Below are 72,089 nucleotides of genomic sequence, written 5' to 3'. Positions count from 1 at the left end.
TCTCCTCTGTCCTGGTTGCCTACTGTAGTGTCCAGTGGATATTCTCAGATTTCCTTAACTATTTCCTCAGTGACAATCTCACTCATGAGCGCTCTGATCTCGTTTAGACAATCTTGTGACGTGTATGTGGCATTGTGGGGTATGGTGCTAAACACCTTAACACATTCTTTGCCTTTTTGGAGAGTACAGTGCCTTTCGAAAGTATTCAGACCCCTTGACGTTTTCCGCATTTTGCTACATTACAGACTTATACTAAAATGAATGAAATAAATACAAATCAGCATCTACACACAATACCCCATGATGACAACGTGAAAACACTTTTTAAATTTTTTTTCTGCTAATATATATAAAAAAACAAAAACAGAAATACTTTATTTACATATGTATTCAGATCCTTTGCTATGAGACTCTCAATTGAGCTCAGGTGCATCCTGTTTCCATCAATTATCCTTGAGAGTTTTCTACAACTTGATTGGAGTCCACCTGTGGTAAATTCAATGGATTGGACATGATATGGAAAGGCACACAACTGTCTATATAAGGTCCCACAGTTGACAGTGCATGTCAGAGCAAAAACCAAGCCATGAGGTCGAAATAATTGTCTGTAGAGCTCCGAGACAGGATAATGTCGAGTTACAGATCTCGGGAAGGTCCCCAAGAACCCAGTGGCCTCCATTATTCTTAAATAGAAGTTTGGAACCACCACAACTCTTCCTAGAGCTGGCTGCCCGGCCAAACTGAGCGGGGAGGAGGGCCTCGGTCAGGGAGGTGACCAACAACCCGATGTTCACACTGACAAAGCTGCAGAGTTCCTCTGTGGAGATGGGAGAAACTTCCAGAAGGACAACCATATCTTTGCAGCACTCTGCCAGTCAGGCCTTTATGATAGATTGACCAGATGGAAGCCACTCTTCAGTGAAAAGCATATGACAGCCCACTTGGTATTTGCCAAAAGGCATCTTAAGTCTCTCAGACCATAACAAACAAGATTCTATGGTCTGATGAAACCAAGATTGAATGCTTTGGTCTGAATGCCAAGCCTTGCGTCTGGAGGAAACCGGGCACCATCCCTACGGTGAAGCATGGTGGTGGCAGCATCATGCTATGGTGATGTTTTTCAGCGGCAGGGACTGGGAGACTAGTCAGGATTGAGGCAAAGATGAATGGAGCAAAGTACAGAGAGATCTTTAATGAAAACCTGCTCCAGAGCGCACAGGACCTCAGACTGGGGAGAAGATTCACCTTCCAACAGGACAACGACTCTAAGCCTAAAGCCAAGACAACGCAGAAATGGCTTCGGGACAAGTCTCTGAATGTCCTTGAGTGGCCCAGCAAGATCCCGGACAAACATCTCTGAATAGACCTGAAAATAGCTGTGCAGCAACGCTGCCCATCCAACCTGACAAAGCTTCAGAGGATCTGCAGAGAAGACTGGCAAAAAGTCCCCAAATACAGGTGTGCCAAGCTTGTAGCATTATACCCTAGAATACTCAATGCTGCCAAGGGTGCTTCAACAAAGTACTGAGTGAAGTGTATGAATATTTATGTAAATGTAATATTTCAGTTTTTTATTTGTAGCACATTTGCAAAAATGTATAAAAATCTGTTTTTGCTTTGTCATTATGGGGTATAGTGTGTTGTTTGATGGGGGAGGGACATTTAATCAATTTTATAATAAGGCTGTAACGAAAACAAAATGTGGAAAAAGTCAAGGATTCAGAATACTTTCTGAAGGCACAGTATATTCCATCATAGACTGAAAAAGTCCACTGCCTCACTCCCCTTTTGAGTCTAACGTCCCTGTCACAACTTCCGCCGAAGTCGTCTCCTCTCCTTGTTCAGGCGACGTTCGGCGGTCGATGTTACCGGCTTTCTAGCCATCGTCGCTCCATTTTTCATGTATCCATTTGTTTTGTCTTTTTCCCTGCACACCTGGTTTTGTCACGTTCTGACCTTTATTTCCTGTGTTTTGTATTTAGTTAGTATGGTCAGGGCGTGAGTTGGGTGGGCAGTCTATGTTTGTTTTTCTATGATTTGGGTATTTCTATGTTTCGGCCTAGTATGGTTCTCAATCAGAGGCAGGTGTCATTAGTTGTCTCTGATTGAGAATCATACTTAGGTAGCCTGGGTTTCACTGTGTTTGTGGGTGATTGTTCCTGTCTCTGTCTTTGCACCAGATAGGACTGTTTTGAGTTTTCACATTTCTTGTTTTTTTGTAGTCAGTTGTTCATGTGTACCTTAACGCATTAAAAACAACCATGGACAATTACCACGCCGCGTATTGGTCCTCTGATCCGTTTCGCCTCTCCTCTTCGGAAGAAGAGGAGGAAATTCATTACAGAATCACCCACCCAAATCGGACCAAGCGGCGTGATTGTGATTCTTCAAAGTAGCCACCCTCTGAACACAAGTGTGACATGGATGTGTAGGGATGAACTTTTATGTATTGATCTTCAAAATATCAAAACTTCTTTCAGCATATTGATTATGACTTTGGACATGTACAACTGGTGTTGTGAAAAAAATGTAATAAATCAAAAAGCCGGCATGACAACAGGAAGCAGCAACAGTAGCATTTTCAAAAGTGGTGTAATGTTCTTTACTAAAAATACTTTAAAATACTACTTAAGTTGTTACTTTGGGGTATTTGTAATTTACTTTACTATTTATATTTTGACAAATTTTACTTTCACAACATTCCTAAAGAAAATAATGTACTTTTTACTCCATACATTTTTCCTGACACCCAAAAGTACTCATTACATTTTGAATTCTTGACAGTACAGAAAAATGGCACAATTCACTCACTTATCAAGAGAGCAAGTGGTCATCCCTACTGCCTCTGATCTGGCAGGCTCACTAAACAGAAAGGCATAGTTTGTAAATTATGTCTGAGTGTTGGAGTGTGCCGCTGGCTAACCATACATTTTAAAACAAGAAAATGTGCTGTCTGCTTTGCTTATTATAAGGAATTTTAAAGGATTTATACTTTTACTTTTGATACTTACGTATATTTTAGCAATTACATTTACTTTGATACTTAAGTATATTCAGAATCAAATACATTAAGACTTTTACTCAAGTAGTATTTTACTGGGTGACTTTCACTTTTACTTGAGTAACTTTCTATTAAAGTATCTAGACTTTTCCTCAAGTATGACATTTGGATAATGGTGCCGGCGGGGATGGCTGCCATTTTACGGGCAACTAACCAACTGTGCTATTTCGCATTGTTTGTAACTTATTTTGTACATAATGTTCCTGCTACCATCTCTTATGACTGAAAAGAGCTTCTTGATATCAGAAGAGCGATTACTCACCTCGAACTGGATGAAGATATTTTCTTTACTGAGTCCGAAGCGAAGGAAATACTACTTTTCCGAGACCAGGCCCAAATCCCCGTCATTCGTGTGAAGAAAAGATGGAAATACAAGGGGCGGAGATAGGGGTGCCTTCTGAGAATTACGTAGTTGGTGAGTGGATAACCCGCCTCTACCATCCGTTCTATTGGCCAACGTGCAATCACTGGAAAATAAACTGGATGTTATCCACTCGAGACTATCAGGACCAACAGTACATTAAAAACTGTAATATCTTATGTTTCACATAGTCAAGGCTGAACGACGACATGGATAATATTCAGTTGACTGGGTTTTCATGCATCAGCAGGACAGAACAGCTACGTCTGGTAAGGTGAGAGATGGGGGTGTGTGTCAGCTGGTGCGCAATGTCTAAAATTAAGGAGGTCTTGAGGTATTGCTCGCCTGATGTAGATTACCTCTTGATAAAATGTAGACCACACTATATACCAAGAGAGTTTTCATCTATATTTTTCGTAACCATCTATTTACCACCACAAACCGATGCTGGCACTATGACCGCACACAACGAGCTGTATAAGGCCATAAGCAAACAAGAAAATGCTCATCCAAAAGCAGAACTCCTAGTGGCCGGGGACTTTAATGCAGGCAACCTTCAATCCGTTTTACCTCATTTCTAGGAATTGTACTTTTAACATCATATTTCAACAGGATTCTACTTTATCAGGTACATTTTGATGATATTAATGAAATAGTAAAAATATGTTTGTCCTGGCTAGGATATCTTGGGGATCCGTGTTATCACTGCGTTTTTAAATCTTGCGAAACAGACCAAACAGACCAAGCTGGGATTTGGGATGAAGTCAATGAGAGAAGTGAAAAATTATTCATTAGTTGTTAATTTTATCGAAATCTAAAGGCACAACCTATTTTTTGTTGAACATATTATTACTCCAATATCGTGAAAATGACAAACTGAAGTTTTAATTTTTGTCAAAAACAACTTGATATAGAAGGAGTGCCTTTGATTTGTCGTCCTGCACATGCACAGTTTGGTGCGAGACGACCGTAAGACTTAATGATATATTTCTGCGCATGAGCTTAGCTAGCCAATGCCACCATGACACTGCCTACAAGTGTGATCAGGGATTTATATTGGAGAAGCAGTCAAATTTGGTGCGGTCTTGATTTCAACGTTCACGGACATAGATTTTTGGTCTGGTCCGAACCAAATCTGGACCAAACATAGACATCTATAATTGGTTCAGATTTGGTTCGGACCAGACCAAAAATCTATGTCCGTGAATGTTGAAATCAAGACCGCACCAAATTTGAACCAAACATAGAAGTCTATGTTTGGGTCAAATCAAGGCTGGTCTAGACTGGACCAAAAACCAACATCAGTGGATGTGGAAATCAAGACCGGTCTGGACTGCACCAAAAAACGACTGCTGGTCTGGACAGGACTGTTGGTCTGGACAGGCTACCGTATAGCCTACCGTGTTGGCCTGCAATGGAATTTGATGACTGTCCATCCATGTGTTAGGCCCACCATTTGTAAACCAGGCCGATCATTGGCTTTACTTGTCCTTATTCCTTTGACTAATCAATTTGGCAATTGGAGCTCTGAATATCAGGCCGCCTAGATGGTAACAGACAGGGGCACTGGTGTGTATCGTGGTGGTGTGGTGCTGAATGAAATTGCTGACTTGGAGGCGCTAGCTAGCTAACGTTAGTTAGCAAATGTCAGCTACAATGTTGCTCAGTAACGTTAGCAAGCATAAGTGCCCTGATGAAGATTAATCATAGAATACTTATAGATTCTCACAACACAGCTTAGAGAAAAATCGACAATAAAAGGCATAACTACAGCAGCCAACAAACAGAAAATTAACTATACACTTTCTTTGTTTAGCTACCTTCATGAAAAAACAGTAACTGGTGGCTTCTGCATTCGAGAAGGGTGCAACTGCAGCCTGCAATTCAGGGCGTTCCTGAATGTGGGCATTCCTGCATCTCCAGGAACCCCTCTTTATACTTATATTAGTACATTTTTGAGCTATGACTCTGGTACATAGGCGAGAGGCAGGGGTAATGACCCTGATAGAGGATGGGGCATTACCACCAACTGTAGTTGGTGGTAATGAACCATAACGTTGGATGCCAACCGCCGATAAACCCCACAGAAGATGAGGTGGGGTTGACAACAGTAGCCGGCTATAGCTACAACACACCGGTAGACAGTGTCCTTCGGGCGACCGAGAAAAACAAATGTATACAATTAATTAAGGCCAAGTGGCAAACAATAATGCACTTACTAGGGATGGGGGTGTGAGCATGTGGGTCTGGACAGATGAGATGTAGTCATTGTTTAAGTGCGTCTGTAAGTCGTTGTTCATATGTATACGTTTGTATATGTAGATTTAAAAAAAAAAATGTATTCATACCCCTTGACTTATTCCACATTTTGTTGAGCTACAGACTGAATTCAAAATGGATTAAAAACATTCAAATAATCTTACCCAGCTACCCAGCAAACATTTTTAGAAATGTTTGCACATTTATTGAAAATGAAATACATAAATATGCATTTACATCAGGATTCACACAATAAATGTTCGAATCACCTTTGGCAGCAATTACAGCTCTGAGTCTTTCTGGCTAAGTATCTAAGAGCTTTGCACACCTGGATTGTACTATAGTTGCCCATTATTCTTTAAAAAGTTATTCAAGATCAAATTGGTTATTGATCATAGATACAACCATTTTTAAGTATTGTCATAGATTATCAAGCAGTTTTAAGTCAAAACTGTAACCACTCAGGAAAATTAATTGTCTTCTTGGTAAGCAACTCCAGTGTAGATTTGGCCTTGTGTTTTAGGTTAATGTCCTGTAGAAAGGTGAATTAATATCCTAGTGTCTGGTGGACAGCACACTGAAACAGGTTTTCCTCTAGGATTTTGCCTGTACATAGCTCCATTCCGTTTCCTTTTTATCCCGAAAAACTCCCCAGTCCTTAATGATTACAAGCATACTCATAACATGATGAAGTCACCATATGCTTGAAAATATGGAGAGTGGTACTCAGTAATGTGTTGTATTGGATTTGCCCCACATATAACAATTTATTTTCACATATGCCACATTTTTTTGCAGTATTACTTTAGTGCCTTGTTGCAAACATGTTTGAATATTTGTATTCTGTATAGGGGTCCTTTTTTCAGTCTGTTATTTATGTTAGTATTGTGGAGTAACTACAATATTGTTGATCCATCCACATTTCTCTACTATCACAGGAATTACATTCTGTAACTATTTTAAAGTCTCAATTGGTGAAACTCCTGAGCGGTTTCCTTCCTTTCTGGTAGGAAGGATGCCTGTACCTTTGTATCTTTGTAGTGACTGGGTGCATTGATACACCACCCAAAGTGTATTCAGTAACTTCAACTTCAACTCATGCTCAAAGGGATATTTTTTTCATTTTTTTTTTACCAATAGATGCCCTTCTTTGAGAGGCATTGGAAAACCTCCCTGGTCTTTGGGGTTCAATCTGTGTTTATACTGAGGGACCTTGCAGATAATTGTATGTGTGGGGTAGAGAGGTGAAGTAGTCATTCAAAAATCATGTTAAACACTATTATTCCATGCAACTTATTATGTGACATGTTAAGCAAATGTTCACTCCTGAACTTATTTAGGCTTGCCATGACAAAGGGGTTGAATAATTATTGACTCAAGACATTTTAGCTTTTCATATTTAAATCATTTGTACAAATTTTTAAAACATATTTCCACTTCGACATTATGGGTTATTGTGTGTAGGCCACTGACAAAAACTCTATTTTTAATCCATTTTACTCCATGTAACAAAATGTGAAAAAAGTCAAGGGTAGGGTGACCACATTTAAAATACATTCGCGGGATAGTGTAGCCTACATGAATACAACATGTTGGCAGCATCGTATGCCAATCATTTGTTCTCAATCATTTTCATGGGAATATGCATTTAGTCTAATAATCCCATTTCCTTAGGCTACCTTTGTAGCTCTTCATCAGAAGCACACATTTTGTAAGTAGTTACACCTAACTGTCCTCTCCAAGTTTAGCTGGAATTTAGCTCGAAAGGATTTTGATAAAAATGTGTTGCCTATGATATTGGCCTATGTCACCTCTTGCGAAGTGCAGAATATAAGATCTAAAAAACAATTTGAGAAGGGTTTAACGTCACCAGTAGATATATTTTCATAAGTGCAACATGACTATAATAGACCATTTAGAATGTCTGACTGAAATACGGGACAAATCAACCTTGTTTTCCTAAATGAGTGGTGCTTGAATTTGTTGATAAAATGCAGGACATTATAGTTTAGTTACGGGACCCGGAACTAAGGGCCAAAATGCAGGACTGTCCCGGACATGTGGTCACTCTAGCACTTAAGGCCTATAAATACTTTCTGAAGGCACTGTATGTATGGTGGTCAGAATCTGCATAGATAGATCAACATAGACGTTCAAAGTACAGTATGCTGATTGACATTTACAATGTTCATTACATTGCAAATTGTTATCTCTAGTTATCTAGGCGCTATCTTTGGTAATTAGATTTTGGCCCTAATAAACTAATTAAACCAACTGGTGAATGTTTTTTCACTCCTGCTCGGTCAAACAGACCGACAATCATAATATCAAAAATATACATTTCCCAGTTTATGCTTCGAAACTAACTTTGTACAAGGTTTTAAAAATAGGTTATATTTGACTCAAAATTCCATGACGTACAGTAAGGAATTTTTGGTAGAATAGACGGATGCAGTTCAATCAATGCATGGTTAATATAATTCACCAATACATTTTGCGCAGTGGAGGGAACGTGTACAGACAGATGCCACAGTCCTAGCTAGGCTACTAAAATGTTTCAGTCAGTGGTGCCAATTTAGCAATTTTGTTGCTAGATTTAGCAACTTTTCAGACTACCCTGGCAACTTTTTTTCAAACAGCACCTAGCAACAAATTTAGCTACTTTAAAAAATGTATTTGGAACTTTTAGCAACTTTTCAAAAGTGACTCAAACGTTAAAATGCACGCATTTCGCCTCTAAATGACACAAAAACGATTTTCTCTGTCACACACTGTCACAACACACGTGCCTGGCTGCAAAAGTGTGTTGTGAGTGACGTCACCAGCAGGCGCTCAGCTGGTGCACAGGCAGCAGCAGGCCAGCAGCAATTTCAGCAAATTGCAAATCATTTTTGGCTGCCTGCATCAGCAGTAGCACGGGTTCGAAGGAGCAAACCCAATGAATACAGTTGGTCACGAATGTTCGAGCTTGAACAGAATTTACAACATCAATCAAAATTGTACAGCCAGAAGTAAGGAAAATAGTACCGGAACAAATGTCAAATCATATTTTTTGCTGAGCTGGCCAGTCAATTTAAGTAACATTATTATGTATTCTACGTAATGACGCAGTTTTACGTTATCACGCAATGCCATCACAACGTCATTTAGCAACTTTTAGCAACAAATCAACCTGCCTCTAGCAACTTACCCTGAAAATTAGTTGGCAACACTGGTTTCAGTATGGCTTTGGTTTCTAAACCTTGACAATGGATAACCAAAAAAGTAGACCTGCAACAAAACACCATGCAAAGGAAAACATGTAGGCCTTTTACAGCAAATTTCAACAGTACCCTAGGTTGGCTACTCAACTACAATACATTTTGAGTGCACCATACAGCAGTGCTACATTCAACCATACCGGTGATCCATGCATTGCAAAAAAATGTAAAACATGTTTTAAGTTTAAATGTTACAACAACCTATATCTACGTTCTTGTTTGGAGTAAATTTCGTTTTTCATTAGGGTCGCAGCATATTATTCACATCTGCAAAGGCCGGAGAATGTTTTTTATCTTGTTTTTTAAATATGTTAAAATTCTATATACAGCATTTGTTTTTAATAAAACAATGGCCAGTTTGGGGTCGCAGATGCACGTTTTATTTTTGTAAACATTGTTTTTTTCAATATGGCCATTTCGGTGATTGAGTTTGACACCCCTAGGCTAGCGTATTTATGTAGATATTTATTTATTTAGCAAGCTGAAAACAAGGAGCCTAACATTAGCTAGCTAACTGCTGGGAGGATGTCTTGTCATTGGAGGAGTGGGTGAGTGACCGACTTTTTCCCCATGTATCTTTTTTTGGTGGCTACAGCTAAAGATGCAGGTGTCATTTGGTTGGCTGGCAAGAAACGTGAATTGCTTTGCTAGATAGCTAGCTATGTTGAACTTGAACCATTGAAGTCACCAGACCTGGGCAAGCCCCGAATGATTTTGGCTCAGCCCCGCATCTTTTGTCCACAATTGCAAATGCACTGATATTATTCTGCATCTACATAAAAGAGACAGAGGAGCGTACAGTAGAACAGAGAGAGAGAGAGAAAACACAGATATCGTGGTTAGTGATAAGCTAAAACAGTTAAATGTTCATCAGATTTAAGATTGCGTGAACTGCTATTATCATTAAGGAACATAAATTATCCCATATTTTACCTTTAAATATTGTGTTCAGAATACTCCATTGTGCAACTGTACTGATACTATTCAGTGTAATAATATAGTGGATTCAGGAAAAGCACAATTTCAGACAGCATGGAAAAGGGAGGAGCGAGAGAGGAGAACACAGGAAAGGGAAGGCCCACACAAGACAAACATGTATCATAGTCCTTTCAAGCCATAGGAAGTACCCCCCAAAAAAGATGCCACTTCTGGCATGTCCTGTGAGTATAAACTGTATAAACTGTTAGACCCTGGTATGTTCCAATCACTGAAATCAATCATACAGGTTGCGCTGACCAACCCAGTTAGCAGCTATGAGAGATCTTTCAGTGTGTTAAGATGTCTACATACCTGGTTTAGGAGTACAATGACCCAAGATAGAATGCATCACCATTCTGGCTGACAGACCAGTCTTGACATTTGACAAAGATATAGTTAACACGCTTGGAAAAGAGTGAAATCATAAACAGGTTTGCACAGCTGACAAATAGGTGATGTAGATTGATGCTACCGTCACCAGGAAAGTAGCTTTCTTTCACTGTTGTAACGTAACACACACAAAGACTTGGGATTTTTTTACCTACAGTATAATTTAGTTTAATTTCTAATCTGCATGGATGGACTAACATCCTATTACTGTGTAATATAACTCACAAACATTGTGAATATTTAGTTGGCAAAAGGTTGTATGTTGGTATGTACATTTGTGTAAAATTGTGAAGGGACAAACTCTCTCAGGTTCCTCAGGGGAAGGGAGGGGTTGAAGGGGTATATTTGTTTTTGTGTAATTAAATAGGTAGAAATAATTGACCTTGGAATCTGGTTTATTACCCCAATACTATAAAATTATTATTTTCAAGCGTGTTTGGTGCATGAGTTTGTACGTATTATTTACAAAAGTTGTCTGTGTCCCCCCACTCTACATTTATAATATAAGCCTTCTGCTAATGTGAGTTTACTCCGTTCCAACATAATCCTAAAAATGGCAGCCTAAAATCCCAATCCTGCTATATTGCACATAAACAGAACATTGTTTCATGCAAAACATTCATTTGTGGTCTAGGCTGCCACCCTTTGGATTATTTTGAAACTGCAGAGTGCGCACATCATGACAAACACATTATTTAGCAGTAATGTGACGAACGTCAACATTTGTTTTTTTTGCCAATCAACATGGTACATGGTTTATGAAAACAATGCACCAAAATAATGACAAAAAATTATTTTTCCAACCATATTTCGTAATGGAAAATGACCATCTAGTTATGGACTTGTAATACATTTTCATAAATACTGTTATTAATAGTAGGTATGCAATTTCCTAACACCATATTCCACTGACCACAATCCGTTGAATTAATATTAAGAAATGCTGATTATTTGGCGTCAGGAGAGCACAGTGCATGGAAGCAGGAAGAAAGCAGTGAGATATGCAATCGAGTCAAAGCCAATTTATGCTTAATCCGAAAATATGGTTGGAGGCTCCCTTACGAAAAAAGGTTGCAGTCAGAATTCAGTATAACTGCAAATACTGCATCCAAAATAAAACTTTTTTTCACTGCAGTACTTTTGCAGTGCAACTGCAGTTACAGTGAAGTATAGCTGCAGTTCAACTGTAGTACTTTGCAGTTATTCTGCAATTACTGCGTCCAAAATAACACAGTCAACAACTACTTTTATTGCAAATTCAAAACTGCCATCTTTTTTTGTAAGGGCTCTTGGTGGAGGTTGTGACGTATTTGCGTTGTCTCGCAGAGGCCAAATTGCACTCCATACTGCATCGCTGTGCGCATCCAAAATGTTTTAACAATATTGAGGGCTCCGCATTGACATTATTGATAGACTGTAGTTGGGGGCGGGAGGTCCTGTATAAACACAAACTCACTTCCTTGACAACGGGACAAGCGGGTTATTATTCCCCATCGGTTATCAGTGCAATTTTCACGGCCAACTAGCTGAACAAGTTTGAGAGGGTTTATCCCTGATTCGATTTTTAGCTAATCTCGCTCTGCTAGCGTTAGTTGTTGATCTTGTTGTTGTTGATGTGCATGGGCAACTGAGGGAAAGAGCCTTCCTTTTAATGGTTGTTTGGACTGTGATGTTCCCAATTGTAAGAGACCTCCCGTGGTATTTACACTGAACAAAAATATAAATGCAACATGCAATAATTTCTAAGATTTTAATGAATTATAGTTCATATCAGGAAATTAGTCAACTGAAATAAATACATTAGGCCATCATCTATTGATTTCACATGACTGGGAATACGAATAGGCATCTGTTGGTCATGGCTACCTTAAAAAAAAGGTAAAGGCGTGGATCAGAAAACCAGTCAGTATCTGGTGACCTCCAGGTGGCCACGGTGGCCAAATGAGGAATTGAAGCGAGGGCCAGCCAACGAGAGCGTACAGGTCGCAATGGTGGTAGCATATGGGGCTTTGGTGACAAAACGGATGGCACTGTGATAGACTACATCCAATTTGCTGAGTAGAGTGTTGGAGGCTATTTTGTAAATTACATCGCCGAAGTTAAGTATCAGTAGAATAGTCCATTTTATGAGGATATGTTTGGCAGCATGACATTTTACATTTACATTTAAGTCATTTAGCAGACGCTCTTATCCAGAGCGACTTACAAATTGGTGCATTCACCTTATGACATCCAGTGGAACAGCCACTTTACAATAGTGCATCTAAATCTTTTAGGGGGGTGAGAAGGATTACTTATCCTATCCTAGGTATTCCTTAAAGAGGTGGGGTTTCAGGTGTCTCCGGAAGGTGGTGATTGACTCCGCTGTCCTGGCGTCGTGAGGGAGTGTGTTCCACCATTGGGGAGCCAGAGCAGCGAACAGTTTTGACTGGGCTGAGCGGGAACTGTACTTCCTCAGTGGTAGGGAGGTGAGCAGGCCAGAGGTGGATGAACGCAGTGCCCTTGTTTGGGTGTAGGGCCTGATCAGAGCCTGGAGGTACTGAGGTGCCGTTCCCCTCACAGCTCCGTAGGCAAGCACCATGGTCTTGTAGCGGATGCGAGCTTCAACTGGAAGCCAGTGGAGAGAGCGGAGGAGCGGGGTGACGTGAGAGAACTTGGGAAGGTTGAACACCAGACGGGCTGCGGCGTTCTGGATGAGTTGTAGGGGTTTAATGGCACAGGCAGGGAGCCCAGCCAACAGCGAGTTGCAGTAATCCAGACGGGAGATGACAAGTGCCTGGATTAGGACCTGCGCCGCTTCCTGTGTGAGGCAGGGTCGTACTCTGCGGATGTTGTAGAGCATGAACCTACAGGAACGGGCCACCGCCTTGATGTTAGTTGAGAACGACAGGGTGTTGTCCAGGATCACGCCAAGGTTCTTAGCGCTCTGGGAGGAGGACACAATGGAGTTGTCAACCGTGATGGCGAGATCATGGAACGGGCAGTCCTTCCCCGGGAGGAAGAGCAGCTCCGTCTTGCCGAGGTTCAGCTTGAGGTGGTGATCCGTCATCCACACTGATATGTCTGCCAGACATGCAGAGATGTGATTCGCCACCTGGTCATCAGAAGGGGGAAAGGAGAAGATTAATTGTGTGTCGTCTGCATAGCAATGATAGGAGAGACCATGTGAGGTTATGACAGAGCCAAGTGACTTGGTGTATAGCGAGAATAGGAGAGGGCCTAGAACAGAGCCCTGGGGGACACCAGTGGTGAGAGCGCGTGGTGAGGAGACAGATTCTCGCCACGCCACCTGGTAGGAGCGACCTGTCAGGTAGGACGCAATCCAAGCGTGGGCCGCGCCGGAGATGCCCAACTCGGAGAGGGTGGAGAGGAGGATCTGATGGTTCACAGTATCGAAGGCAGCCGATAGGTCTAGAAGGATGAGAGCAGAGGAGAGAGAGTTAGCTTTAGCAGTGCGGAGCGCCTCCGTGATGCAGAGAAGAGCAGTCTCAGTTGAATGACTAGTCTTGAAACCTGACTGATTTGGATCAAGAAGGTCATTCTGAGAGAGATAGCGGTAGAGCTGGCCAAGGACGGCACGTTCAAGAGTTTTGGAGAGAAAAGAAAGAAGGGATACTGGTCTGTAGTTGTTGACATCGGAGGGATCGAGTGTAGGTTTTTTCAGAAGGGGTGCAACTCTCGCTCTCTTGAAGACGGAAGGGACGTAGCCAGCGGTCAGGGATGAGTTGATGAGCGAGGTGAGGTAAGGGAGAAGGTCTCCGGAAATGGTCTGGAGAAGAGAGGAGGGGATAGGGTCAAGCGGGCAGGTTGTTGGGCGGCCAGCCGTCACAAGACGCGAGATTTCATCTGGAGAGAGAGGGGAGAAAGAGGTCAGAGCACAGGGTAGGGCAGTGTGAGCAGAACCAGCGGTGTCGTTTGACTTAGCAAACGAGGATCGGATGTCGTCGACCTTCTTTTCAAAATGGTTGACGAAGTCATCTGCAGAGAGGGAGGAGGGGGGGAGGGGGAGGAGGATTCAGGAGGGAGGAGAAGGTGGCAAAGAGCTTCCTAGGGTTAGAGGCAGATGCTTGGAATTTAGAGTGGTAGAAAGTGGCTTTAGCAGCAGAGACAGAGGAGGAAAATGTAGAGAGGAGGGAGTGAAAGGATGCCAGGTCCGCAGGGAGGCGAGTTTTCCTCCATTTCCGCTCGGCTGCCCGGAGCCCTGCATGAGTGAAGGATGCTTTGTTGCGAAATAGGAAGCCGATTCTAGATTTAATTTTGGACTGCAGATGTTTAATGTGAGTCTGGAAGGAGAGTTTACAGCCTAGCCAGACACCTAGGTATTTGTAGTTGTCCACATATTCTAAGTCAGAACCGTCCAGAGTAGTGATTCTAGATGGGCGGGCGGCGATCGGTTGAAGAGCATGCATTAGTTTTACTGCATTTAAGAGCAGTTGGAGGCCACGGAAGGAGGCATTGAAGCTCGTCTGGAGGTTTGTTAACACAGTGTCCAAAGAAGGGCCAGAAGTATACAGAATGGTGTAATCTGTGTAGAGGTGGATCAGAGAATCACCAGCAGCAAGAGCGACATCATTGATGTATACAGAGAAGAGAGTCGGCCTGAGAATTGAACCCTGTGGCACCCCCATAGAGACTGCCAGAGGTCCGGTTATGATATTGTTTAGGACCTTGAGCGTGGCTTCAGTTGGCCTATATGCAAAAAAGCAATTTGCCACAAGGGCCTGCCATCATTCACTTTGAACTGGACTGTGTGTTTACAGGCAGTAGCAACAGCGTGACTTTAGAGCATTAGAACACGTTCGCCAAAAGTCACAAAATACACCTGAACAATTTTTTTAAATATGTAGAATGAACAAAAATATAAATGCAACACGTAAAGTGTTGATCCCATGTTTCATGACCTGAAATAAAAGATCCCAGAAATGTTCGAAGCTTATTTCTCTCAACAACAAAAAAGCTTATTTCTCTCAAATGTTGTGCACATATTTGTTTACATCCCTGTTAGTGAGCATATGTCCTTTGCCAAGATAATCAATCAACCTGACAGGAGTGACATATCAAGAAGCTGATTAAACTTAAATTTATATCATTACACAGGTGCACCTTGTGCTGGGACCAATAAAAGGCGTGACAACTCTTACATTTGCAGTTTTGTCACACAACACAATGCCACAGATGTCTCAAGTTTTGAGGAACGAGCAATTGGTATGCTGCCTGCAGGAATGTCAGGCTGTTGCCAGAAAATGTCATGTTCATTTGTCTACCATATGCCGCCTCCAACATCGTTTTAGAGAATTTGTCAGCATGTCAAACCCGCTTCACAACTACAGACACGCCAGCCCAGGACCTCCATATCCGGGTTCTTCCCCTGTGGAATTGTCTGAGCCCAGCCACCCGGACAGCTGATGAAACTGTGGGTTTGCACAACCTGTCAAAAACGGTCAGAAACTGTCTCAGCGAAGCTCGTCTGCGTGCTCGTTGTCTTCACCAGATGGTCAGGTCGCAGTTGTAAATGAGAACTTGTTCTCAACTGGCCTACCTGGTTAAATAAAGGTGAAATAAAAAATTAAATTAAAAAAACTGATTGGCTATGCCACACCGGTCTGCGTGGACTCTGGTGCTGGACAGGACAGATGTTTTTTAATTTTTTTTATTAGGTTTTATTTACTGCAGTGTCTATTAATTGTCCAAACACACGGCTGCTTTCCCACTCTATATTGCCATAGAATTTTCACAAATGCCTTACTATAGTAATTACCAAACATTCTATGATTTTATGAGAATGTGAAAATTACCACATCTAAATGCTCGCTTGTCAGAAAATGTTAAAAAAAAAATAATACAAGTAATATTCCTCCAGGGAGTGTAGAATTACTTCCACTTGAATGTGTTTTATGTAACACTGCCTACCTTGCCATCTCATGTTTGGCTCAGACAACAGTTATCTTAGTTTCTGAGTATCAGTACCTAATCTGTCATTTAGCTAATCTAGCTAGCTAGGTAGACTAAATCTGAAAGAAAATGCCTTGTCAGTATGGCACTAGATCTCTACCTCCAGCTTAATGATTGGATAGAATGTCCTTTTTAAACCTGTTTTTAGTTGCCATTGTACATTGCACATGAAGTTCTTATTTTATTTTCATCAAATAACAACAGGTATGTGTTAATATGTCGGAAAGCAAAGCCCCCAGTGACCCTGCTGGGGGTTCTGAGTTCGCAGAGACAGAGGCCCCACTGCAGCAACCCATGCCTGTGACACTAACAGACAGTGCTCAACAGACACCAGACAGCTCTCCACAGATACCAACTGGAGACAGCACCACAGATAACTCCACAGATGTCACCCCGACCAGAAAGGAAAGGAAGACCAGGAAAAGACCAGAGCCAAAACCTCCAGTTGAAGTCCAGGAGACTCAGGAGGAGAAACCCAAAGTAGATGAAGAGCCAGCCAAGGTAAGACATGATGTGGGTGAAAGATTCAATAAGCTTAACTTCTAAACTTAAAAGACCAATCAGCAGTTGAAACAATAACAAAGCGTGCTCCCGCCACTGTTTTGGTAAAAAGCTGAGGGATGGGTCTGGATATTTTTTTTCTCTCAAATTCATAGATAGAGCTATGGATGCAGGGACCGACCATCCATGATATCAAAATTATAGTTTTAACCATGTTTTGAGGCTATATAGTGTTTGTTAATATTTACTTTGCTTATAAACATTTGAGTAAAACAAGTTAATATTTTTGGTTCTGATGGGATGACAGTGCAACTAAGCTCATGATGCATTTATAAGTTGTATTCTTCAAGAATTAGTGGGTACATATAACTCATTTACACTACCGTTCAAAAGTTTGGGGTCACTTAAAAATGTCCTTGTTTTTGAAAGAAATTCAATTTTTTTGTCCATTAAAATAATATAAAATTGATCAGAAATACAGTGTAGACATTGTTAATGTTGTAAATGACTATTGTAGCTGGAAACGGCTGATTTTTTTATGGAATATCTACATAGGTGCACAGAGGCCCATTATCAGCAACCATCACTCCTGTGTTCCAATGGCATGTTGTGTTAGCTAATCCAAAAAATGGATGTACATATTTTAATGTCAGAGTTTTTGGTTTGTTTCTGTCTGAGTAATAGTCAGTTTGTATTATCATTATGGTGTCATGTTAAACAATATGTCTGCTCTTTCAGTCAGCATAGGTACACTTTCAAAGATCTAAAAATTAATGTATTCCTTTCTTTTCATTCTGAGGCCAAGGGATCACACAGGCTATTGAGAAGGCAGAGACTTCACTGGGAATCCCCAGCTCCACAGAGATGTCTGCACCAATTAGAGAGGAGGACAAACAAGAAGGTAATGATAGCACACGCTGGTCATCAACATTATCAACACGAGTCATCACTCTGGATATAGCATCAGCCGTGATAAGCCTTAGTATATTTATGATGCGTTTGTTGTGGAGATGTAGAGTACTTCACTGTTGCAACTATGCACATTAGGTTGATGTCTGACATGTATATTACTTCTAGGTGAACCCAGTAAGGAAACTGATAAAGGGGAAGGAGATGGAGCATCAGCCATGGGAATGTTCTCATCCCTCAGCAGTGTTGTTCAAAGCACTGTAAGAAACAATGCTTCTCTGCTTTTTTGACGATTACCCTCATAATATGTTGTTTATGGGCAAAAGTGACTTGGTTACTGACTTAAATATCTATATTCCAGGGGAAAACAGTCCTAACAGGGGGGTTGGATGCCTTGGAGTTCATAGGCAAGAAGACCATGGATGTCATAGCAGTGGGAGATCCAACTTTCAAGAAAACAAAGGGTCTGATGATCAAGACTAACACTCTTTCTCAGGTGAATGAATGTTAGAGAAGCCACCTCCAGTGTTGTGCTTACACTTTATTTGCATTTGAAAGCTTTCTGACCAAGATCGAATAAGGTTTTTGCTTTGGCTGAAGGTCTTACGGGAGGCCAAGGAGCGTGAGGAGCACCAAACAGCCAGAGAGGTTTCCACGGAATAGAAGGCCCATTACGGAATGCTTTTTGATGAATTCCAGGGCATAGCCCACTTGGAAGCTCTGGAGATTCTCTCCAGGGAGAGTGAATCAAAGGTAATACTGAGCAAGTTCCACATTTTGTACCGCGTACAAAGAAACAAGTAAACAGCCTCTCAAAACATTATTGATTGCACACAGCACACAGCCTTCCGTTGAAATTAATACAACATCATGTTAGCTGTATTTTTGCTCACTTGTAAATGGAGAACCTACAGCCATTGCAACCTCTTGAAATATAAAAACAGGTCCATGGCACTTTAAAATCCTCCTGGCTTCTTTTAGTACAGGGGCTAGCAACAGGCTAGCAAGTGATTTTCTTTGGGGGGGGTGATAAAAAAAATACTAAAATCACCAATTATTCAGCTAAAAATGAGTTTAATTTAGGAAATCTGTTCCCAAGTATTCCCACAAATAAAGTAAAAATATACATATGTGAGCATGTCTCATTGTGTCTCAAGGTATAAAATTGTTATTTTTAAATACAATCTCTTTTTGGGCCTAGTTGTAGTCAATTTTCAGTGTACCAATTGTACACTGAATCTAGTTGCCTACCCGTTTTAGTAGATCTTATCTATGACTGAATCAGTTGTATGTTGTGTGGTGTAGGTGAAGTCTGTTCTAACCACTCTGTCTGGAGAGGAGCTGGCCCAGCTTAAAGAGGACCTGAAGCTCATCCAGGAACCCTTCTCTCTGGTAGAGTTTGACGATGAGGAGGTGGAAGAAAAGAAAGGTAGCCTACCGTCACAGAACAGTCACATAAAGTCTACTATCACAATGTTACATTTACAGTTTTTTAGTACTCAAACAGTGACAATTTTAGCATGTAAATCTTGCTGGGGCAGCCAATTCTTTTTTAGATGCGTGCCAACAAAGCCACTACACCACATTAAACAATATATTAAACAGCACTATAACAGTGACAAACAGTGCCCACAAACTGTTAGAGCCTACATAAAGCTGTCACAACAGCAGAGCTTTCCTTTCAGCACCATAGAGTGAATCCGTACCATCGCTACACCTGGCTTTCAGTGGAGCCTAGTCTGGCAGGAAAACAGTTCCATCAACCTCATTTACTGCCTTTTTAAAAACCATAGCTGATATGGCTGACTTGCTTAAATAAATATGGTTTCCACTGACTCTTTGTGGATTTGTGTAACTCAATAAGAACCGCATTCTCCTTCAATAATAACAAATTTGTTTTTTACTTTTGAACCATACAAACATTATAAAATGTATGTTCAGTAAATTCATAATGTTTGTTCTTCTATCATTAACACTTAGCTCTAAGTATCAGCAAGTGCAAGCAAACGAGGTAGCCTTCATTCTGCACTTTCAAAATGGACACAGACAGAAATTCAGATGTTCGTTTAGATAAATTCAGCAAGATGTTCAGGCCTTAACTCTACTCTTCTTTAAGTCACCACACAGAGAGAGAGAGAGAGCAACACGGTTAGCCTAACATTTGATGTATTTTATTAGGCCTATGTGGTCTAAAAAGGAAGGAAAATACAATCACGAGGATCCACTTACCACAATACCGACGCACAGACTGCGCATTGCGCAAACAAAACGACCCTCGCAATATCAACTGGAATTACATGGGTCTATTACTGAACTTTTTGTTGAAAATAAATATATATTTGAATGGGAAGAAACTGTCACTGGCAAACATGATTACAGACCACAACATAATTGCATAATTTCGACATTGCCGAAAATTCTGAATAAGATACTAATGAGATATACCTATATAAGCAATATAACAGTTGAGATGTACAAACTATGGCATAAGGGAACGATGAGCTGATAAGAGGCAAGCGTAATTTCGATAAAGACATTCATCAGCAAGCGAGCTGTCCTTCTGGGAAAACTGTCATCAAAGTCTGGCATTCTCTGGATTTATGGTACTTTTAAGACAACTGGGAACTCTGAGGAAAAAACTAGAACGAATCATGACGCCAGTGATCTTTAGGTCGGAGCTTTAGAAAGAGGACCGATTGCCCGACTTGGAATTCCAAGTAGGATGACCATTCTACATGTAGTTTTATCAGTCAGAGCTTGTTTTTTTCAAAGTTCCCAGTTGTCTTGAACACTCGGGAGTCTGAAATTTCCACGTTCCCAGTTGTTTTGAACGCGGCAGAAATTATGCTGGATTGAGAGTATAGCCAATGTATTCAACCTTTTCTGGGACATGGTGTTGCATATTTATAATTTTAAGCTCGGAAAAGAGACCCTTTCAGACAGATGTTTTAAATCCTTAAACCCAGACTTGGACCACACACTCTCTCCACCAAATAGCAGGCAGGGGAAACAAAAGAGTGATTGCTTTGCAAAGCTTGCAGTTAGCCACTGATTTCTTCAAAACTACTCATTGTTGCGTTGCATTGTTGAAATTTGCGATTTCCGACTTGTTGTGTAATGTTTATGGCCGATGAGCACCAATACGTTTTACCTATAATTTCTCTTCACATGACATGAATTGAAAAGGATTTGTCAGTAGATTGTCTACATGATTCATGATGACTGCTGACTGCTTGTCAAGCTAGCTAGCTTGCTTGTCTAGCTAGTTAGCTTGCTTGCTAGCTAAGATTTTGAAGGTATGATGTTGACATGATCAGTCCAATCAAAGCTATGGTAGATATAATGTGATTTGAAGTCATTTTATCTGTGGCCAATGACCTTGAGCCTTCTTAGACGGGAACCTCTATTGTATATCAATGGCAGCACCCAAGGGGGCTTGAACTGCCAAGCTCTCCCTGTAGATTCTGCAGTGTCCCCATGAGTGACCGAACACTAAGCCAATCACAGTGCAACTAGAGGACATTACCAATGCCTACGCTCTGTGCTTTCGCTGGCTGCCCCTCCACCACTGAAAGCACTGAGTTAGTCTGAAACACCTGCTTTTGGAGCTGCCTTACTCAAGAAAGAGAGTATGTGGCTTTATTAACTCAATTATTATAGTTGTTTACATTGTTTGCAAACTGATAAGTAACATGAATTAATGCCAAAATAGCATGCAAAACAGGCAATATACAGTACCAGTCAAAAGTTTTGACACACCTACACATTTCAGGGTTTTTCTTTATATTGACTATTTTCTACATTGTAGAATAATAGTGAAGACATCAAAACTATGAAATAACACATATGGAATAATGTAGTAACCAAAAAAGTGTTAAACAAATCAAAATATATGTTTTATTTGAGATTCTTCAAAGTAGCCACCCTTTGCCTTGATGACAGCTTTGCACACTCTTGGCATTCTCTCAACCAACTTCATGAAGTAGTCACCTGGAATGCATTTCAATTAAACAGTAGTTAATTGTTAAAAGTTAATTTGTGAAATGTATTTCCTTCTTAATGCATTTGAGCCAATCAGTTGTGTTGTGACAAGGTAGGGGTTGTATACAGGAGATAGCCCTATTTAGTAAAATACTAAGTCCATATTATGGAAAGAACAGCTCAAATGAGCAAAGAGAAATGACAGTCCATCATTACTTTAAGACAGGAAGGTCAGTCAATCCGGAACATTTCAAGAACTTGCAGTCGCAAAAACCATCAAGTACTATGATGAAACTGGCCTTCATGAGGACCGCCACAGTTAAGGAAGATCCAGAGTTACAGTGGGGCAAAAAAGTATTTAGTCAGCCACCAATTGTGCAAGTTCTCCCACTTAAAAATATGAGAGAGGCCTGTAATTTTCATCATAGGTACACTTCAACTATGACAGACAAAATGAGAAAAAAAATCTTGGGTCTTTCAGCATGACAATGATCCCAAACACACCGCCCGGGCAACGAAGGAGTGGCTTCGTAAGAAGCATTTCAAGGTCCTAGAGAGGCCTAGCCAGTCTCCAGATCTCAACCCCATAGAAAATCTTTGGAGGGAGTTGAAAGTATGTGTTGCCCAGCAACAGCCCCAAAACATCACTGCTCTAAAGGAGATCTGCATGGAGGAATGGGCCAAAATACCAGCAACAGTGTGTGAAAACCTTGTGAAGACTTATAGAAAACGTTTGACCTCTGTCATTGCCAACAAAGGGTATATAACAAAGTATTGAGATAAACTTTTGTTATTGACCAAATACTTATTTTCCACCAGAATTTGCCAATAAATTCATTAAAAATCCTACAATGTGATTTTCTGGATTTTTTTATCTAATTTTGTCTGTCATAGTTGAAGTGTACCTATGATGAAAATTACAGGCCTGTCTCATCTTTTTAAGTGGGAGAACTTGCACAATTGGTGGCTGACTAAATATTTTTTGCCCCACTGTACCTCTGCTGCAGAGGACAAGTTCATTAGATTGCAGCCCAAATAAATGCTTCACAGTTTAGAAAATAGTAAAAATAAAGAAAAACCCTTGAATGAGTAGATGTGCCCAAACTTTTGACTGGTACTGTATATATTTTTGCTAAACAGGTAGGACTCAAAACAGGTGGGTCTCTGCCCTACCTGCCCAGAATGATGGGTCATCACTGTACTCACAACAGAAACAAAATACTTTTGTTCTATTATTCTTTTTTTCTGTGGGTGATAATTCAACTGAAAACCTCAGCATTGTTATCTTGTTTTAGGGAAAGATGGCAGTATGTTTTTGCGATAAATACAATGAGCAAAAGCAATACATTTTGTTTATTCATATTTATTTTCAGATGAATATGGCGCTGAGTTTCTGAGGGAATTAACAGAGGCCCTTGATGGACTACACATACCCACAACAGCTGACAAACTTGGCAAGGTTGGCACAATACATTTCTGTTTTGGTTGAATTTCAAGCCAGTTATCTTACGGCCTCATGCTAGCGGTACAATAATATAGCAGTGTTTGTTGCCATCTTCTGGAGAGTTTTGGCAGGACTGCATTTTGAAAGGACTGAGAACTACTCGACTTTGCTTTTTCGGCATGGTAGATCACTAATCTCTAACCTATTTTCTCTCTGTAAACACTCATCAGGTGTGTAAGAATGCATGTGACCAGATTGCCCAAATGACCAAACCCATAAAGGAAGAAGAAAGGAATGAATAGGAAGTGGCAAAAACCTATACTGTTGAGGTATGCAAAATTATTATCTGACATTGTGACTATTGGAATGGAGCTTCTTTCTGTTGTAACTACTGATGTGAGTGTTATTGATTCCTCTCAGAATGTCCACTCGTCAGCCATCAAAAGCCTGGCTGAGCTAACAGCCAGATCCATAGAGCAGAGTGGCTGAGATGATCCTGCTCTGTAACAACCAGAAGGTCACCACTTTGGAGCAGGCCAAAATCCTCTCGCAGTAAGTTCCTACACACCATCAGCCATCTACAGAGTGTTATATTACTAGTCATAGATATAGCTCTGGTTCACACATCCCTAACCTTCAGACATAACGTGTGTGTATTGATACTCTCATTGTTGTCATATTCCAGTGTGCGATTGTGCTCTAACTCAACATTTTGTTCTCCTCTTACAGAATAAGAATTGTGTTGTGTAAAGAGATATCGCTACTTTCCAAGAAGTTCACCTCCTGTTTAACTACAATAGGGGTAAGGTAGTGATTCTATACAAACTATATCACAAAGTATATTTCACCTGTCACTAAACTTACACTCTTGGAAGCCACATTCACAGAACTCAGCTTCAGATGTTAGTATTCATGGTCATGCACAACAACTTTTCATCATGAAACTTAATTGTACTGCCTCACTATGAAAATGTATAAACTCTTTTGAGTTTCACAAAAACTGCTTTCGCATAGGATTTAAGGTATTTTGCCTGTAAACAAAACATATAGGGCGATGTTTATATAACCCTCTTATGCATATGCCTTTCATGCCGGCATGCCGGGGACGAGTGGTAGTTGTGGTGTGGGTAGGCGTATTTTGAGTTTAATTAGGCCTATAGTACGGGTCTGTGCAGAAATGGCTGCGCCATCCAAATGAAATCAATAATTTGTTATTTTGTTGATTAAACAGACAAGACAAACCTACCCGATTACTGTCAACACACATATACACTGAGTATAAAAACATTAAGAACACCTGCTCTTTCCATTACATAGACTGATCAGGTGAAGGCTATGAGTCCTTATTGATGTCACTTGTTAAATCCACTTCAGTTCGTGTAGATGGGGGGGCCTTGAGACAATTGAGACGTGGATTGTGTATGTGTGCCATTCAGAGGGTGAATGGGAAAGACAAAATATTTAAGTGCCTTTGAACAGTAGTAGGTGCCAGGCGCAATGGTTTGTGTCAAGAACTGCAACGCTGCTGGGTTTTTCACCCTCAACAGTTTCCTGTGTGTATCAAGAATGGTCCACCAACCAAAGGACATCCAGCCAACTTGTGGGAAGCATTGGAGTCAACATGGGCCAGCCTCCCTGTGGAACGCTTTTGACACATTGTAGAGCCCATGCCCCAACGAATGAGGCTGTTCTTAGGGCAAAAGGGGGAGGAGGGGATGACAACTCAATATTAGGAAGGTGTTCCTAATGTTTGGTATACTCAGTGTATACTATAGTAAGAATATAACAGAATGAAATACAAATAATATCTTTCCCACACAACTTGTCACAGAAAATGTTTCTGATCAGTGATAGATTCATTTTTTATTTTACCTTTATTTAACTAGGCAAATCCTTTAAGAACAAATTCTTATTTTCAATGACGGCGTAGGAACAGTGGGTTAACTGCCTTGTTCAGGGGCAGAACGACAGATTTTTACCTTGTCAGCTCGGGGATTCAATCTTGCAACCTTTCGGTTACTAGTCCAACGCGCTAACCATTAGGCTACCTGCCACCCCAAGATGAGCAAACTAATAGATAGATGAGCTATACCGCCTCAAAATAGCCTGTACAGATGGAAATTCAGTGAAATAAAATCACATTGATTAATTATCAGACAACATTTTTACATTTACATTTGAGTAATTTAGTATACTCTTATTCAGAGCAATTTTCAGGAGCAATTAGGGATGAGAAGTCAGTGAAGTCACAGGTTTTTGGTCGGGTGTAGGCCTAGGCTACTAAGCGACTGCTAGCAAAATAATCCACTTGTTAAACTACATAACATGGCAACATTTTCTAATAATTGAGCCAACTATACAAGATGACCATGAGCAGCACTCACAGCAATTTAGCTAACATTTTCCCAGACTAATTGTAGCTTAACCAATATCCAAACGGTGATTCAGTGAAAACAAAAATCTTACACTGATAAATGTATCACTGCTTTGTCTCAAAATCATGCTGAAATGATCATCTAGTTGACCACACACAACGGGGTCTCAGATAATTCCACACTCCATTTAGTATGATATGGTATGTATTCATTTGTGGATGTCATCACCCATTTTGTATGATATATTACGAATTACAATGAGTATTGTATGTTACAAATTTGCTAAATGTACAATATGTTACAAATTCTAGCTAGGTGGCTTGGTGGCTAACATTAGCTAGCTGACTAACGTTAGCTAAACTGAGGGTTACGGTTAAGGTTAGGATTAAGTTTAGGAGTTAGGGTTAAAGGGTTAAGGGAAGGGTTAGGTAACCTGCTAATTAGTTGCAAAGTAGCTTAAAGTAGTATGTAGTTGAAAAGTTGCTAATTAGCTAAAATGCTAAAGTTGTCCATGATGAGATTTGAACTCGCAACCTTTGTGTTAAAAGACATTCACATTATTCTCACACCCATCCACCCTGACCACCACCGTACTTGTCACGCCCTGGTCGAAGTATTTTGTGTTTATCTTCATGGATTGGGTCAGGCCAGAGTGTGGCATGGGGTTTTTGTATTGTGGTGTGTTTTGTCTTGGGGTTTTGGTGTTGGTATTGGGATTGTAGCTTAGTGGGGTATCTAGCAAAGTCTATGGCTGTCTGGAGTGGTTCTCAATCAGAGGCAGGTGTTTATCGTTGTCTCTGATTGGGAACCATATTTAGGCAGCCATATTCTTTGAGTTTGTCATGGGTGATTGTCCTTAGTGTCTTTGTTCCTGTCGCTGTGTTAGTTGACACAAGTATAGGCTGTTTCGGTTTTCGTTTCTTTGTTTTGTAGTGTTTGTGTTTATTCGTGTTTACGTTGTTCATTAAACATGGATCGCAATCTACACGCTGCATTTTGGTCCGACTCTCCTTCACACCTAGAAAACCGTTACAGTACTTTTGTTTTTGCCTTAAGTAACCTTCTTTCTAATGTAACCATACCAAATGTAACATCAATCAAATGTATTTATAAAGCCCTGTTTACATCCATGGATGTCACAAAGTGCAATACAGAAACCCAGCCTAAAACCCAAAACAGCAAGCAATGCAGATGTAGAAGCATGGTGGCTAGGGACAACTCCCTAGAAAGGCAGGAACCTGGGAAGAAACCTAGAAGGGAATCAGGCTCCGAGGGGAGGCCAGTCCTCTTCTGGCTGTGCATATCATACTAATCTGGATATCACAGATTTACATTTACTATGTTACGTCTAGTCTATGAGACCAGTGTGCCACACACAGGAAGCTATTGTTTCATATGTATCACAATGATAAGATGACTTTGGGAGTTTCAGTAAGCAACAGTTCGATACATGCCTTCAATTGCATTAGCCTTCTTTGTTCCAATATTTTCGTCATTCAGTGATATTTATTCCCACGGTATTTCTTACTGGTGGGCTATGCGAAGAGATGGGCCAAGTGACATGCCTTGCAAAGTTTAGAACTGTCAGGATGACGGTAACAGGGCACTGACTAGCAACCATCAAGAGTTTAAGAGCGTAGTTACAGCCTCAGCTGTTTCAGGCCTACCAGAGTATTCATATAATCTAACAATATAATGCTTATATAAAATATTTGGATCGAAAATGTATGAATAACCCTACCTCTGTATGTCTATACCTGTATAGTAGATGCAGTAGCCATCTCACATAAAGAAATGCATGTTGGTGTTGTAGCATGTCACCAGCATATCTCTATCTCTCTGGGTTTAGGCCATAACTTCACTTCCTTTATATATATATTATTGACAGTATATATATTATATATATTATTATATATTGACAGTATATTATATATATATATATATATATATATATATATATATATATATATATATATATATATATATATATATTGACAGTACCAGTCAAATGTTTGTACCAGTCAAATGTTTGGAGACACCTACTTATTCAAGGGTTTTTCTTTATTTAAAAAAAAACTATTTTCTACATTGTAGAAGTATAGAGAAGACATCAAAAATATGAAATAACACATATGGAATCATGTAGTCAACAAAAAAGTTTGAAGAATCTCAAAGTACCCACCCTTTGCCTTGATGACAGCTTTGCACACTATTGGCATTCTCTCAACCAGCTTCACCTGGAATACCTTTCCAACAGTCTTGAAGGAGTTCTCACATATGCTGAGCACTTAGTCTTATTTTCATTCATTCTGCGGTCCAACTCATCCCAAACCATCTCAATTGGGTTGAGGTTGGGTGATTGTGGAGGCCAGGTCATCTGATGCAGCACTCCATCACTCTCCTTCTTGGTCAAATAGCCCTTACACAGCCTGGAGCTGGTTGGAACCAAAAATGTCAAATTTGAACTCATCAGACCAAAGACTTATTTCCACCGATCTAATGTCCATGCTCGTGTTTCTTGGCCCTAGCAAGTCTCTTCTTATTATTGGTGTCCTTTAGTAGTGGTTTCTTTGCAGAAATTCGACCATGAAGGCCTGATTCACACCGTCTACCCTGAACAGTTGATGTTGAGATGTGTCTGTTACTTTAACTCTTTGAAGCATTTATTTGGACTGAAATCTGAGGCTGTGTAACGTTTGTCGTCGGGAGAAGAGGACAAAGTGCAGCGTGGTACGTATTCATAATAATTTTAATAAAGATGAATACTGAACAAAAACAACAAACTGACAAACGAAACAGTCCTGTAAGGTGCAGCAACACAAAACAGAAAACAGACTGCCTACGTTTGGTTCTCAATCAGAGACAACAATAGAAACCTGTCCCTGATTGAGAACCATACCCGGCCAAAAACAAAGAAATACAAAACATAGAAAAAGTAACATAGAACACCCACCCTAGTCACACCCTGGCCTAACCAAAATAGAGAATAAAAAGCCTCTCTATGGCCAGGGCGTGACAGGCTGGTAACTCTAATGTACTTATCCTCTGCAGCAGAGGTAACTCTGGGTCTTCCTTTCCTGTGGCGGTCCCCATGAAAGCCAGATTCACCATAACACTTGATGGTTTTTGTGACTGCACTTGAAGAAACTTTCAAAGTTCTTGAGATTTTCCAAATTGACTGACCTTCATGTCTTGAAGTAATGATGGACTGTCATTTATCTTTGCTTATTTTACTTAATAGGGATATCACCTGTATACCACCCTACCTTGTCACAACATAACTGATTGGCTCAAACGCATTAAGAAGGAAAGAAATTCCACACTTTTAACAATGCACACCTATTAAATGAAATGCATTCCAGGTGACTACCTCATGAAGCTGGTTGAGAGAATGCCAAGAATGTGCAATGCTGTCATCAAGGCAAAATATGTCTACTTTGAAGAATCTCAAATATAAAATATATTTTGATTTGTTTAACACCTTTTTTGGTTATTACATGATTCCATATGTGTTATTTCATAGTTTTGATGTCTTCACTATTATTCTATAATGTAGAAAATAGTCAAAATAAAGAAAAACCCTGGAATGAGTAGGTGTGTCCAAACTTTTGACTGGTATTGTATGTATTTATGTAAAAAGAAATAAGGACCACAATGGAAATAAGTCCCAGACTTTATTGTCCAAACAATATTTTTGTATATATGTACTATTTTAACTGACAAATAAGTCAATCAATGAATCAATCCAAACTGTGCAGCAGCCAGTTGATGAACGGAAAGAGACATATGTTACAAAACACCAAAAGGTTTAATGACATTCTGAGATGTCTTCAATACTGGGTAAGCCTGCTGGGTAGTGAGGGATGTATTTTCTCTTTGTTGACATTGACAGTCTTTTTATTTTGGTGTTGAAAACGCAAACCATGATTTTGAAGTGCCCAAAGTCTGTATGCTTTGTTTATTGGTTGTGTAGTGCATTGGTACAGAAACCTGTTTGTGGAAAATATGTTTCAAATATTGTATACAGTGCATTTGGAAAGTTTTCAGACCCGTTGACTTTTTTTCACATTTTGTTACCTAGTTTTTTCCCCTCATCAATCTACAGACAATACTCCATAATGATAAAGCAAAAACAGGTTTTTCAAAATGTTTGCTAATTTATTGTTAATTAAAAAAACTCATCACATTTACAGAAGTATTCAGACTCTTTACTCAGTACTTTATTGAAGCACCTTTGGCAGCAATTATTGGGTATGACGCTACAAGCTTGTCACACCTGTATTTGGAGAGTTTCTCCCATTCTTCTCTGCAGGTCCTCTCAAGCTCTGTCAGGTTGGATGGGGAGCGTCGCGGCACAACTATTTTCAGGTCTCTCCAGAGATATTTGATTAGGTTCAAGTCCGGTCTCTGGCTGGGCCACTCAAGGACATTCAGAGACTTGTCCCGAAGCCACTCCTACGTTGTCTTGGCTGGGTTCTTAGGGTCATTGTTCTGTTCGAAGGTGAACCTTTGCCCCAGTCTGAGGTCTTGAGCTCTCTAGAGCAGGTTTTCATCAAGGATCTCTCTGTACTTTACTCCATTCATCTTTGCCTCAATCCTGACTAATCTCCCTGTCCCTGCTGCAGAAAAACATCCCCACAGCATGATGCTGTCACCACCATGCTTCACCGTAGGGATGGTGCCAGGTTTCCTCCAGACATGACGCTTGGCATTCAGGCCAAAGAGTCTTTAGGTGCCTTTTGGCAAACTCCAAGCAGGTGTCATGTCCCTCTTACTGAGGAGTGGCTTCTGTCTGGCCACTCTACCATAAAGGCCTGGCGGTGGAGTGCTGCAGATATAGTTGTCCTTCTGAAAGGTTCTCCCATCTCCACAGAGTAACTTTAGAGCTCTGTCAGAGTGACCATTGGGTTCTTGGTCACCTCCCTGACCAAGGCCCTTCTCCCTTGATTTCTCAGTTTGGCCGGTTGGCCAGCTCTACGAAGACACTTGGTTGTTCCAAGCTTCTTCTATTTAAGATTGATGGAGGATCCTGTGTTCTTGGGGACTTTCAATGCTGCAGACATTTTTTTGTACCCTTCCCCAGATCTGTGCCTCGACACAATCCTGTCTCGGAGTTCTACGGCCAATTCCTTTGACCTCATTTCTTGGTTTTTGCTCTGACATGCACCCTCAACTGTGGGACCTAATATTGACAGGTCTGTGCCTTTCCAAATCATGTCCAATCAATTTAATTTACCACAGGTGGACTCCAATCAAGTTGTAGAAACATCTCAAGGATGATCAATGGAAACAGGATGAAGCTGAGATCAATTTTGAGTCACATAGCAAAGGGTCTGAATACTTATGTAAATAAGGAGGTTCTGTGTTTAATGTTTAATACATTTACAAACATTTCTTGGGCATTGTGTGTAGATTGCTGAGGAAAAAAATGATATTTAATACATTTTAGAATAAGGCTGTAACGTAACAAAATGTGTAAAAAGTCAAGGGGTCTGAATACTTTCTGAAGGCACTGTATAATTATAAATGGCATAAAAAAATCTGATTTCCCCCTAGCTGATCATTGTCTGCACCAGGCTCTGATTGTAGTGTAATGAAACAGGCAGGGAGAGTGAGCTCGTCTGTGTTGTTTGACGAACCCTCATCCTTCTGGCCCATAGCCCTGCGTGGCATTGACTGCATGCTGAAGTGTCTAATTCGATATCCATGTTTATAAACACAGGTTCTCTACAGTTCTTTGTGGCCATAAACATTATTTTGAGATAATTCTATGAGGGGGGAGGGTCATGTAAAAATATTTGTACATTTGGGAAGGGGAGTGCAATTTTTTTTTTTTATGACACCTTGAGTTGGACTCGCCACTACCCCCCAGCACTTTTTGATCTATCTCTAACTAGCGTTAATGCAATGAATATAAGTCTATGGTAACTGCTAGCAAGCTAGTCATTTTTTTCACATGTTCTATTTATATCTGTAAATCAACCAATAAAATCAAGCAACACTTGGCCATGATTACAGACACCTGTGTGTGTTCTTTCCAAGTATATAAATTAGTGAACCGCAGTGTTTGTCATTATACACTGATGAAGACAGCTTGTCTGTCGAAAAGTTAATCATACAATTATTGCATCCGAGCTCTCCTTTTATTTTTCAAGCATGCTAGTAGATACCATAGATGTTCAGTCATTGTGCAAACACTAGTTAGCATTGGCTCGCAAAACTACCTCTAACTTCCTTCATACTGGATGCAGAGACATAAAAATGGTATCCGTGAGTGAGTTCAGCTGACTCTGGGGAAGTAAATAAAGGGCTATATTGCCAAAATCCCTAAGTATCCCTTTAATAGGTGTATAAGGTTCCTAGTTCACTGACTAATAAGACCAAAACATTTTGTTTTTTTGCAGTCAAATGAAAATGGAGATGTCCTCAATCCACTCATAACGGGAGTATTTTTGGAGGTTTGTATCGAATTAATTATAGTACGTTGCTGCATATCACATCCTCTTCATTCCTACTGAAAGCTGAATCATAACATTGTGTGTTTGTGTGTGTGACAGATTTACAAATGTGTTGCATCGTTTATGTACAGTTGAAGTCGGAGGTTTTACGCACACCTTAACCAAATACATTTAAACTCTGTTTTTCACAATTCCTGACATTTAATCCGAGTAAGAATTCCATGTTTTCGGTCACTTAGAATCAGCACTTAATTTTAAGAATGTGAAATGTCAGAATAATAGGAGAGAATGATTTATTTCAGCTTTTATTTCTTTCATCACATTCGCAGTGGGTCAGACGTTTACATACACTCAATTAGCATTTGGCAGAATTGCCTTTAAAATTGTTTAACTTGGGTCAAACGTTTTGGGTAGCCTTCCACAGGCTTCCCACAATAAGTTGGGTGAACTTTGGCCCATTCCTCCTGACAGAGCTGGTGTAACTGAGTCAGGTTTGTAGGTCTCCTTGCTCGCACACAATGTTTCAGTTCTGCACACAAATTTTCTATAGGACTGAGGTCAGGGCTTTGTGATGCCCACTCCAATATATTGACTTTGTTGTCCTTAAGCCATTTTGCCACAACTTTGTAAGTATGCTTGGGGTCATTGTCCATTTGGAAGACCCATTTGCGACCAAGCTTTAACTTCCTGACTGTTGTCTTGAGGTGTTGCTTCAATATATCCACATAACTTTCTTGCCTCACGATACCATGCAAATCACCCCCATAACATGATGCTGCCACCCCCGTTCTTCACTGTTGGGATGGTGTTCTTCGGCTTGCAAGCCTCCCCCTGTTTCCTCCAAACATAACGATGGTCATTATGGCCAAACAGTTCTATTTTTGTTTCATCAGACCAGAGGACATTTCTCCAAAAATTACGATCTTTGTCCCCATGTGCAGTTGCAAACTGTTGTCTGGCTTTTTTATGGCGGTTTTGGAGCAGTGGCTTCTTCCTTGCTGAGCGGCTTTTCAGGTTATGTTGATATAGGACTCGTTTTACTGTGGATATAGATACTGTCAGGGTTTACCAGAATTGGACCCAGAAGCAGACCAGGACAAGGTGAGTATAAAGATGATGAGTATTTATTAATCAATGAGGACGTGGAGGTAGATAGTTCCGGGTGGAGGAGCGGGCAGCGGAGGTGGGTTGATGGGAGTGGATAGGCAGATCCAATGGATAACAACACACTGGTGACGAGCAGACAGGGATGGGGTATGGGTTCTGGGTGGAGGAGAGGGCAGCGGAGGTGGGTTGATGGGAGTGGATAGGCAGATCCAATGGATAACAACACACTGGTGACGAGCAGACAGGGATGGGGTATGGGTTCTGGGTGGAGGAGCGGGCAGCGGAGGTGGGTTGATGGGAGTGGATAGGCAGATCCAATGGATAACAACACACTGGTGACGAGCAGACAGGGATGGGGTATGGGTTCTGGGTGGAGGAGCAGGCAGCGGAGGTGGGTTGATGGGAGTGGATAGGCAGATCCAATGGATAACAACACACTGGTGACGAGCAGACAGGGATGGGGTATGGGTTCTGGGTCAATGGTGTTCATGGCTAACGATCCGGCAGGGAATGGATGTCAGGTCAGAACTTTTGAAGGGGAGAGGTGATGATCAGGGCAGGTGTGCAGATTACTGATGTGATACAGGTGCGGGTGAACATCGATCTCCCAACAAGCTAATTCGCCCGGCAACCAGACAGGGTGCGTTCCAGGACACCGGAAACACACTCCAGGACAGAAACACAGGCAAACACAGACTCAGGAAGCGGGTTTCGTGACAGATACTTTTGTACCTGTTTCCTCCAGCATCTTCACAAGGTCCTTTGCTGTTGTTCTGGGATTGATTTGCACTTTTCGCACCAAAGTACATTCATCTCTAGGAGATAGAATGCGTCTCCTTCCTGAGCGGTATGACAGCTGCGTGGTCCCATGGTGTTTATACTTGCGTACTATTGTTTGTACAGATGAAAGTTGTACCTTCAGGCATTTGGAAATTGCTCCCAAGGATGAAACAGACTTGTGGAGGTCTACAATTTGTTTTCTGAGGTCTTGGCTGATTTCATTTGATTTTCCAATGATGTCAAGCAAAGAGGCACTGAGTTTGAAGGTAGGCCTTGAAATATATCTACAGGTACACCTCCAATTGACTCAAATTATGTCAATTGGCCTATCAGACGCTTCTAAAGCCATGACATCATTTTCAGGAATTTTATTGTTTGTAAACTTCTGACCCACTGGAATTGTGATACAGTGAATTATAAGTGAAATAATCTGTCTGTAAACAATTGTTGGAAAAATGACTTGTGTCATGCACAGAGTAGATGTCCTAACCAAAACTATAGTTTGTTAACAAGAAATGTGGTTGAAAAACGAGTTTTAATGACTCCAACCTAAGTGTATGTAAACTTCCGACTTCAACTGTATCTATGTACTGTATGTATCTTGTCTTCATTAGACTTCAAACAGTGCATCGTACATCCAGGATTCCTTCTAGCTCCTCATGCCTGTGTTAGAGGTGTCCCACATTCAAAGTAGTGCTGACTCTAACCAACAGTGACCACATCTCTCTGCCAGCTGTGCGAACAAGGGACCCTGACAAAAAGCATTGACATGTCATTGCGGTTTTAAAAATACTTCCTCAGCTTTATTTTATATTTATTTCGAAGCCTATCTAAAGTTCCACGCCTCAGAAGAAATTTACCTTTGACAAACGGTGTTAACTCGTCGTGGAGTATTGTAGTGCTGTTGTTGTACAGCACAGTAGATATACCAATGTACAGTATTTGAGGAGTCTTGAGCTGACATGTTTGAATGACATTGATTTCTGCGTTTCTCATACAAATACTGTGCGTATGTACTGACATTAATTGAGAAATTCTGAATATAGACTTTTCCATGTCTCACAATTACCATGATTCAATGCATTATTCATAACACCAGAACTTCAGGATAACCCCCTTTAGGATAAGTACTTCAGGTGAAGTGTATTGCAAATGCATGTGATATTGCTTTGGCACACATGCCTCCCTGTTTATCTTCAGGTGTAATTGTATAACCAGAATATTAGTACTTGAATGATGACAACTATTGTAATTGTGTCTTAGTAGGAAAAGTGATTGTGGTCATCTGTGTCTTGGAACTGTATCAGGTTTCACTTGGACTTTTTGAGCTATTTTACGTCAGGTATTTTACGCTTTTCAAATAAAGATAATGTCTTAAACAACATCCTATTAAAGCTTCGCATTGGTTATTGTGACATACCAACGTCCATCCAGTTGAAGATTTGAGGAAATGTGACACAATTTATAAAGCATTTCATTTGTAAAAACTTTTACAAACCAATTAACTCCTGGATAATTAGGAAATTATTGTGCTGAAACCTTGATATATAGGGTCATGACATGAAACCAACTACATTGGCAACTATAAAGTTTTTATTTAATTTATTTATTTCGCCTTTATTTAACCAGGTAGGCAAGTTGAGAACAAGTTCTCATTTACAATTGCGATCTGGCCAAGATAAAGCAAAGCAGTTCGACACATACAACGACACAGAGTTACACATGGAGTAAAACAAACATACAATCAATAATACAGTAGAAACAAGTCTATATACGATGTGAGCAAATGAGGTGAGATAAGGGAGATAAAGGCAAAAAAGGCCATGGTGGCAAAGTAAATACAATATAGCAAGTAAAACACTGGAATGGTAGATTTGCAGTGGAAGAATGTGCAAAGTAGAAATAAAAATAATGGGGTGCAAAGGAGCAAAATAAATAAATACATAAAATAAATACAGTAGGGAAAGAGGTAGTTGTTTGGGCTAAATTATAGGTGGGCTATGTACAGGTGCAGTAATCTGTGAGCTGCTCTGACAGTTGGTGCTTAAAGCTAGTGAGGGAGATAAGTGTTTCCAGTTTCAGAGATTTTTGTAGTTCGTTCCAGTCATTGGCAGCAGAGAACTGGAAGGAGAGGCGGTCAAAGAAAGAATTGGTTTTGGGGGTGACCAGAGAGATATATCTGCTGGAGCGCGTGCTACAGGTGGGAGATACTATGGTGACCAGCGAGCTGAGATAAGGGGGGACTTTACCTAGCAGGGTCTTGTAGATGACATTGAGCCATTGGGTTTGGCGACGAGTATAAAGCGAGGGCCAGCCAGCGAGAGCGTACAGGTCGCAATGGTGGGTAATACCCGCAATGGTGGGTAATAGCTTTGGTGACAAAACGGATGGCACTGTAATAGACTGCATCCAATTGGTTGAGTAGGGAATTGGAGGCTATTTTGTAAATGACATCGCCGAAGTCGAGGATTGGTAGGATGGTCAGCTTTACAAGGGTATGTTTGGCAGCATGAGTGAAGGATGCTTTGTTGCGAAATAGGAAGCCAATTCTAGATTTAACTTTGGATTGGAGATGTTTGATGTGGGTCTGGAAGGAGAGTTTACAGTCTAACCAGACACCTAGGTATTTGTAGTTGTCCACGTATTCTAAGTCAGAGCCGTCCATAGTAGTGATGTTGGACAGGCGGGCAGGTGCAGGCAGCGATCGGTTGAAGAGCATGCATTTAGTTTTACCTGTATTTAAGAGCAATTGGAGGGCACGGAAGGAGAGTTGTATGGCATTGAAGCTTGCCTGGAGGGTTGTTAACACAGTGTCCAAAGAAGGGCCAGAAGTATACAGAATGGTGTCCTTCTGCGTAGAGGTGGATCAGAGACTCACCAGCAGCAAGAGCGACATCATTGATGTACATCATTGAAGTTACACGCTATAGATATGTAGCAATTTAAGTTTGTATTTCTCTGGGGGGGAAACGGGTGGATAACAATGAGGTAGTGTATGCTCCACAGTCCATACTCTAGCTACTGATCAGAGCATCAAGTGAGACGTGAAGGTGAGTTTTTTTTATTTTTTTTTACTGCGCCTGCCTAGATGTATTTCTATGACTTCCGATAGAGTAAGGAAGCCAACGTTATGCAGCAACGTTAGCAAGGGCTAGCAGTAGCCCCAACGGAACAAGATCATACGACAGATCAGGTAGATATTGTTATTTGTGCTTTACACGTTTAATATTAGCTAGCTAATACAATAATATGTTTAAGTCAAAACAATTCCCAACGTGAGTTGGCTAGCCTGGTGGTTTCCAGCTAGCAAGCCATCTTGACGTCACCAATGCTGGCAAACTGAGCTACCTAGCTATCCCAATGTAGCTTGGCTACGTGCTGTTGTAGCTAACTATGTGTAATAGAAGAGTGATTCGAGGTAGCGAACATCTTATTTTAGTTAACTTCCAGTGTGGCTAGCTAGCATTGGCATACAATATTGTTTCCACAGTATCTGGGCTAGTTTACGGCAGCTAATGCTACATGCCATTTGGATGCTAGTTCGCTACTGCATAGCTTGTTGTCCGTCATTTAATTGTTGCTAGGTAACCTTAGCTAGTTCAGTGTTTATACAATAAACTAATTCATTTGCAGAAAACCAACACCGGGATTGTTTTATCCAGCCAAGTTCGTTTGCTTTTTATCTCGCTGGCATCATACAGGCCAGTCAGGTTTTGATTTAGGCGCCCAGACATGTACACCACATGACCAAAAGTATGTGGACACCTGCTCGTCGAACATCTCCTTCCAAAATCATGGGCATTCATATGAAGTTGGTCCCCCCCCGTTGCAGCTATAACACATTTCCACTAGATGTTGGAACATTGCAGCGTAGACTTGCTTCTATTCAGCCGCAAGACCATTAGTGACCATTAGTGAGGTAGGGCATTGATGTGGGGCTAGGCTCGTAGTCGAAGTTCCAATTCATCCCAAAGATGAATGATGTGATTGTGGTTAGGGCTCTGCAGGCCAGTCAAATTCTGTACGTGTTTCATGCTGAAACAGAAAAGAGCCTTTCCCAAACTGTTGCCACAGTTGGAAGCACAGAATCGTCTAGTATGTCATTGTATGCTGTTGCGTTAAGATTTCCCTTCACTGGAACTAAGGGGCCTAATCCGAACCATGAAACAGCACCAGACCATTATTCCTCCTCCACCACCAAACTTTACAGTTGGCACTATGCATAATGTTCTCCTGGCATCTGCCAAACCCAGATTTGTGAAGTGTAATTCATCACTCAAGAGAAGGCATTTCCACTGCTCTAGAGTCCAATGGCAGTGAGCTTTACAAAACTCCAGTCGATGCTTGGCGCAAGGTGATCTTAGGCTTGTGTGTGGTTGCTTGGCCATGGAAACCCATTTCATTAAGTTCCCTAGGAACAGTTCTTGTGCTGAAGTTGCAACCAAGGACAGATTTTTACATGCTTCAGCACTCTGCGGTCCTGTTCTGTGAGCTTGTGTTGCCTACCACTTTGCGGCTGAGCCGTTGTTGCTCCTAGACATTTCATCTTCACAATAACAGCATTTACAGTTGTCTGGGCAGCTCTAGCAGGGCAGACATTTGACAAACTGACTTGTTGGAAAGGTAGCATCCTATGACAGTGACATGTTGAAAGTCACTGAGTTCTTCAGTACGGACATTCTGCCAATGATTGTCTATGGAGATTGCATGGCGGTGTGCTTGATTTTTATACACTTGTCAGCAATGGGTGTGGTTGAAATAGCTGAATCCACACATTTTGAAGGGGTGTCTACATACTTTTGTGTGTGTGTGTGTATATATATATATATATATATATTAGTTTGTGTTAACTCTAGCTACTGCACACAACTTTAACTATCATTTTGCAGTTAATTGATGATTAGCTGAATGGCATAGATAACATCCAACCTCTTCTTGAATTTTTTTCAACAGACTGTTCCCTGAAAGTGCTGCAGAATTGTCGGGGTTTTCAGTCCTTTCCTCAACCTGCAAAAATGCCAGCTGCACTGGCAGATACTAGTCAGATTATCTGTGAGGTCTGGGCAAGCAATGTGGATGAGGAAATGAGGAAAATCCGACAGATAATTCAAAGCTACAACTTCATTGCCATGGTAATATATCATGCTAAATGTGCCTTATGCTAACTTTTTCATTGATTCTTAGTAGATCTATGAAGGTTTTGGTATGTATTGCGTAAACTTTTTTTTGTCATTAATGATGTCCTTGTTCCAACAGGACACAGAATTCCCCGGAGTGGTGGTTCGACCCATTGGCGAGTTTCGCAGTACGGTAGACTACCAGTACCAGCTCTTGAGGTGCAACGTGGACCTTCTGAAAATCATCCAACTGGGACTGTCATTTATGAACGAGGATGGAGACTATCCCCCTGGAACGACGACATGGCAGTTCAATTTCAAATTTAATTTAACGTGGGTCTTAATCCTTGTTATAAAACAGTATAGCCAGTAATGAGATTTTAAAGCTATGCTATGCTTATGTTTTGGGGTAGGATCTGATGCCTCATTAGAAGGCTCTTGAGTAATAGTTTGTTTGTTGTTTCACTGTTTGTGGTCCTTCTGTAGCTCAGTTGGTAGAGCATGGCGCTTGTAACGCCAGGGTAGTGGGTTCGATCCCCGGGACCACCCATACGTAGAATGTATGCACACATGACTGTAAGTCGCTTTGGATAAAAGCGTCTGCTAAATGGCATATATATATATATATATATATATATATATATATAAATGGTATATATATATATATATATATATATATATATATATATATATATATATGTTTGTTCCATTCTGTTCTTTTGTAAACAGAGAGGATATGTACTCCCAGGACTCGATAGATTTACTTCAGAACTCCGGCCTCCAATTCAAAAAGCACGAGGAAGAGGGGATTGACACACTCTACTTTGCTGAGCTCCTGATGACATCCGGTTTAGTGCTGTGTGAAAATGTCAAGTGGCTCTCCTTTCACAGGTAGGGATGTGTTGCGATGTCAGTGGGCCTAGCATTTTTTTCTGGTAAACAGGATAAACTCTGGGCCCTAGTCATAAACACTCCCAACAGTGCCCTAGTAGTCATTTGCAAAATCAAGTTGTAATGAATCTCCTTGTCGTATTTCTCATTTGCAGCGGGTACGATTTTGGCTACCTGGTGAAGCTATTAACAGACACTCGGCTACCTGAGGAGGAACATGAGTTCTTCCAGATCCTCAATCTCTTCTTCCCTGCAATCTATGATGTCAAATATCTGATGAAGAGCTGCAAAAACTTGAAGGTAAAGAGACGTTCCTGGTAACTTGCTTATTATGTTATTGTATTTGCAAAACCAATGAATGGACTGTTGGCTGCCAAATGTCTCAACTTTGTTAGCCTGCTGAGCTTGAAGCATTAGCTTGATTACCTAATGAAAGTTAAGTCTCAGGCAAGGTTACTCCATCACACAAGCATGGCTCATCAAACCACCTCAGTTAGTCAATGCTGGCCTATAGTGAGGTGTCTACCTTTTTAAAAATATATTTTATTTCACCAAAATGTGACTGACATGAAATGTCCTTTGACTTCCTCTGAGGCAGAGCATATGTCTCCAGTTAACTGAATGTCAAATGTGTTTGTTCAGGGAGGACTCCAGGAGGTGGCTGACCAGCTGGAACTAAAGAGGATCGGGAGACAACACCAGGCCGGTTCGGATTCGCTGCTCACAGGGATGGCCTTCTTTAGGATGAAAGAGGTACCTATTGTCTGTCTTCCATGACAACTAATAGGTGAAAGGACAGATTTAACGTTGTACTTACACCCGTCAAGTCTTTTTTTGAAGAGTGGTCAGGAAAGAAAAGATAGGGAAGTTTGAGAACTAGTCTCGATGAGGACTGGCATCTTGGGAGTTACATGAAACAAGTTGTCTTCTTTTGCAGCTTTTCTTTGAAGACAACATTGATGACGCAAAGTATTGTGGGCGATTGTATGGATTGGGCTCTGGGTCCACTCAAAATCAGAACGGCATTTCAAGCTCTTCCCAAGAGGAAACCAACAACAAGCACTGATCGACCGCGAGGCCATCAAGTGGAAGCCGCACTTGTTTTAACCTATCCAGTAGATGTTTATTTTCTCCTCCCAGAATACATGAGATTAATTTCTGTGTCCAGCTTCACCAGCTGCAAAAAGGACATTGGTTACCAGACTCTCCTCTTGAACCCATTTTGTTCTGTCATAGTTGATTTTACTGCAGATTGTCACATTCAAATTCCCTATTGTACCACTATTGATCCTTTATCACCCAGGACCAGTATTCAGAAACCTTTGTTTATCAGCATTGCAGTAACAACTCTTTTAAAAGCATGGGACCAGCTCTTGTATTGTACTTCGAATAAGAAGTTTAGCATTTGAAAGTGCTCAACAATTCTCTGCACTGCTTTTCAAAACCAACGTTATTTAAACCCAACTGTAGCTCAAGCCTTGGTATCAATCAGAAAACCAGTTCTTTTTTGGATACATGCTTGTAGGGATCGTACCATTTTAAAAGTAAAATTTCACTGAAGTTTTAGATGGGTGCCAGGCTGGTCTGAGTATAAGTGTTAGGGGCACACTGCAGTTCTGTGCAACATTTGCTTTTAATTTGTTCACTGCTCTGTTTAAAAAGATGGTTTGTGTTTGCTATTGTTTTTACAACATGCATTGTTTGAAACAGTTGTATATTAAAAAAAATCTATTTTCAATAGTATTTCCTATTTTGGGCATGCCTTATTGAACCAATTCTGTCCCTGTTGCAAAATATTTAGGTGAAATGGGTTGCACTGCAGAGCCTTTTTATCCATATCATGCTGCCATTTCTTCCTAGACCAAGCTTTTGCTTTAGCTGTGACATGCAACCAATTCTCACATAAGCTCCTAAATATTTTGCTGTGCTACCTGGAATTATTATTTAGAGCCTTATACATCAGGTCCTATGATCGAGGGATACTCCAACCACGGTAATGTACACAATTGAGTGGGCCTAGGCCCCCAGCAGTGCAAAGACATTGAACTAAAATCCTACTTCTGAATCAATACACATTTTATTTGAAGGCTGGTATTCATATACCCATGTATAGTAAATCAGACTTAGCTTAGTGAAAATGTTTATTGATGTGCATTTTACATTGACTTTGTTCAGACTGAAGAAAAATAACCATTAAGATAGGAATCGCTGGGAGGCTTTGCGGAGAGAGGAAGTTCCATACTTGCGGATCAAGGCCACTGCTTCATTCTTTAGGTGATCGGGAACAAGATCGGAACTCTTGCTCAAATAGAGCAGAACTAAGCAGCACTCCAGAACATCTGGGTATGGATATTTCTGAAATAAAATAATATTTTAAAGGCAATAGCATCAGGAAAAAGTTCAGTAAAAAAAGTATGAGGGTGTCTTACTTTGACATGTTCTGGGATGTCAGCCAACTCTTTGTGGTGCTCAGAAACCATGGCAATCAAGCAGGGTAGAGATTCAGTGTCAGCTCTGAAAAACAAAGGATGACTAACAACTATCAAGTAACAAATTATTGCAGTTGTCTTGATAGTCTAAACAGCTAACTAATGTCCAAAGACACAATGACAAAAAATATGCTGTACCCTTGTCCTGCATCAGTGGACTCTTGGCTGTCTGTTGGAGTGGAGCCCTGGGCCGAGGTGGGCTTTTCAGTCTGTCCCTCCCCATGTCTGGCTTTAGTCTCCTGGGTTTGGCTGTGCTGGTGCACCATGGAGGCCAGTCTCTGCTGGATCTTTGCTATAGCCCTCTGTGTGGCCTGGCAGGTTGCGTGGGGCTCAGACAGCAGCACCTGGCAAGCGTTCACACACACTCCCATCTTCACGTCTCCATTCTGAGCGCTCACACACAATCCCATCCCTTCTCCATTTGGAGTGTCAGTAACGTGGCCATCTAATCCATTGATGTGGTTCTCGCTGGCTGAGTGCAGTCCATTAGTCATGTCTCTCTGAGCTCCTGCTGTGTTAGTGCTGAGGCTCCACCACATGTGGTAGAGGTCCTGGTAACACACAAACGCCTCCAGGCTCCGAGCTGCAGCCAAAGCCTTCTCATCCGAGGGGTCCACCATCTTTTTGTGTTCTGAGATGGAGTCGATACCTGGCAGAGAAAGAGTAGAATTAATGAGAATTTCACATTGGTTTAAAGGATGCATTTATTTCATACATTTGAAAGACGAGGACCATACAGTGTTAGTGTCCACACTTCCAGTGATATTGAGTACTGTAGGCACAGATTGCCCTGTTGTCACCAGGCTGTGCATATTTTTTTTTTAAAGTGCAACTGCAGTTAAAGGGTTGGGCCTTTTTTCCTGGAATGAACTAATTCACACAGATTAAAAGTATAACAGTACATTTTATCAAACGTGAGGCCTCTTGTGAATGTTATTGATAATCAACTAGGCTTATCATTGTTTAGCAGTTTTACCATTCTTGTTATCAACACAATTTTGCTGAGATGGGCTAGTACTTTCCAGTAAATGCCATTACAGTAAATCCTTAACTTTCTTTTCAGTTCTCTCTCAGACATGGGAAATAAGAGCATATGGGTATAAATAAAAGTATTGCCAACCTCCTATAGTCAGAGACTCAGACATTTCTCTGTGTTCTCCTGTTGATGATAGACTTACAACTCATTTCACTTCACTACCTCAACTTGCACAAGCAGTACAGGAGGACAGGCATGCAGTGGCCAGAACTGGCTTTGAAACAGAAGCCATTGCCAGAAGCTGCAAAGAAATAAGGGACCGATATGACCAACATGAAGATGGGCTGTATTACCTGAACACAGTAAGTGGGATCATATACCAGCCCTTCAGTGATATGACCACCACTGGCAGCTGGACACTTGTGGCAAGCATGCACGAGAACAACATTTATGGGAAGTGCGAGGTAGGCAACCGCTGGTCCAGCCAGCAGGGTAGGCAACCGCTGGTCCAGCCAGCAGGGCAGCAACCCTAGGGTTTGGCCGTCATTATAAATAAGAATGTTAACGGACTTTCTTAGTTAAATAAAATAAAAACAAACCGCCCAGACGGAGAGGGGAACTGGGCCACTTTTGGAACACCAGAGGGCGCAAGCGCCAACAACTTCCAAGAGCCCTGGGTATTATGACACCATGGCTGAGGACATGTCAGTGAAGCAGGTCCCTAACAAGTGTTCCCTATGGAACACTGGAACCTGGCTTCCATCCTGCTCTACCACACAGACACTTCCTCACCCTTCAAAAGGGAAACCAACTCTTCAAGTGTTACCCGGTGATATACAATGTAGGGTCTTGCAACAGAGGACCAGTCATTCTTATTTACAACCACAGACACACCAGAGACTTTTATGGACCCAAGCCAAGAAATTAGTTTAAGCCTGGCGCCATCTGCTCTGGGATTAAACCAACTGGCTGCAACTCTGAACACTACGGTATTGGAGGAGGTGGACACTTCCCTGGGGCCGCTCCTATACTAGGATGTCCATTGACTGGGATGTCCATGGACACGGCACAGGCTGGAGTGCATCTAAGGAGATCTCTGAAGCTGCCATGCCTCTTCCACCATTAAAATCCATATTAAACATGTTATCAATGCATTATATTACAGTGAAACAATGTTTAACTCACTAACCATTCTGTGCCACCAACTGTATAAGATTGGTTTATGGATTTTGTATAAGACTGAAGAGAATGGCTGTTGTATGAAAAAAAAAAAAAAACCTGTTAACATTATATGTATTGGACATTGCTCTATGGTAGCATTTCTAAATTCAAGGTACTGTACAAATACAGTATATGTGCAAAAAATAATCCATTGTATACATTTTTATTCTTATGGGTCAGTGTGTAATCCTTGCCATGGATAATAAAGATGGGTAAACTAAGATGTTGAGTCACCTTGAGGAAACAGCAGCCTACAGGTCTCTGACATCAGCAAGAAGTGACCCGCCTCATTCCCTCTGGCCACGCCCTGCAACAGCTCCTCTAGGGCCGCCCCCCAGTCACCTAGCAACCAGCTCACTGCACCCAGGGTCAGGTCAAGGGACAGCTGGATCAGAAGCTGGAGGGGGACAAGAGCATTTACAGTGGGTTCAGATGAAAAAACAGGCAGAGGCACCACTGTCTACAGAGTAGATCTTCTCCTAAATGTCTACAAACTTACATTTTCAGATTAAGATCAGTCAATATCTCTCCATCCCATCAGCAGAATAATTTCACCCCAGCCCAGCCTCTGTCCACTGATGACCTACCTGTTTCATAGGAACGTTAGGTGTTGTCTGAGGATTCTCTATAGCCTTCAGTTGTTGGTGAAGAGCTTTGAGTATCTCTGGGTTGCTGGGGGAGACAGCAAACTCTCTCTCCCACACAGCCTTCAGGGTAGCCAGGAAGCCATCTTGATTCTTACAGGGAGCAGACCAGGGATGGATGGAGGAACAGGTCCAAGTCACTATGTCGGTCCCTGTTAGACTCACTGTGAGCAGCTCAATAGTGCAGTAATGTAACCGGTGGGCCTATAGCAGAGGGGGACAGTATAGATAAAGCATGAAAATCAACATGCAACTCTTATCTGACCATCATCTATAGCTAATCAATGGGACTATATAGAGCATCTTCATCTATAAGCATCGGCCAGTTCAGGGCAACTTACCAATAGGCTCTCATGTGTGCTGAGGAGTTGCTGTGCTCCCAGCCAATCCTGAGAGGACGCCAGGTCTTTGGCACATCTCAGGGAGAGTGAATAGGACAGGTCGCTTTCGCCAGCGATCCTCGCCAGACTGGCAGCCGTCTTCAGTGAGACAGGGTCGTTTTTCTTGGCGATGACTTTGGCTGCGTCGAAGCCGGAGTCCACGGCGAGATAACTGAGTGATAAATACACAGCGAGTTCCTTTAGCATCAAGTCGGCTATTTCGAGGAACCAGATTTTACTCTACCTGCATTGCACAGTGCACTTTTACACCAAGACGCAGTTTTATTAATGAAAATAGGTAAAGGTTAGTCTTAATTACCATTTAGCAGCAGTAGACAAGTGGCCGTCTTTCTCCAGCACGGCTGCCCAGGTGGTGTAGAGCTTCTTGAGCACAGGGTCATCTGGCTGCAGCCTAGCCTTGGCCAGGGCTATGGCCTCCCTGAGAAAGCACAAACATTTCACTCACAGCTTAGAGATTACAATGATCACTCCCATTGATAGGTCAGTCACAGGTAGCACAATCTAAAATCCTAACACTTAGAAGTTACTCTAATGGATCCTCCTACAACACTAACTTTGTTATTCTTTATTTCATCATTTATGTGTAAAATAAACAGACAAACGTGTGTGTGTCTGCTGAATGACCTGTAGAGCTGGTGGGACTTGAGGAGGTCGATGGCCTCGTAGACCTTGTTGATGGAGAGAAGATGGGAGGCAGCCTTGAGGAACTGCTCCTGAAGACACAGCTGCTTCACATAGACCTCCACGGTCTTCAGCCACACCTGGTAACCAGCTGAGAGGGTTTCACAAGTGTTATTACACACCTGCATGCATCCATACATACAGCACCTCACCATGTCAAAGAGCAAGAGAACAAAAAAATTATACTAATCAAAAACTAACTAAATTGACTAGTTGGTTGTTGAATCAACTTAATATTCTAAATATGCATTCTAAAATGGAATAAATATTAAAGAAATAAAACCATTTTACAATTAAAATGAGTGCCCTTTACCCATAGGTGCAACTGAGAGCAGGTGATCACTCAGCTCTCCTTTCTCAGTGGCCACCTGCAGAGCTCCAGCAATGTCACCTTTCCATAGTCTCAGGTACACCGCAGACTCATAGTGACCTGCCTCCACATGGCCCTCCTCTACAGGTTTAAAAGGCACACCACAACAATAGAAGAATGGAAGTGATTTGTCAGTCACCTTTTACCCGCACACACACACACACACACACACACACACACACACACACACACACACACACACACAGTGCAGTCGGAAAGTATTCAGTCCCTTTCACTTTATCAACATTTTGTTACGTTACAGCCGTATTATAAAATGGATTAAAGAAATTTACATCTACACACAACACACCCCATAATGACAAAGCGGAAACAGATTTAGAAATGTAACATTTATTTAAAAAAAAACCCACAGAAATAACTTATTTACATAAATATTCAGACCCTTTACTCAGTACTTTGTTGAAGCACCTTTGGCAGCGATCACAGTCTTCAGTGTTCTTGGGTATGACGCTACAAGCTTTGTACACCTGTATTTGGTGATCCCATTTTTCTCTGCAGATCCTGGGTTGCGTCGCTGCACAGCTATTTTCAGGTCTCTCGAGAGATGCTCACTTGGGTTCAAGTCTTGGCTCTGGCTGGGCCACTGAAGGACATTTAGAGACTTGTCCCGAAGCAACTCATGCATCGTCTTGGCTGTGTTTATTTATTTATTTTATTTAACCAGGTAGGCTAGTTGAGAACAAGTTCTCATTTACAACTGTGACCTGGCCAAAATAAAGCAAAGCAGTTCGACACATACAACAACACAGAGTTACACATGGAATAAACAAACATACAGTCAATTATACAGTAGAAAAAGTCTATCTAGTGTGTGCAAATGAGGTAAGATAAGGGAGTTAAGGCAATAAATAGGCCATGGTGGCGAAGTAATTACAATATACAAATTAAACACTGGAGGGATAGATGTGCAGAAGATGAATGTGCAAGTAGAGATACTGGGATGCAAAGGAGCAAGATATATAAATAACAGTATTGAGGTGAGGTAATTGGATGGGATATTTACAGATGGGCTATGTATCGGTGCAGTGACCTGTGAGCTGCTCTGACAGCTGGTGCTTAAAGCTAGTGAGGGAGATATGAGTCTCCAGCTTCAGTGATTTTTGCAGTTCGTTCCAGTCATTGGCAGCAGAGAACTGGAAGGAAAGGCAGCCAAATGAGGAATTGGCTTTGGGGGTGACCAGTGAGATATACCTGCTGGAGCGCATGCTAAGAGTGGGTGCTGCTATGGTGACCAGTGAGCTGAGATAGGGCGGAGCTTTACCTAGCAAAGACTTGTAGATGACATGGAACAAATGGGTTTGGCGACGAGTTTGAAGCGAGGGCCAGCCAACGAGTGTACTGGTTGCAGTGGTGGGTAGTATATGTGACTTTGGTGACTAAACGGATGGCACTGTGATAGACTGCATCCAATTTGTTGAGTAGACTGTTGGAGGCTATTTTGTAAATTACGTTGCCGAAGTCGAGTATCGGTAGGGTGGTCCGTTTTACGAGGGTATGTTTGGCAGCATGAATGAAGGATGCTTTGTTGCGAAATAGGAAGCTGATTCTAGATTTAACTTTGGATTGGGGATGCTTAATGTGAGTCTGGAATGAGAGTTAACAGTCTAGCCAGACACCTAGGTATTTGTAGTTGTCAGAACCGTCCAGAGTAGTGATGCTGGACGGAGGGGAGGACAGGTGCAGGCAGCGAACAGTCGAAGAGCATGCACTTAGTTTTACTTGCGTTTAAGAGCAGTTGGAGGCCACGGAAGGAGAGTTGTATGGCATTGAAGCTCGTCTGGAGGTTAGTTAACACGGTGTACAAAGAAGGGCCAGAAGTATACAGAATGTTGTCGTCTGTGTAGAGGTGGATCAGAGAATCACCAGCAGCAAGAGCGACATCATTGATGTATACAGAGAAGAGAGTCGGCACAAGAATTGAACCCTCCCCCATAGAGACTGCCAGAGGCCCAGACAACAGGCCCTCCGATTTGACACACTGAACTCTGAGATGTAGTTAGTGAACCAGGCGAGGCAGTAATTTGAGAAACCAAGGCTGTTGAGTCTGCCGATAAGAATGTGGTGATTGACAGAGTCGAATGCCTTGGCCAGGTCGATGAATACGGCTACACAGTAATGTCTCTTATCGATGGCGGTTATGATATCGTTTAGGACCTTGAGCGTGGCTGAGATGCACCCATGACCAGCTCTGAAAACAGATTGCATAGAGGAGATGGTACGGTGGGATTCGAAATGGTCGGTGATCTGTTTGTTAACTTTTGCAGCTCTTTCAGAACATCAGCTATCTGGACTTGGGTGAAGGAGAAATGGGGAGGCTTGGGCGAGTTGCTGTGGGGGCTGTGGGGGGTTGCAGGGCAGTTGACTGGGGTAGGGGTAGCTAGGTGGAAAGCATGGCCAGCCATAGAAAAATGCTTATTGAAATGTTCAACTATAGTGGATTATCGGTGGTGACAATGTTTCCTAGCCTCAGTGTGCTTAGGGTCGTTGTCCTGTTGGTGGAAGATGAATCTTCACCCCAGTCTGACGTCCTGAGTGCTTCATCAAGGATCTCTCTGTACTTTACTCTGTTCATCTTTGCCTCGGTCCTGACTAGTATCCTTGTCCCTGAGGCTGACACACATCCACATAGCATGATGCTTCCATCACCATGCTTCATCGTAGGGATGGTGCCAGGTTTCCTCCAGATATGACGCTTGGCATTCAGGTCAAAGAGTTCAATGTTGGTTTCAACAGACCAGATAATCTTGTTACTCATGGTCTGAGTTTCTTCAGGTGCCTTTTGGCAAACTCCAAGCAGGCTGTCATGTGCCTTCCGTCTGGCTACTCTACCATAAAGGACTGATTGGTGAAGTGCTGCAGAGATGGTTGTCCTTCTGGAATGTTCCCCTTTCTCCACAGAGGAACTCTGGACCTCTATCAGAGTGACGATCGGGTTCTTGGTCACCTCCCTGACCAAGGCCCTTCTCCCCTGATTGCTCAGTTTGGCCAGACAGTCAGCTCTAGGAAGAGTTATGGTGTTTCCAAACTTCTTCCATTTAAGAATGATGGAGGGCACTGTGTCCTTGGGGACCTTCAACGCTGCAGATATTATTTGGTACCCTACCCCAGGTCTGTGCCTCGACACAATCCTATCTTGGAGCTCTACCGACAATTCCTTCGACCTGATGGCTTGGTTTTTACTCTGACATGTACCGTCAACTGTGGGACGTTATACAGACGGGTGTAACGTAACAAAATGTTGAAAGGAAGGGGTCTGAATATTTTCCGAATGCACTGTATATACAGTAAGGGTTGTAGACACACACACACATAAGTTTGGACACCTACTCATTCAAGGGTTTTTCTTTATTTTTACTATGTTCTACATTGTAGAATAATAGTGAACACATCGAAACTATGAAATAACACATATGGAATCAGGTAGTAACCCCCCCCCCCAAAAAAAGTGTTAAAATCTAAATATATTTAGATTTAAAAGGATTCTTCAAAGAAGCCACCCGTTGCCTTGACAGCTTTGGACACTCTTGGCATTCTCTCAACCAGCTTCACCTTGAATGCTTTTCCAACAGTCTTGAAGGAGTTCCCACATGCTGAGCACTTGTTGGCTGCTTTCCTTCGCTCTGCGTTCCAACTCAAAGTTAATTTGTGAAATGTATGTCCTTCTTAATGCGTTTGAGCCAATCAGTTTTGTTGTGACAAGGTAGGGATGGTATACAGAACATAGCCCTATTTAGTAAAAGACCAAGTCCACAGTATGGCAATAACAGCTCAAATAAGCAAAGAGATATGACAGTCCATCATTACTTCAAGACATGAAGGTCAGTCACTGCGGAACACTTCAAGAATTTTGTAAGTTTCAAGTGCAGTCGCAAAAACCATCAGGTGCTATGATAAAACTGGCTCTCATGAGGACTGCCACAGGAATAAAAGACCCAGAGTTACCACTGCTGCAGACATTACCAGCCTAAGAAATTGCAGCCCAAATTAATTCTTCAGAGTTCAAGTTACCTTCACATCAACTGTTCAGAGGAAACTGCGTGAATCAGGCCTTCATGATCGATCACTGCAAAGAAACCACTACTAAAGGACACCAATAAGAAGAAGAGATTTGCTGGGGCCAAGAAACACGAGAAATGGAAATTAGACCAGTGGAAATCTGTCCTTTGGTCTGATGAGTCTTTGTGAGACGCAGAGTAGGTGAACGAATGATATCCACATGTGTGGTTCCAGACGTGAAGCATGGAAGTGGAGGTGTGATGGTGTGCTTTGCTTTTGGGATTTATTTATTTCGAATTCAAGGCACACAACCAGCATGGCTACCACAGCATCCTGCAGCGATATGCCATCGCATCTGGTTTGCGATTAGTGGAACTATCACTTGTTTTTCAACAGGACAAAGATCCAACACTCCCCCAGGCTGTGTAAGGGCTATTTGACCAATAAGGAGAGTTATGGAGTGCTGCATCAGATGACCTGGCCTCCAGTCACCCACCTCAACCCAATTGAGATGGTTTGGGATGAGTTGGAACGCAGAGCGAAGGAAAAGCAGCCAACAAGTGCTCAGCATGTGGGAACTCCTTCAAGACTGTTGGAAAAGCATTCAAGGTGAAGCTGGTTGAGAGAATGCCAAGAGTGGGCAAAGCTGTCATCAATGCAAAGGGTGTCTAATTCGAAGATTCTAAAATACATTTTGATTAGTAAAAAAATAATTTAAAAAAGTTGGTTACTTCATGTTATTTCATAGTTTTGATATCTTCATTCTTATTGTACAATGTAGAATATAGTAAAAATACAGAAAAACCCTGGAATGAGTAGGTGTCCAAACATTTGACTGGTACTGTATAAACACACATTCACGTAGAGAAAGCATTATAACACATGTATATGTATTATGAAAGTGTTATAATAAGTGCTATTAAATTGTTTAAAAAGTATGTAATCTTTATGAACGTGTAATAACAATCATATAATACAACATAAGATAGTGTACTCACCCTCCTCTTGGAACATCCTATAGAGGGCATCTCTGTCTGCGAACAGACCCAGTTGGATGTGATCTCCCAGGCCTGGGACACAGTGGGCGGGAGAGGCTGAGGACAGACAGGGATGGACAAAGACAGGGTCAGAGTCAAATGCTGCTCTATGGAGGACAGAAAAAAAATGACCACTTATCTTTCTGGATCATGTCTCATGAATCTTATGATGCAGACTTAAATAAAGACAAATCCTGGTGCTTTTTTTTATGCCGGCGCCTACACATGAAAATGTAGTCAGGAAACAATAGTTGAGTACTTGTTCATTATTTTGGTCAGGGTTCCCCATCGGAGGTTTATTTGGCACCCTAAGTTCTGAACAAAAAAACAGACTAAAAACATCAGGAAATCAGTGCTAAGTGATTTTAATTTAAGAAATCTGTTCCTATATATATATAGATATATATCTACGCATAATAGAGAGACACGTGATCGTATACAAATGTAAGTGAGGTTTGAAATGATTACCTTTTAGTCAAAAATAACTGTTTGGGATTCTTGCAGTCAATTTGCAGTCTACCACCTATTTGTAATTATGTTCTGGCCCCCCGACCCCCAAATAAATCGTCCCACAGTTGAATCTAGCTGATGATCCCTGATATAGGTCCTCAAAAAGCGTAGCTACTGGGCTACATGTCTAATCTTGTAGTATAATCCAGATAAGGATGGATTGAGTCTCACCCTCAGAGTGCCTGACTGTTGCCAGGTTGAGACAGTCCTGCTGGAGGTCTTCTCTGGGGCGGTGGTCCATGGAGGTACTGAGGGGCAGCATGGAGCGAGGTTTCCTCTTCTTCAGAGTCACCTCTGGAGGAAAGACAGACCGCAAGAGGGGTTGGAGTGGATGGAGACAGATACTTACACTTGTCTTTTAATAAAGGGCCCCATGTTTTTCTTGGTTAGTTCACGTGGTTAGGAAAAACTCTGTGCCCTATGAACAATTTTCTTAGTGTAATTTGATAGGATTCCATACAGTACCTGTTTTCTCCACTTTTTTAATTTCTTTCTTTACAGTGAGTAAGGATTTCCCTCCATTTTGCACTTTCTCCATCACAGGTCTGTCCATCTGATTACTGGATGAAGAGACTAAAATAAAAGGAGTAGTATGTGTGAGCTGTATGACATTGTCATTATTTAAGGATTGCATATGGCAGATGCAATTGAAGGAGATGACTGGATTGAGACAGACTGAATGTAATAGTAGATTGGATATGACTGCAGTGCTACCTGTCACTGAGGAGATGCTAGTCGTCTCGCTCCCCTCCTCCTCCTCCTCCTCGTTGTCAGATGGTCTTTCTCCTGGTGCCGGGGACACCCCTACTTTATTCCCCTCTCCAATTAGAGACAAGCTCTCCTCCGCCTTTGCTCCTCCTTTCCCAGTTGCCTTTTTCTTCTTCTTGGCCTTTAACTTAGCCTTAACTTGGTCAAGTGTCTTTTTCGCTAAGAAGAGAAATACATTTTTACCTTTGTATTATCATTAGAACAATCTACAATTCATTGCACTCTAAATGTTATGGATCTTTACAATCAAATATATGAAAATGATCAAATGTTGACCATTTACACAACCAGCAACATTCTAAAAAGCAACGTTGTGAATAAAACTAGAAAAAAAAATGTTTTGTTACTTTTGGGGGGCTTGGTGAATTCCTGCTTGGACACAGCCCACTCCTGCACAGTGAAGTCATCTGCTCCCGTCCAGACCAGGTCCGGGTCCACAGGAGACCACTGGACACACAGCAGCCGGCCCCTGTGACCCCTGTAGTTGCACAGTCCCTCTTCCTTCTGCACATCCCACACCTGGGGACCATATAGATTTAATTTGCTATAAATGGCACAGGTACAGCCAACTAGCACTAGCAAACGCTACCTAGCAACAACAAAAAAGAAACGATACTTGGAGTCCATGTATCGGTATAATAAAATCGATCAAAATAATATTGCGACATGCAACTATATCAATTTTCCCCCATCACTATATAGAACCACATGGAAGAAAACAGTAGGCACTAGTAAAAGGTGTAACGGCTGGGTCCGTGTAGCTGTCGTTAGGTAAATAACACATTGGGACGGACCTGTGCTGTACCGTCGTAACAGACGGTGACCAGTCTCCCGTCATGGTGGGGGCTCCAGGCCAGGCCAGTGATCTTTGCTGTGTGACCCGCCAAGCTCCGATACGCCTCGGTCATCACAACGGGAATCTCTGGAGGAGTCTCTGAACAAAGACAAAGAAAAACAGTGACCACTTCAAAATACTGTGAAATTAACCAGAAATGGCTAACTCCTGCATAGCATCTTCCAAGGCCATTTAGTTATCATAGCTACCGTTCACAATGGAGACCTCCGCTGGCCTACTGCTGTCTCTACATCCCATATTACCCTCACTGCATCATACCTTGAGATATGCACACTTGTCTTTCACACAGATCAGACAACATATCAATAGAATATTTAAGTTAAACACTCAGATCTCAAAATAAGATTCAGCTCTTAGAATACAACCCTGGGGAACTCTCTTCACCTATGACAGTGCGGAGGTCATGGACATAGACCAAGGCGTTGCTGGACCCAGAGGCCAGGAGGTACTGCAGCTCGGGCAGGGAACTGTGGTCATGGTGCCAGCGCAGCACGTTGATGATCTTATGGTGCTGCTGGATGGTACACAGCAGCTTGAGAGTCGGAGCCTGGTATACCTCTACAGACCTGAAAGAGACAAAGCCAGGAAATATAGTTAGCCCCATATCATTTCAAGCACTTTGTGACCTACTGTAAATGGATACATAAATAAAATCTACCACATTACAGTAAATGCATCATTACAGCTGTAGTCTTATTTTTGATAGGCACTCAATCATTCTAGACGACAGTTGGTTCCAGGCAATTCTCCAGGCCTATATACACAGTTTAAGGGAATGAGAGGACTCACCCGTCCTCATTGCCGATGGCCACAACTTTACCATCTGGTTTCCAGCTGAGATCTGTGTGGGGTGACAGCTTGTGCTGCAGAAAATAGAACATGACCTTCAAAACCTATTCAAATTACCAACATTATATTCAATTGCACATCGCCACATGCAGTGATTGGGTAAAATACTTAAGGAATTAAGTAGAGGATTTTGCTGAAAAGGAAATGCATAAATGTAGATAGCCTTTCCATCTCACCTTGATGCTGTTGGTGTCCTTGATGACCCTGTCAATGTCTGTGGCCTCTCCCGCCAGTTTCCAGGGGTCATGCTGTAGGATGATGCCCTCTCCAGCACAGCTATACAGGCTGTAGGACAGACGGTCTCCTGTTCCACCTGGATGTCATGCTGACTGTTATACACTGTTCCAGCATCCCCTTGTCTTGCTTATTCACACACAATCATACTCATCCAGCGTATATTATGGTATATTATCTGATGGTTGCAGAGTCTGACAACACTAATCAGTTATTGATAACCCTCAAGACGTCACATCTCAATCTCAATGTCCACATGACATTATGGAGCCTTTCCAGCAGAAAGTGTCTAAAAAAATTAACAGGTCTTTGTTGGTTTAGAAACCATCAGCAGATCTTTCTCACAGGAGCAATTATGTTTACTGCTTCAAAAGACTGAATGACTGATACGGTAATCAAAATGTCATCTGCCGGCAGCTGGTAAAATGTACTTTCCACCATCTTCATTTCCCAATGAATGGCTCAGGGAGAGAGATAATTGTTTTTGCAACTCATTGAACTATGGAGTATATTAAAAAAGTGTCAAGAGATGCATGCTTTCTGCTGACTCATGGCTTTGGCACAACGTCCACTCAGAGAAGTTGCTGGGTCAGAGGGTGCTCAGCATACAGTACACACACACTTACACTTAAGAGCTTAAGAGCTTACCAAATGACAGAGGAGGGACTGGGGGTCCCCAGGCTAATGTGTACACAGTCTTTTTGTGATAAGTGCTGGATACCTGAGGCGGCCTGGAAACAACACAATAAAGACCTTTCATTATCGTCATAACAGACATGAAATGTCATTATCTTGGTGAGAAGTGTTGATAATCACTAACAGTATGGATTTGATTAAACCGCCAACGTACAGTATCTCAGATACTAGAGTTAAGAGAAAGTTGTAGATGAAGAGTTTTACTTGTTAGAGAACGCATCGTAAATGCCAACTTTGCCGTCATCAGTTCCAAAAGCTAAGGATCCTTCTTTTGTTGGATGCCAGGACAACTGTAATGAACAAATAATTGTCAAACACACACACACGCTAGCCATATTCAGTTTTACCATAAACCATTAGTCAATGACTGATATCAACATGCCCTAAGAGTCTCTTACCGCTGTGACTTTGGACTTGATGCCCTGCCAGAAGGTCTTGGTGTCGTACTTGTTCTGGATTGAGAGGGTGCTCCACACGCGGATCATGCCATCTCCCACCCCCAGGGCCAAGCAGCCCGTACCCACAGGAGAGAAGGCCAGGGTGTACACAAACCCCCCCAGGGTGGGAAGGGTCCAGCAGCAGTCCAACGACGACAGATCCCAGCATTTTATCTGGAATAATGATAAGAAGCAAATTTGTGAGAAATTCTGTAATCACTCTCGGCACATATGCACGCTAAGTACTGCTCATAAACCGCATGTTTGATTGACCACTTATAGGAACCAATTTCACACCATACTCAAAGTGTCACGGTTGTCAATAGACAGTCAGTGAATTGCTTGCTAAAGCTACATCGAGAGGGTTTAACTCTCATCTCACCTCTCTGTCCATTGAGGTGCTGAGCAGGAGCTCTCTGTTGTCCTGAACACATACTGAGCTCATGTTGAACACGATCCTGCTGTGGTTCTGGCCCTCTGAGGATGCTCCTAACAGACTCCACTTCTGCTTGCCTCCCTTGGTGAGGTCCCACAAGATCAGCTCACCCCTTCACATACAGGGGGATGTTAGTACAGTCTGGACAAAACGAATGATCAAAATAATTAAGTATTAGTGAGTTGCCGACTAAAACACATTTATCACAATTAACTATACCATCCTCAATTATGTTTTTATAGTTCATACCCAAAGCAGCTTGATACGACTTGCGTTGGCTTCCCCTTAGGCCAGTGCACAGTGAGCCAGAGTCTCTCCTTGACCGCAGGATCCACCCCTGTCCCTCTTCTCTTCAGGAACGGTAGCTTCATGGTCATCACACCTGACAGAGAGAGACATAATCATCTTTAACTCCAAGAGATGGGACCCTCTTAAAGAGCATACTGCACAAACTCTCAATAGTAGTATGATATGCAGCTAAAGCTATGGAGGATGCAGGTTGTTAACTCAGTTAGGATATCGTCTCACCTTTGCCCTTCAGCGTGCTCCAGATTCTTATGGTCTGGTCCTTGCTCCCAGATGCAAGATAACACCCCTTTTCTTTGCCCTCGGTCATCCCATTGGTCGTTTCTGAAAATATTATTTTAATTATACGTAACAAATTAAAGTGATTCACATAAAATAATAACAAAACAGTAATAACAAAGAAACAAAAAGACAAGAGAAAGGACAATGAAAAAGAAAAACTAATTAAACTCATACATTAAAAGACACTGAAATCCTGATCTCCTCTGGCAGACCATTCCAAAGTCTAGGGGCACTAAAGGGCAAAAGCTCCCTCTGTTTTCAACCTAGACTTTGGAATAGTCTGCCAGAGATTATCAGGATTTCAGTGTCTTTTAATGTATGAGTGCCTTGTCAACAGTGCCTTGCCAGAGGATCTCTGTCTGCTTCCTGATTCGTAGGGAGATAAAAGATCCGATATAGGATGAGGCTAAACCAAGCCTTAAACATGTAGTACAATTTTCTATTATTTTCTAAGAGAAGCTAAAATAGGTGTGATATGGTAATGGCTACCATTCCTAGTGCTTCTTAAAAGCCAAGCTGCATTTTCAACTTACTATAGACAGAGTGATTTCTGACTGAGTTACAGTAATATAGGTGTGAGGAAATAAAAGCATGTATAACTTTCTCCAGATCAGTGACCGAAATAAAATACTTGACTTTAACTATATTTCTTAGATGAGCAGGACTGGACAACCTTCTTCACGAGGTTTAGGTCAGGGGGGGAAAAAAAGACACCAAGGTTTCTGGCCTTAGGCTTTACATTGGTGGACAAAGGGGTAAAACGTATCTTAAAAACATTGATGACTAAAAATAGATAGTTCTCTCATCATGCCACTTGTCACTGACTGAATACATTTAGGATGGCTCGGCACAGCATCTTTCATAATACACCACCTGTGTTGTCGTCTACTCTGCTGTAAAGCACCTCCTCATTGGGTAGTGGAGCCCAGGCCAGGGCGTGGATCTCGTCGTCATGGCCACGGAGACGATGCACCACCTCACCTTTCTTACTGATGTCAATCAGCACAATCATGCCATCTTTGTACCTAAGAGAGATTAAGATACATAATCACATGTAATGTTTTGCTGGGAAGTAATTTGTCACTGGTATTTGCTGTTCGTGATGCATATCGATGGATGCTGTGAAATGTACTAGGGCTGACCGCAATTATTTAACAGGTCTATAGGCTGTTGGTCAATCTAGAATTTTTTTGTTATTTAAAAAAAAAAAATGTATTACTTCAACCTAGATTTTTGTTGTTGTTGTCGAGCAGTAGAAAATATCAATATATATTAGTTTTTAATGGCACACGAGACACCCATCTTATTGACACCCATCTCAGTGATCTAATCCATTGCGGAGGCTGTGGGATGGGACAGTCCAAGAAGGGGAATGTGGCTGCACAAGGCACATCTCACTCCAGAATGCACTTTCCAAGCCATTGCGCACATTCATTGTTTCATAACTTCATTGTGTGAACTGTTTGCGTTTGATTGTTAGTGTACAACAATTCCCCATTACATATATTGCCAGTAGTATATTTACCGTTAATTCCTAATCTACAATGTTTGTTTGGTTACTGTAATGTCTGTTAATGCATTAAATATATTATTACTCCAGTATTTTACTGTTCTCATTGTCAGAGTGGACACATTGTTTGCAGAGCGCACAACCTATGCTACACAAGAAACACATTTTGGTTAATTTAATTCCATTCATGAGTTTTGTACATTTAGTCAGTCTTTTGTTTGGAGCGCTCCTGTCAATGTTGAGTAAGGACGCACACCTGATAACGATTTGAAGTAGGCCTATAGGCTACCTGGTCGGTGCAAAAATGTAGGAATATAAATGTGCCCATTTGGGGATCTGAACATATTTCTGATTGCAAGGAGCTTCAGGCCGGAACCAAGTTAATAGTTGATACAATATTTGAAGTTCGTTGCAGACACGCCATGCCAATGTGACTTATAGGATATTTATATTTAAACTCAAGATATTTTCTACCTGCAGGCTGGAATGTTTTTATTTGTTATCTTTATAGGCTATTTTTTACATAGTTGGCAATGGCAATAGGAGTTACTTTTTGGGTTTTATAATATTCATCGAATTTTGATTAACCACATGAGAATGATGTTGAAATACCGAAGACGTTATTATAAATTCAATTAAACTGTTCCACGAAAATATGCATAAGAAAACCATAACTGGCACACAGATCGATAGAAATTGTAAGATAAATTGGCATTCCACATGAGAAATTTTGCAGACTCCTCGTGTAGCCTATTGCCAGCAACTTCAGGAGAGTAACGACAGAATTTGGGAAAGCCAGTAGGAGTGGGAGGATGGTCGGGACATGTTACATTTTCTTCTTCTTCTGTTTATCTTGATCTCTAGCTCCCCTTTGAGTAATTTGTGTCTTATTTCATCAAACAGTGAGCTTAAAGCATCAGACAGCTCATTGCTTGTTACTGTTTATTTTATTAAAACACATAGGGTGTATATTTACATGGAAAAATACACGTTTTGAGCAGACGACTTTCGGTCGACCAAGATTTTTTTTAGTCGTGGACAGCCCTAAAATGTACACTTCTCAGCATAAGCAATTATTGTGCATGCATGCACCACTAGAAGTTAAATATCATACCCCACAGCAACATAGTGCCAGTTGTGAGGGGAGCAGGCCAGGCAGAAGATATTCCTTGGTTCGGGGAAGAAGCTTTGAGATTCACCAGTGTTGTACTGGTAGCAGACCACAATGCCCTTCTCATCCCCTGACACCACAAGGTTCTTTTCCCCAGGGGACCAGTGGAGGGCTGTGATCGTGTTCTGTACACATAATAGACTTAGATACATTTTCTCATAGAAACATTTTTTCAAACTATTGTATCTTAAACCTGGTAGAGAGAGACAAGATGGAATCAACACTATTCAAAAAGGTCTTACCTGGTGAGTTTTGTGCTCCTTTACCATGACCTTCTCATTTGTGTCCCAGAATTTAACAGTCCCATCATCTGAAGTACTGGCACAATTATGGCTTTGTCCGGCATGCTGGCAGAATGAGAAGCCAGACACTCTCTCTCTGTGGCCAACCAGTTCACCTGAAAGCAAGACACATTAGAATTAGCCATGTTTATTTAATACATGTCCACTGACTGACTTCTAGAACACACAATGGCTAACATAAGAATAATAGGGTACTTACCAACAACTGTAGAGGATGATGCTGTAACGTCAACCAAATATATGGTGTTTTTAGCTCCAAACGCCAATATACCCTTGTCATTCGTGTCACTGCATCGCGAAGAGTACCAGTTTGGAGAGGCTGGAAGAAGTCTCTCGTGCATTGTGAAAGAAGTAATCGACATTCAGAATCTAAATTGATATACAGTAAATCAAAATCTATTCACATCACTGGGGAATAAAGAACGATTCAAAAGCACATGTCTTATTCAAGTGGAGCGTTCATGCTGCATCATAAACAGAACGAAAGCCGTATGATTGACCCAATTGTCGTAAAGAGTACGGAACCAGAGAAGGGTTAAACTATGTCAGTAATCTTGCCTTTTTTTCCTTCGCATTTGATAAATACATTTTGTCTTATCAGCTCATATTTGTATATTATGCATTTTAATAATTTACTGTATATGAAGATTTTAAGATTGATAAAACGAAACAACAAGAACAGTACAATATGAAGATAGGCTAAACGCGAGCTGTGTTCGAATACTTATATTAACTGCACTTACCATACTATTTGCGACGTATTTGAGTATGTAGTATGCTTATTGGTTATATCATGGATATCGTACTAAATACGCCAACATACGAAATATTCAAGCAGTGCACACTATGTACGTGCTTTTAGGGCCACAATGCAAATTCTTCAGAGAAGGGCGAGACTTCACAACGGTTTCAGATTTCAAGAAAATTGTGGAAAATATGCAGCCGAAGTCCGACGATATCGGATACAATTTAATTGCTGACAATTATGACAAATGTTAAGAAAGGTTGAGCATTGTAATAAAGCATTGACTTTTCAAATATATTACGTTGGCTGACGTGTTAGCTACGCTATCCTTGCGAACTGCAGCATATCATTAAAGCAGTACTATTGTTGTCTCTACCTTCTTGCCCATTGTGCTGTTGTCTGTGCCCAACAATGTTTGTACCCTGTTTTGTGTTGCTACCGTGTTATGTTGTCGTTTTAGGTCCCTCTTGTCGTGATGTTTGTATTGTCCTATATTTTAATTTTAAAAATTTAAAATCCCAGCAGGAGGCATTTGTCTTTTGGTAGGCCGTCATTGTAAGTAAGAATTTGTTCTCAACTGACTTGACAGGTTAAATAAAAAGTAAAACTTGGGGCTCCCGAGTGATGTTAGCTAGTACCAATACATCGAACTTGCCAGTATATTAACTATATGTCATTCTTAGCTAAGAGTTGTAGTCTTTGTGCGTTCGCGATTGTCATTGTTAACTCGAGAGCGCAGAATAACTGATTAATTTACGAACACTCGACACCAGCTGAATATGGCCAGTGTCACCTGTTGTATTCGGCACGTGACAAATATCATTTGAAATATGGTAGAGGAAGCCCACTGGCCTAAAGTGGGAGAAGATGGAAAGCGATAGATTTGGGCCGACATTCTGGAAATGTTCTCATCATTAAACATTTGATTCCAATACAGTTTGTTGTTTCCAGAGTGGACTACGTTTTGAAGACTTGACCCTTTGCCAACGCTCCCCTATGAAATATGCAAATGAATGCTAGAACGCACCAGTGGGATTTCGCTAGCTCTTTTGCTTGTTCTGCCCACCATGACTAATTTGTTCCCATTGGAAAAGTATTTGGTTTTAGCCTATCTCCATACTGTATATCTTCATACTGTTCGAGTTGCGTAAATTCGAATCTGGTAGGATAAATATAAATCAAATGTATTTATATAGCCCTTCGTACATCAGCTGATCTCAAAGTGCTGTACAGAAACCCAGCCTAAAACCCCAAACAGCAAGCAATGCAGGTGTAGAAGCTGTGAGTCACCGATTTTATACTATGATTTTATACTATGTATTTTTTATTAGCTAAGTAATAAATGGCAAATGCAACTTTCGTATATACGGGCTCACTGTAATGCTACGCAGGGCAGAAGAGAAAACTGACAAGATGTATGTAAAACAGTCAATTCTTATACTGTGATAGACATTGTCCTAACCCGTCTGTTGGCCTATCACAGTAGAGACTGGGCGTGGTTTAAACTTGCTCAGCCTATCGCAGGCGCTCAGGCGGGTCCCCGCCTCTTGGCGCTTCTTGGAGTCCTCCCTCCGTCGATGTATAGATTCCTACTGTTCTGGTATCACCCCCTAGTTATAACAGTTGCTCAGTTCCTGCTATTGTGTTGTTCAGTATTCAGTAAATGTCAAATAATATTTTTTGCCGAGATGGCCAGTCAATTTGAGTATTTTTAAATATTTTTTTTATTAACAACAAATCAATACATAAAGCACATGAGGGAACACAAGCATAAATAGATTACAAACAATGGACAATCGAGCGAGGGGGTACAATATCACATTACAATTACTCAAGGACCTTAAATAAGGGACATGCATATACTTACAATTCAAACAGCTTTTTTGTTAGTAGAGCATTTAACCGTCTTAAAATACAGTTCAATTAATTTTTGTAGGGTACGAAAATGTGGTTTTCTGTTTGTACATTTACATTTGTGTATATGACATTTGGCCAAAAGAATAATGAAATTAATTACATAAAAATGTTTCAGCTTATTTCTATTGTATGTAAAGAATCCAAACAGTACGTCTCTCCACAATTGTTACGGTAAATGAGTGATGAGGTGTGGAGTCAGGCACAGAGAGCAAAAGATGTGGGAAAAAACACGCTTTAATGTCCCGGAAACATAACATGAACAAAAGTGAAAACACAAATGAACAGAAATATAAAACGGACAGCGTGAAACCCAAATGCAAACAAAAAATACACTCAACCAACAAAACAGACGAACAAGCCTGCACGAAACAGAAGCGGGCTGAACAGACTATATATAACCCTACCCTAACAACCAAACAAGAAACAGGTGCTACCAATTAGACAGAACTAAAGGAACACAGAACAACGGATCGGCGATAGCTAGTAGACCGGCGACGACGACCGCCGAGCGCCACCCGAACGGTAATATTCGTGACAACAATAGTGTCAAAATCTTCATAAATGTGTTCAATTATAAACCTACTGATGTCTTGCCACAGTTTTATTACATACATACAATGCCCAAAAAGATGCAACACTGTTTCTGGGTGGTCATTACAAAAGGAGCAATTTGAGTTGATGTTTTCCTTAAACTTCTTCATATAGTGGTTGGCAGGATAATATTTATGAATGCTTTTAAAGCAAACTTCCTTAATTTTGTTAACAAGTAGGTATGTGTGTGGCAACATCCAAACTTTTTTCCAACAGATATTATCAATAAATCCATTCCAATAAGGCTGACACAAGAATCGTATCGCTCTGTTGTTGAATGGACCAGAAGAGAAACAAATCTTTCCTACTGATGAGTCAACAGGGTCAATAAAGTGATAAGAATTCTTTATAACTGAGTAAAAGACCCTCTGCATTTACCAGTTGGCTCACCAATAGGATATTATTTCGGAAACAATATTCTAAAAACAAAGAGGTATTTTTATACAATATATCCCAATTATTCCATATATAATATCTGTGTGGAGAAAAATTGTGTTTATAAATTAAGGACCATGATAAGAAAACCTGACGATGAAAAGCAGAAAGTTTCACTGGAATTTTGTCAATATTATAATTGCAAAACAACATGAAGTTAAGGCCACCAATAGTAGAAAAGACATGAGGAATAACATTCCAGATAGAAGTGGGTCTTATAGGAATTGCTTTATCCAATTGATCTTAAACGTATTATTTAAAGTAGTGAAGTCCAGAAAATTCAGTCCACCATTCTCATAAGTGTTCATTACAACAGTTTTCCTAATGTAATGGGTACGGTTTCTCCAAAGAAAGTTGAAAAGCATCTGGTCTATCTCCTTGCTTATTTTACTGTCAAGATATAAAGATAGAGCACCATATGTTAGTCTGAGATACCTTTAGCCTTGGTTATTAGGACTCTACCTTTTAAAGATAAGTCCCTCTGTAGCCATTGATTTAGTTTCTTCTGGGTTTTTTCAATAAGAGGGTTAAAATTTAGTAAGCCTCTAGACTTCTGATCCTTTGTAATGGTTATGCCTAAATATGTTGTCACGCCTTGGTCATTGTATCTTGTGTTTTTGTTATATGTTTGGGTAGGCCAGGGTGTGACATGGGTTTATATGTTATATTTCGTATTGGGGTTTGTATTAATTGGGAGTGTGTATTATTAGGGGTGTGTCTAGTTAGGCTTGGCTGCCTGAGGCGATTCCTAATTGGAGTCAGCTGATTCTCGTTGTCTCGGATTGGGAACCGTATTTAGGTAGCCTGAGTGCGCGTTGTATTTCGTGGGTGATTGTACCTGTCTCTGTGTTAGTCACCAGATAGGCTGTAATTAGTTTCACTCGTTTGTTGTTTTTGTATTTTCAGTTATTTCATGTACCGCATTATCTTCATTAAAAGTCATGAGTAACCTACACGCTGCATTTCGGTCTGACTCTCTTCAAACAACAGATGAACTTCGTTACAGAATCACCCACCACCATTCACAGACCGAGCAGCGTGTGAACTGGCAGGATCTAAAGGAGGACGTTATGGACGGCAGAAGCAGGGATTATACGACCTGGGAAGAAATCAACAGGTGGGCGGCTGACCCAGAGCGAGTGCAGGAGCCCGCCTGGGATTCCCTACAGCAATGCGAAGAGGGCTGTACACGTATGGAATCGAAAAGGAAAGCACGGCTTTACAGAGCGAAAACCGTAGGTAACGGGGAAAGCGCAGAGAGAGAGTGGCAGAGTCAGGAGTCAGACCTGAGCCTACTCTCCCTGTTAATTGTGAGGAGCAGCAATATGAGGACTTCTGGTCTTGGGAGATGATATTAGATGGAAAAGGACCCTGGGCGCAGCCGGGAGAATATTGCCTTCCCAAGGAGGAAATAGAAGCAGCTAAAGCGGAGAGGCACTAGTATGAGGAGGCAGCACGGCAACGCGGTTGGAAACCGGAAAGTCACCCCAAAAAATGTATGGGGGGGGGGGCTAAAAGGGAGAATAGTTATGCCAGGTAGGAAACCTGCGCATACTCCCTGTGCTCACCGTTGGGCTAGAGAGACCGGGCAGGCACCGTGTTATGCTATGGAGCGCACAGTGTTTCCAGTGCTGGTGCAGAGCCAGCTGCGACACATACCAGCCCTTCCTATTGGCCGGGCTAGAGTGGGCATCGAGCCAGGTAAGCTTGGGCAGGCTCGGTGCTCAAGAGCTCCAGTTCGCCTGCACGGTCCGGTCTATCCAGAGCCACCTCTACACACCAGTCCTCCGGTAGCAGCTCCGCGCACCAGGCTTCCTGTGCGTGTCCTCGATCCAGTACCACCAGTTCCAGCACTACGCACCAGGCCTCCAGTGCGCCTCGCCTGTTCAGCGCAGCCAGCGCTTTTCTCCTCTCCTGCGCTGTCGGAGTCTCCCGCCTGTTTAGCGCCGCCAGAGCTCCCAGTCTGCCCAGCGCCGCCAGAGCTCCCAGTCTGCCCAGCGCCGCCAGAGCTCCCAGTCTGCCCAGCGCCGCCAGAGCTCCCAGTCTGCCCAGCGCCGCCAGAGCTCCCAGTCTGCCCAGCGCCGCCAGAGCTCCCAGTCTGCCCAGCGCCGCCAGAGCTCCCAGTCTGCCCAGCGCCGCCAGAGCTCCCAGTCTGCCCAGCACCGCCAGTCAGCCCAGCGCCGCCAGCCTGCCCAGCGCCGCCAGTGCTCCCAGTCTGCCCAGCGCCGCCAGTGCTCCCAGTCTGCCCAGCGCCGCCAGTACCGCCAGTCTGCCCAGCGCCGCCAGTACCGCCAGTCTGCCCAGCGCCGCCAGTACCGCCAGTCTGCCCAGCGCCGCCAGCGCCGCCAGTACCGCCAGTCTGCCCAGCGCCGCCAGTACCGCCAGTCTGCCCAGCGCCGCCAGTACCGCCAGTCAGCCCAGCGCCGCCAGACAACCAGTCTCTTCCAGATCTGCCAGACAACCAGTCTCTTCCAGATCTGCCAGACAACCAGTCTCTTCCAGATCTGCCAGACAACCAGTCTCTTCCAGATCTGCCAGACAACCAGTCTCTTCCAGATCTGCCAGACAACCAGTCTCTTCCAGATCTGCCAGACAACCAGTCTCTTCCAGATCTGCCAGACAACCAGTCTCTTCCAGATCTGCCAGACAACCAGTCTCTTCCAGATCTGCCAGACAACCAGTCTCTTCCAGATCTGCCAGACAACCAGTCTCTTCCAGATCTGCCAGACAACCAGTCTCTTCCAGATCTGCCAGACAACCAGTCTCTTCCAGATCTGCCAGACAACCAGTCTCTTCCAGATCTGCCAGACAACCAGTCTCTTCCAGATCTGCCAGACAACCAGTCTCTTCCAGATCTGCCCGACAACCAGTCTCTTCCAGATCTGCCCGTCAACCTGAATCTTCCAGTTCTGCCAGCCAGCCAGGATTTACCGGAGCCTACTACCTGCCTGAGCTTCCTCTCTGTACTAGGCTTCCTCTCTGTACTGGGCTCCCTCTCAGTACCGGGTTTCCCTCTCAGTACCGGGTTTCCCCTCAGTACCGGGCTGCTTCGGTCCCGGGCTGCCCCTGCTGTCCTGAGATGCCCCGCTGTCCTGAGATGCCCCGCTGTCCTGAGATGCCCCTCTGTCCCGGGCTGCCCCTCTGTCCCGAGCTGCCCCTCTGTCCCGAGCTGCCCCTCTGTCCCGAGCTGCCCCTCTGTCCCGAGCTGCCCCTCTGTCCCGAGCTGCCCCTCTGTCCCGAGCTGCCCCTCTGTCCCGAGCTGCCCCTCTGTCCCGAGCTGCCCCTCGGTCCCGAGCTGCCCCTCAGTTATGTCGGGATCAGGGTGAGGACAATTAGGCCATGGTCGGCGGAGAAGGTGGATTATCCTAGGACGCGAAGGGGAGGAACTAGGACATTTATGGAGTGGGGTCCACGTCCCGAGCCAGAACCGCCACCATGGACAGACGCCCACCCGGACCCTCCCTATGCTCTTGAGGTGCGTCCCGGAGTCCGCACCTTAGGGGGGTTCTGTCACGCCTTGGTCATTGTATCTTGTGTTTTTGTTATATGTTTGGGTAGGCCAGGGTGTGACATGGGTTTATGTTGTATTTCGTATTGGGGTTTGTATTAATTGGGAGTGTGTATTATTAGGGGTGTGTCTAGTTAGGCTTGGCTGCCTGAGGCGATTCCTAATTGGAGTCAGCTGATTCTCGTTGTCTCGGATTGGGAACCGTATTTAGGTAGCCTGAGTGCGCGTTGTATTTCGTGGGTGATTGTACCTGTCTCTGAGTCACCAGATAGGCTGTAATTAGTTTCACTCGTTTGTTGTTTTTGTATTTTCAGTTATTTCATGTACCGCATTATCTTCATTAAAAGTCATGAGTAACCTACACGCTGCATTTCGGTCTGACTCTCTTCAAACAACAGACGAACTTCGTTACATATGTAAGTTCTTCTTTTACTGGAATACCATAATATGAAGGTGTCACACAATCTTTGACAACTGAGTCCACATTTATTAATGTTAAGATATAGACCAGACGCTTTGGAAAAGGATTGTATCACATTGATCGATAAGGGAATTTGGTTAGAGTCTTTCAGAAAAAGTGTAGTATCGTCAGCCAGCTGGCTTATAATAATTTCTTTACCAGCTATGGAAATACCTTGTACAGGACTATTTAAAGAATTTGCAAGAAGTTGGGTGATTAATAAAAACAGGTACGGAGAGATAGTACAACCTTGCCTAATTCCTCTCTTTAACTCAAATCTAGGTGAGGTGCCATATTTCAATTTGATAGAGCTGTTACCATTTGCATAGAGAGTCTTAATAGCCTTACAGAAAAAATCCCCAAAGCCAAGTCTCTCAAGGGAGTGGAAGAGAAACTGATGCTCTACTGTGTCAAATGCTTTATAAAAATCTAAAAATAATATGAAGCTATCCTCAGTTATTAAGTCTGAGTAGTCAAGTGTGTCTAATACTAGTCTGACATTGTTAGAAATATGTCTGTTCCTCATGAAGCCAGACTGTGTTTCATCAATGATTGCATACAGGACTTATTTAATTATTTTTGCAAGTAGTAAGGCTAATATCTTATAGTAATTATTAAGAAGACAAATTGGAAGCCAGTTATCGATGAGCAGCACTTCTTTTTTAGACTAAGGTATCAGTGTTATTAACTCCTGACTCATTGTAGAAGGGAGAACATTGTTTTTAATACTCTCTAAAAAGACTTCAAATAGGAAGGGAGCTACTTGTTCAGAAAATAATTTGTAAAATTCTGATGTAATTCCATCAACACCTGGTGATTTATTTTTCTTTAGATGTTTGATAGAATCTATAATCTCTTCAACTTTGATGGGTTCATCACACTGTTTAGATTCTATATCACTAGAGTGAACATTATTCAGTGAGTTAAAAAACATATCTGTGGATTCCTGACAGTACATAGAGCTATACAATTTTCTGTAAAAATTGCTACAGTATTTAGCGATACATTTTTGGTCATCTGTAATAACACTATCAATGTTTAACTTAAGGATAGTATTATTTTTAGAGTGAAATTTCTCAAGTCTAAAGAAATAGGATGAATTCTGTTCTCCCTCAATCCATTTTTTCCTAGATCTAATACAGGCTCCTTCTGCTTTTAAAGGGAAGTTATCTTAATGATCACCGTTTCCTCCTCAGCTCTTCTGGTCTTAGCAAGATTACTACCATATTTTCTAAGGTATTTGGACACCTCAAATTTAAAGAGCTCCCAGTTCTTGCAATAAAAAATTTCTTCACAAGCCCTTTCCCAAAAGTGTGAGAGCAGATCTTTAACCTCAAATTTAACTATATCATTATTTAATAATGAGCTATTTAGCTTCCAGTAGGATGCTCTACCAAGGTTCGTATCAGGGGTAAATATTTTGATATCAATCTAAATAGCCCTATGGTCTGTGAGGGGAGTAGTACAAATATTTGTAGTAACACACTCACTATCAATACATTTGGATATAAGCCAAAAATCTATTCTGGATTGTCTGGAACCTGTTTTGTTATCCAAGTGAATGATCTTTCGGCCGGAAACCTCTCTCCATATATCAGTAAGGTCAAAGTTTTCCATAAAAAGTATTAAACCCACATTCTGATTGGTTGGCCTACCTGTGGGCCACCTATCAGTTGAATTATCTATTGTAATGTTAAAATCCCCTCCTATCAATAATAACGAATTGGGAAATTTAGATAACCAATGAAGTATATGTTTCTCTATAGATTCAAGCAACTCATCATTCTCATGTTTGGTGTTGTACCCGTAGAAGTTGACAGTAATGAGTGTAATGTCATTGTAACTGATCACAAGACAAATAAAGTGACCAAAGGGATCACATTCCGAGTGTAGAATATTACCACCAAAGGTATTTTTCACTGTAGTGACATCGGCGGAACGTTCAGATCCATGGGAAAGCAAAATATCGTTGCCCCACTGTGACCTCCAGAAGTTGGCATCAGACGAAATTGAATGAGACTCTTGAAAAAAGCATAAATATGTTTGAAATTGTTTAGCAAATAAAAATAAGGCCTTGTGCTTCACATTGTTTCGTAACTCCCTAGCATTAAGAGAAACTATAGACAAAGACAAAACAACAAAGATTTTATAAAAGTATAAACTGTAGTAGGACGTAAACGACAAGGAACCGAGATCTGCACCATTTAAGTCAATTTAAAGTGAAAATAGCTTGTTCCATAACCTTTGAGCTAGACGTTAACTGGCTTTGAAATTCAACTCAACTGGAAATGATGTTCAAGACCAAACCAAGGGTTCTTGTAGTAAGAGAGACTAAAAACCCTCTTTAGTGTAATCAGGAACTATTCTGAGAAATAAAACAACAAATAATCATTTAAATAAAAGGGTACCTACTATTTTAAGTACATATGAAAACTGATCATAAAATAATTTTTATAAAAAATGTTTTACATATAAACGTTCCTAAGACCTTTTTTGGAAATAAGTAATAATAACTAAATAAAGCAATAACCGTGTAAAGTCAGAGCAGACCTGTATGTCCTTTAAAACAGTATTTTAGTTACTGTATACATAAACAAATAAATACAGCTTTCAATCTTCTTCGTAAGTTTGTAAACAAAATAGGTCTTCTGGTCATACAATAATAAAATAAAATTTGAAATACCTGAGTATTCCTGAAAAATAGTCACCTGATGCTTGTTAGGTAAACAACATAAGGAAAATGAGAATACCATGGCTGAAACCATCAACCTGTTCCTTCTGGTGAGATTTTAGGGAGGAATATAGATTTCTGAACCGTTGATGAAGCCTCGTCCTCCGACGAAGTAAGCATCCTTCCCCTCATTTCGTGCTATCTTGATCGTTGGCCACAACTTGTTCCTTCTTTCTATGTCTTCCGGGCTGAGATGCTCAGCGAAACGCATACCATGGCTCTGAAGGAAGGCGTTCTTCCTAGCAGCTTTCCAGACAGCATCCCTGTAGAATCTGGCAGTGAAGAGGATGATGATACCCCTAGGTCTTGAATCGTTTTGCTGTTGCTTCTTGCCGAGGCGATGCACAACGTTGATGGTATCACCAACTTTGTTCTTCTCTGCAGGCAAAACTTCTTGGCAGATACAGATAGCCTCTCCTCGCACATCTTCATTCTCCACCTCTAAAAAAGTGTCTGTTCAAGCCGCCATCTTGGCACCTTTTCCAGTCAATTTGAGTAATGTTATTGTGTATTCTACGTAATGACGTAGTTTTACGTTATTACGCAATGACATCACAATGTAATTTAGCAACTTTTAGCAACAAATCAACCTGCCTCTAGCAACTTACCCTGAAAATTAGCTGGCAACACTGCACCCCATACAGAACCAATCAGTTGATATAATCGAGAACTATAGTATCATCATAAATCACGCGATGTGAATCAGACAGAGGGGTGCCAGGTTCAAAACAACGTTTCATATGGTCATTTCCAAGTAGGAAAAATGTATCAACCACAGCTTTTATTACACCCCATATTAGTTGGTGGCGGTAATAACCATTTTTATTTTACTGTAACTAAAACTAGAATAACGTTTTATGTCGTCGTCAAATGTACCTAATCTGATTATTTTTTTAACTGATTTACAAAGCTAATGTAAAGGATTTATTTTTTAAAGTGTTTTTACCTCGGGATAGCCCGCTAATATGAACTGGGGAGAACTTTTTTTGAGTGCAATTTGATCTGAATTTATAGTTGTTTTCATTAATACACTTTCTGGTGCGGATTTAAACTCCTAGCCAATGCTTACACCGTTCATATAATTTTAAAATAATGACAGCGTGTGTGCAAATGCACACTTCTGAAAAGGGGTGGAGAATTAGGATGTTGCCTACAGTACATTCAGAAAGTATTCAGACCCCTTGTGTTTTTCCACATTTTGTTACATTACAGTCTTATTCTAAAGTGGATTAAGTTGATTACACACTATACCTCATAATTACAAAGCAAAAACAGATTTTTCTACATTTTTGCAAATGAAAAAAAATATCTCACATTTACATAAATATTCAGACCCTTTACTCAGTACTTTGTTGAAGCACCTTTGGCAGTGATTACAGCCTCGAGTCTTCTTGGGTATGACGCTACAAGCTTGGTACACCTGTATTTAGGGAGTTTCTCCCATTATTCTCTGCAGATCCTCTCAAGCTCTCAAGTCAGGTTGGATGGAGAGCTTCGCTGCACAGGTCTCTCTAGAGATGTTTCAGGTCTTTCCAGAGATGTTCGATCAGGTTCAAGTCCGGCTCTGGTTGTGCCACTCAAGGACAGAGACTTGAAAATCGAAGAGGTCTGAATACTTTCCGAATGCACTGTATGTTCCTCAACATGAAGGTGCTCTTGATCACTCGCTTTAAGAAATTAAATGA

At 41.6% G+C, this 72,089-nt stretch overlaps 2 protein-coding genes and 1 pseudogene across 6 annotated transcripts; 2 read left to right on the top strand and 1 right to left on the bottom strand.

Annotated features, from left to right (window-relative positions):
- The first annotated feature begins 16,477 nt into the window (after positions 1 to 16,477).
- On the top strand, positions 16,478 to 34,532 carry LOC118390700 (protein FAM114A2-like; annotated as a pseudogene).
- A 1,464-nt stretch (positions 34,533 to 35,996) lies between these two features.
- cnot8 (CCR4-NOT transcription complex, subunit 8) lies at positions 35,997 to 41,567 on the top strand. Of its 3 annotated transcripts, none has more exons than XM_052456990.1 (7): positions 35,997 to 36,016; positions 38,770 to 38,948; positions 39,073 to 39,266; positions 39,663 to 39,824; positions 39,980 to 40,124; positions 40,467 to 40,577; positions 40,762 to 41,567. In XM_052456990.1, exons 2-7 carry the CDS (start codon positions 38,832 to 38,834, stop codon positions 40,888 to 40,890), a joined length of 858 nt encoding a protein of 285 aa, XP_052312950.1. In that variant the 5' UTR covers positions 35,997 to 36,016; positions 38,770 to 38,831; the 3' UTR covers positions 40,891 to 41,567. The 3 variants fall into 3 exon arrangements, with proteins under 3 accessions (XP_052312950.1, XP_035636125.1, XP_035636123.1); XM_035780232.2 differs by lacking the exon at positions 35,997 to 36,016 and adding an exon at positions 36,846 to 36,866; XM_035780230.2 differs by lacking the exon at positions 35,997 to 36,016 and adding an exon at positions 36,875 to 37,009.
- A 385-nt stretch (positions 41,568 to 41,952) lies between these two features.
- gemin5 (gem (nuclear organelle) associated protein 5) lies at positions 41,953 to 61,189 on the bottom strand. 3 transcript variants are annotated; one of them, XM_035780227.2, is made up of 29 exons: positions 60,761 to 61,189; positions 60,217 to 60,386; positions 59,958 to 60,112; positions 59,659 to 59,840; positions 57,908 to 58,059; positions 56,975 to 57,076; positions 56,696 to 56,828; positions 56,393 to 56,558; positions 55,972 to 56,184; positions 55,778 to 55,863; positions 55,526 to 55,608; positions 54,820 to 54,956; positions 54,584 to 54,657; positions 54,179 to 54,360; positions 53,733 to 53,872; positions 53,286 to 53,457; positions 52,885 to 53,097; positions 52,636 to 52,743; positions 52,342 to 52,464; positions 51,622 to 51,717; positions 46,550 to 46,687; positions 46,180 to 46,327; positions 45,854 to 45,973; positions 45,496 to 45,706; positions 45,098 to 45,358; positions 44,745 to 44,907; positions 42,452 to 42,962; positions 42,254 to 42,338; positions 41,953 to 42,179 (listed from the first exon to the last, which is right to left on the bottom strand). In XM_035780227.2, exons 2-29 carry the CDS (start codon positions 60,377 to 60,379, stop codon positions 42,018 to 42,020), a joined length of 4,479 nt encoding a protein of 1,492 aa, XP_035636120.1. In that variant the 5' UTR covers positions 60,380 to 60,386; positions 60,761 to 61,189; the 3' UTR covers positions 41,953 to 42,017. The 3 variants fall into 3 exon arrangements, with proteins under 3 accessions (XP_035636120.1, XP_035636121.1, XP_035636119.1); XM_035780228.2 differs by having other exon boundaries at positions 60,217 to 60,347; XM_035780226.1 differs by lacking the exon at positions 60,761 to 61,189 and having other exon boundaries at positions 60,217 to 60,739.
- Positions 61,190 to 72,089: the final 10,900 nt, after the last annotated feature.

This window comes from Oncorhynchus keta, chromosome 11 (assembly GCF_023373465.1).
Source record: "Oncorhynchus keta strain PuntledgeMale-10-30-2019 chromosome 11, Oket_V2, whole genome shotgun sequence".
Taxonomy (NCBI): Eukaryota; Metazoa; Chordata; class Actinopteri; order Salmoniformes; family Salmonidae; genus Oncorhynchus; species Oncorhynchus keta.
Note: the sequence above shows the minus strand (reverse complement) of the source record. Positions and strands in the feature narration are given on the sequence as shown.

Excerpts from the sequence above, each read along its gene's own strand:
- cnot8 (XM_052456990.1), top strand. The coding sequence starts at position 38,832 with ATGCCAGCTGCACTGGCAGATACTAGTCAGATTATCTGTGAGGTCTGG. Across the intron at positions 40,125-40,466 it reads AGAGCTGCAAAAACTTGAAG|GGAGGACTCCAGGAGGTGGC; the intron begins GTAAAGAGACGT and ends GTGTTTGTTCAG. Across the intron at positions 40,578-40,761 it reads CCTTCTTTAGGATGAAAGAG|CTTTTCTTTGAAGACAACAT; the intron begins GTACCTATTGTC and ends CTTCTTTTGCAG.
- gemin5 (XM_035780227.2), bottom strand. The coding sequence starts at position 60,379 with ATGTCGATTACTTCTTTCACAATGCACGAGAGACTTCTTCCAGCCTCT. Across the intron at positions 52,465-52,635 it reads TAAAAAAGTGGAGAAAACAG|AGGTGACTCTGAAGAAGAGG; the intron begins GTACTGTATGGA and ends TCTTTCCTCCAG. Across the intron at positions 46,328-46,549 it reads GCTCTCAGTTGCACCTATGG|CTGGTTACCAGGTGTGGCTG; the intron begins GTAAAGGGCACT and ends AAACCCTCTCAG.